Source organism: Monodelphis domestica, chromosome 1 (genome assembly GCF_027887165.1).
Source record: "Monodelphis domestica isolate mMonDom1 chromosome 1, mMonDom1.pri, whole genome shotgun sequence".
NCBI lineage: Eukaryota > Metazoa > Chordata > Mammalia > Didelphimorphia > Didelphidae > Monodelphis > Monodelphis domestica.
The window spans coordinates 308510010-308582098 of record NC_077227.1 but is presented as its reverse complement, the minus strand read 5'-3'; the positions used below and the strand labels follow the sequence as shown (position 1 = coordinate 308582098).

General features: G+C 35.3%; 1 protein-coding gene across 2 annotated transcripts; it reads left to right on the top strand.

Moving 5' to 3' along the window:
- Positions 1 to 11496: 11496 nt before the first annotated feature.
- SEC24A (SEC24 homolog A, COPII coat complex component) lies at positions 11497 to 70667 on the top strand. Of its 2 annotated transcripts, none has more exons than XM_056811104.1 (23): positions 11497 to 17860; positions 23446 to 23946; positions 32873 to 33052; positions 35449 to 35523; positions 37633 to 37790; positions 38096 to 38268; positions 40648 to 40750; positions 41528 to 41654; positions 44823 to 44932; positions 45613 to 45725; positions 47565 to 47683; positions 49265 to 49320; positions 51518 to 51724; positions 53198 to 53318; positions 53588 to 53746; positions 54042 to 54215; positions 57937 to 58047; positions 58904 to 59079; positions 60568 to 60705; positions 62737 to 62841; positions 62995 to 63087; positions 65738 to 65841; positions 66706 to 70667. In XM_056811104.1, the coding sequence occupies exons 1-23, from the start codon at positions 17779 to 17781 to the stop codon at positions 66818 to 66820; spliced, it is 3300 nt and encodes a 1099-aa protein (XP_056667082.1). In that variant the 5' UTR covers positions 11497 to 17778; the 3' UTR covers positions 66821 to 70667. The 2 variants fall into 2 exon arrangements, with proteins under 2 accessions (XP_056667082.1, XP_056667081.1); XM_056811103.1 differs by having other exon boundaries at positions 11498 to 17860; positions 37630 to 37790.
- The last annotated feature ends 1422 nt before the right edge of the window (positions 70668 to 72089 follow it).

The following is a 72089-nucleotide window of genomic DNA, read 5'->3' as shown; positions in this document are numbered from 1 at the left end:
CTTTCTTTCTTTCTTTCTTTCTTTCCTTCCTTCCTTCCTTCCTTCCTTCCTTCCTTCCTTCCTTCCTTTCTTCCTTCCTTCCTTCCTTCCTTCCTTCCTTCCTTCCTTCCTTCCTTCCTTCCTTCCTTCCTTCCTTCTTTCCTTCCTTCCTTCCTTCCTTCCTTTCTTCCTTCCCTTACCTTTTGTCTTAATATCAGCTCTAAAACAGAACTGCAAGGGCTATGCAACTGAGATTAAGTGACTTGCCCAGAGCCACACAGCTATGACTTGTCTGAGGCAAGGCTTGAACCCAGGAACTTCTGACTCCTGATCTGGTGTTCTATCCACTGTGCTACTTAACTGTCTCAGATTAATATTTTCTTTATCTTATTTTGTACCTATTACATTTGGGAAGGGTACATTTGCACCACCAACTTTTTCCTCCCAGGGTTGCAATTCAATTGTGGGTGCTTTGAAGCCTGCTTCTAGCCATGTGGCTAAGCTGTTTAAAAACCTAAAAGATGAAGAAAAAGAATAGAAGCCATTGGATTTTAAAAGATCAATTTATGTCCCAGTCCTGAAGAAGGGCAATACCAAAGATTATTCAAATTATTGAACATTTGTGTTCATTTAAAATGCCAACAAGGTAATGCTTAAGATTCTTCAAGTTAGACAGTTGCAATATGTGAACTAAGAATTAAAAGAACAACTGGTTTTTGAAGAAGCAAAGGAACTAGAGACCAAACTGCTAACCTTTAATGGATTATGGAAAGAGCAAAGGAATTCCAGAAAAACATTTGCTTCATTGACTACACTAATGATTTGTACTAGATCATCTTACTTGTCTCCTGTATTTGGGCCAAGAAACAATAATTAGAAAGGAACATGTAACAACTGATTAGTTTAAGATTGGGAAAGGAGTATATGAGGCTATATATTACCACCTTATTTATTTAGTTAACCAACATGCAGAGTATATCATGAAAAAGGCTAGATAAACCAAAAGCCAGAATGAAGGCTACTGGGAGAAATATCAACAATCTCAGATATTCAGATAATATCACTCTGATAGCAGAAAATAGAATCATTAAGAAGCCTTTTGAGAGTAAAAGAAGAAAGAATAAATGCTAGCTTGATGCTCAACATTAAAAAAAAAACAACCGTAATATCTTGACAACTGGCCTCATTTCCTGGAAAATAGAGGGAGAAGAAATGGAAACAGTTTCAGATTTTATATTCTTGGGCTCAAAGATCACAGCAAAAGGCAAATTGACTGCAGCAATGAAAATAAAAGATACTTATACCTTAGAAGGAAAGCTATGGTAAATTTGGACAGCATCTTGCTGTCCAGAGACATCATCTTGCCAATAAAGGTCCATATAGTCAATGCTATGGTTTTTCCAGTAGCAATGTATGGATGTGAGAGATAGACTATAAGGAAATCCAAGTACTACAGAATCAATGCTTTTGAATTATGGGATTGGAGAAGACTTCTGAGAGTCCCTTGGACAGCAAGGAGATCAAATCAGTCAATACTTAAAGGAATTAATTCAGACTAATCACTGGAAGGCCAAATATGGAAACAAGTTGAAATATTTTGGCCACATAATAAAAAGACAGGATTCATTGGAAAAGCCCCTGACACTGGGAAGGATTGAAGCCAAAAGGAAAAAGGGAAAGCAGAGGATGAGATGGATGGTGTCAAGGAAGCAATGAACATAAGTTTCAACAAACTTCAGGAGATAGAGGAAGACAGAAGAGTCTAGCCTGCAGTAGTCCATGGGGTCACAAAGAGTCAAATGTGACTGGATAACTGAACAAAACAACATTTAGCTACCCAACCCTGAAGACATTTCAGTTTAGTGTGGGGTTGGGGCTGAGTTCAAAGGACAAAAAGCTTTCTGCTTGGCACCTTGTTTGCATCTCTTCCATATAAACCCACATTGGTAGGGTTTACCCCAATCCTGCTGCAACCATTTAGGAGGAACATGGACTTAGATGTTAACTGGGTTCCTGTTGGCTTTATCCTCCATTTTCTTTCCTAAGTGGATGATCAAATATTATTCTTCAAGTGAAAGTATTCAGACTTTGAGACAATATTTTAATATTGTGAATTCTAGAGGTTCCAATGCCTTGGGTCCAATAATAACTTGTGGTTGTGTCAGTAGGCTGGCATTAAGGAGATAGATGACAACCACTAACAAGAGGACTGGCTCAAACCTAGCCCTTTTACCAGCAAATATATGTAAAAAGTCCAGTTAGTAGTATAGTACTTCATACTGCTTTGTGTTCTCATGGAGAAGTTTAAGTATTAGTTTCACAAAAGATTTTTAACACTGGTTATGTTATTAAATCTTATCTGAAATTTGTTTTTGTCAAATCTGCCTTCCTGAGTATCTTGTGTTTAGTGTAACTTTTATGTGTAGAAATAAATTAACTGTCCTATCTCTAATTCTTATTGTATATTGGGGACCTTTTTTATCTCCTTTTAAAGGTTCTCTGGAGGTTTCAATAAAAGAAATTGTCTGGGGAAGTTAGGGTGGAGTGTGACAAGGAAATCACTTTAAAAGACTGATATATATTAATTTAAGGTCGCCAAGGAATTCAGCTATGTAATTCCTAAATGAAAACTCAAGTCAGCAGTCAACCTTTTATGGAGTTTTTAATTACAAACAGGAGGAAGAAAGGCATTAGAGAGAGAGAGAGAGAGAGAGAGAGAGAGAGAGAGAAGAGAGAGAGAGAGAGAGAGAGAGAGAGAGAGAGAGAGAGAGAGAGAGAGAGAGAGAGAAAGAGAGAGAGAGAAAGAGAGAGAGAAAGAGAGAGAAAGGGAGAGAAGGGAATAGGGCTTAAATACCCCCTCTGTTTAGGCTGGGCCAAAAGGCCTAAGCCCTTAGATAGCTGAGGCAAAGAAAAAAGACTAGTCCCTATCACTCACGTGACCAAAATGGAGAAACAGTCTCAGGGGCCTCCACCTCCAGCTTCCTTCAGAGCAAGCTTCTCAGAGCACAACCTCTCAGAGCAAAACCTCTCCAACCTCCTCAGTCCTCAGACCCCGCTATCTTTAAGGAAACCATCCAAGTTCCCTCCCCTCAGTTCTCACATCTACCAATCACTGTCCATGTCTTCCCTGTGCCAATGGTGGCTCTAGCTTAACCCAGGACTGCCCAGAGGTCTGTGGCTTTGCACATGTCTGTTTGTTACAAGGGAATCACTTTAAAAGACTGATATATATTAATTTAAGGTCGCCAAGGAATCAGCTATGTAATTCCTAAATGAAAAACTCAAGTCAGCCGTCAGCTTTTTTTGGAGTTTAATTACAATAGGAGTAAGAAAGGAATTAGAGATAGAGAGAGAGAGAGAAAGGGGAGAGAAGGGAATAGGGCTTAAATACCCCTTCTGTTTAGGCTGGGCCAAAAGGCCCAAGCCCTTAGATAGCTGGGGCAAAGAAAAGAGATCAGTCCCTATTACTCACGTGTCCAAAATGGAGAAACAGTCTCAGAGGCCCCCACCTTCAGCTTCCTTCAGAGCAAGTTTCCCCAGAGCCCAGGAACCACACCGCTCAAAAACTCAATCCTCCCCCCTTCTCCAGACCCTCCTATCTTTAAGGACACCATCCAAGTTGCCTCCCCTCAGTCCTCACATCTACCAATCACTCTTCATCAATTTCCCTGTCAATGGAGGCTCTCGCTTAACCCAGGACCGCCCAGAGGTTTCTGGCTTTTGCACATGTCTGTTGAAGGTCATATTTTTCAAATGATTAAATCTTTACTCCTTTGTTCCAGCCCTTTCTAATTCCTGTTAACTTGAGTATGGTAGAGATTGGAATAATTAAATTTTGATCTAGGCTGCAGCCCTTACTCAATCCTATTAGGACTGAATAGGGTGGAGTATCTCCATTGTATCAATTCTAAAATCAATCAAGACTCAAAGAAATTCCTGTTCTATGCTCAAGCATAGGTCAAAGTCCTTTCCATTGTTCAGCAAAGGGTTTCTGTCCTAAAGTAATCTTAAGAAGGGAAGAGAAGGAACCTCCCATGCCAATGGAGTTCCCATTCCAATAGACTATCAGTAAGAAATTTTCCAAGTATGAAATATCCCAATGGTGAAATTTTCAACAATTATAAGTCTAAGGAAATTTGAGGTTTACAATCCCCCCTGATGATCATTGGGAGACTAGTCTCCCCATTGATCATTTAACATAATCATTTTGTAGTTCTAAATTCACTTCTAACTAAAGATATACACAATATTCAATTTTCTAAGAGAAATTAGAATAGTGAGAGAGGAAATAGAAAAGAAAAGAAAGCAAAACCAATGTTTGCTAGGCGCATTGACAGAAAGCCAAATTAGGGGCAGTCCCTTTTGGCATAAATGTTACAATAAATGTTCAATCAAAAGTTCAGTCCAATCAATCACATCCAAAGTTCATTCTTGATCTTCTTGATGAAGTGTAGGTTTTTGGCATCTTTCTGCAACAGTTCATTCTTTGGATATAAAAGTTTCAAGCTTCTTTCTTGAAGATCTTTTCTTGAACAAAATCAAAATCTTTGAATTTTTTATAAAAGTAAAATCTTAAACAAAAGTCTTGGATTTTTATAAAAATAAAATCTCAAACAAAAAAAATTCAAAAATTCTTAGATTTTAAATTAAAATACAATCCCCCCTGAAGTAAGTATTAAAAAAAATATATCAAGTTTAGCTCAGAATGCAATGTTCAGTTATGGGGGTATATGTGTCAATTATCAAAAAAATAGAAAAATAATCAAAAACATAAGAAAATTTCAAAATAGACCTTGTATAGGTCCAGTTTAAAGTAATTTCTATCCCACAAGTATGTAGGACAGAATACAGTAATATTTCACTTAGCCATTTGTAGCCAAGACTACAGGAAGTTGCCATAATATAAGAAGGAAAGAATTAGAATTTTATTTTGATGGGGAAATGTCATTCCCTTGTCTGATTTTTTTCCTCAGAGATATAGGGAGCCAGCATGATAGTCAAGCTTTGTACTTGTTTGAGTACTTCGAAAGGAGTGTAGATACAAGGAAGTCCTACGACTTAAACATAAGTTAAGCGTCGCAACCTTGAGTCTCACTTTAATATTTCATGTGTGCTCTATTGGCACTATTCAGGTTTAGTCTGTGCTCCTTGTTTTTATCCCTTTTCCTGGAATCAGACACAAACATTAATCACAGTCCTATAATATTTTATCAATAAATGGCAGGTTCCCATAGTTTAAAGCTTTTAGGCATATATTGATATTATAGCAAGAGTATATATATTAACTTGTATTACTGCAGGGAAAAAAATAATATTAATATTAATTATGTGTACCTTCAGTACAAAAAAATGAGAAAAAAAATCAAATATTCTGATCAAAAAATAAAAGAAAAGAAATAAGAAAAAATAAGAAAAAAATCAGTAATTCAATATATTCTTGGAAAAAAAACAGCATCCATTTGTCTATGGATTATTATCTCCAATTCATATGATAAGATAGAGTCACAATTCATATGATAGGATAGAGTCAATCAGTCTCAGCAAAAGATGCTTTCTTCACATGTGAGCAGTGAATCCAAGAGTCTCTTTCTCCAATCTTTATAGATGTTGGAGTAGTTAATAATATTTGGAATGGTCCTTCCCAGGAAGGTTCAGTTGCTCCAGTTCGCTTGAAATTCTTGATATAAACTTTATCTCCTGGGTTCAGGTCATGCAGAGAAAAGTCTAATGGTCCAGCTTGTACTGCAGCTCCGGATTCATGAAGTTCACGTAGTTTGTGCTGTAACTCCTGTATATAGGAAGCAATAGTAATATCTCCCCCTAATAGCGATGTATAAGCCGGGGAGAAAGGCTTAGCCTGTATAGGCGGATGTCCAAAAAGCATCTCAAATGGTGAAATATGTAAGTCTCCTCTAGGCCTGCTTCTAAGATAAAATAGGGCCAGAGGGAGAATTTCAGGCCATTTTAAATGGGTCTCAGTGCATAATTTGCCAATCATAGTCTTAAGTTCTTTATTCATCCTCTCCACTTGGCCTGAGCTCTGGGGGTGATATGGAACATGGAATTTTGGAGTTATCCCCAAGCAAGAATATATTTGATTTAAGACAGAATCGGTAAAATGACTCCCTCTATCGGAGTCAATACGTGCTGGTAGGCCAAAACGAGGAATAATTTCTTTTAAAAGTATCTTTGCAACAAAATCTGCTGTGGCTCGGGTCGTAGGAAATGCTTCTGGCCATCTGGTTAGTTGATCTACAATTACTAGACAAAATTTATAACGCCCAGCCTTTGGCATTGTTATGAAATCTATCTGTAGATGTTCAAAAGGTGTGTAAGCCAGAGGACGTCCCCCAAAGGCTTTTCCACGATATGCATGTTGGTTATATGCCTGGCAAATAGGGCAGGCTGAACATACTTTAGAGGCTACAGTAGTTATACCAGGGGCTATCCATACTCTCTTGACAGAGTCCACAATGCCCTGGGTGCCAAAATGACCATTTTTATGAATAGATTGGCAAATTTGGTTATAGAAACTTCTAGGGAGCAGGGGTTTTCCTTCAGATGACACCCATACTCCATTAATTTGTTTTGCTTTAAATTTTTGTTTCCATTTTTCCACTTCCTTTTCATTATAGGAGAGTGATAAATTTAAATTATCAGTGGTTGTTAATGTTAAAATTAATCCAGGTCCTTCTATGGCTGCTAGTTTTGCAGCGGCATCTGCTCAGTCATTTCCTCTAGAGACAGGGTCAGAGCCACCTGTATGGGCAGAGCAATGAACTACAGCTAGGGCTTTAGGCAGTTTGAGAGCAGAAAGAACTTCATTAATAATTTCTGCATTAGCTATGGATTTTCCAGCTGAGGTTAAAAATCCTCTTTGGAGCCATAGCATCCCGACTGAGTGACAAATGCCGAAAGCATATCTAGAATCTGTATAAATTGTTGCCTTTTTATCCTTGGCAATTATACAAGCTTGTTTTAGAGCTATGAGTTCTGCTCCTTGAGCGCTAATGTTAGAAGGTAGTGAAGCTGACCATTCAGTGGCAAATTCTGAGACTACGGCAGCTCCAGTGTAACGTATGCCATCCCTCATAAAAGAGGAACCATCGGTAAATAAAATCAGATCTGCATTTTCTAAGGGAGTGTCCAAGAGATTATCTCGAGGCTTTTCTGCCATGGACACTAATGTTTCACAGTTATGTAGTGGTTCTCCTGAAGTGGGTAAATCTGGAAGCAAGGTGGCAGGGTTAAGAGTTGAACAGCGTTTCAAGGTAATATTTTCACTATTTAATAAGGTTATTTCATACCTTGTAATTCTCTGATCCGAGAATGCCTGTGTTCTATGTTTTACCAATAATGCTTCAATCTCATGTGGGCACATTATTGTTAATGGACATCCCAATACTAAATCAACGGTTTTTGTTACTAGTAAGGCTGTAGCAGCTACTCCTCTAAGGCATGGTGGTGCTCCTGCTGCTACTGGGTCTAGTTGGGCAGAATAATAAGCAATTGGGCGCTGAGAAGGTCCCAAAGTCTGAGTTAACACACCAGAGGCTACTCCTCTTCGCTCATGCACATATAAAGTAAATGGCTTGTTGTAATTTGGGATGCCTAGAGCAGGGGCAGACATGATAGCCTTTTTCAGATCTGTTAGAGCTGACAAGTGTTCAGGCTCTAATTTGAGGGGTTCAGGAACTGAATCCTTTGTTAATGCTATAAGGGGTTTAGTGATTTCCCCATAGCAAGGAATCCATTGTCTACAAAACCCTGTTGCTCCTAAAATTGCTCTCAGCTGTTTCTTAGTGGTAGGAGCACTCAATTTTTGAATGTTCTCAATTCGTTTTGGAGAAATATAACGAGCACCCGCAGTCAAGATGAATCCCAAATATTCTACTTTTTGGAGACACCATTGAACTTTATCCTTAGAGATTTTATGTCCTCTTTTGTGCAATTCCAAAAGAAGGTGTTTGCTATCTTCTTGACATGTTTCTGCATCTGTTGAAGCCAAGAGTAGATCATCTACATATTTGATTAATTTGCTATTTTTAAATGTTATATTGTCTGTGTCTTGGCTCAAAATTTGCTCAAATAAGCTCGGACTTTCGACATAACCCTGTGGCAGCCGACACCAGGTATATTGTGAGCCCTTCCAGGTGAAAGCAAAAATATGCCTGGAGTTTTCATGTATTGGTATGGAAAAGAAAGCTGAACACAAGTCTACTACTGTAAAGTATGTAGCTGTGCTAGGAATAGATGAAATAATAGTATGTATGTTAGAAACTACGGAGTGTCTCTTTATAACATGATTATTCACTGCCCTTAGATCCTGTACGAATCTATAGATGTGCTTGCCATCGGGTCCTTTTTTTGGTTTTTTAATTGGCAGGATGGGCGTGTTGTATTCAGATTTGCAAGGGATTATTATTCCCTGTTCTATTAATGAGTTAATAACTGGTGTAATACCCTCAATTGCCTCCTTTGAGAGGGGATACTGAGGGATAGAAGGAGGTGGGCTAGATTTAGTTTTTATCTGCACAGGAACAGCAGATTTAAGTAAGCCTACATCAGAAGAAGATGTGGCCCAAAGAGACTCCGGTATATCTTTAGGTATTTCAAAAATGGAAGGTTCTTTTGCCTCCTGGTTTTCCGAGAGAAGTACAGGGAGTAAATTTAAAGATTCCTCTGGTACTTCTAATGATAATGAGCCATCTGGGGAGCAGGTTATTGTGGCTCTGAGTTTGCATAGAAGGTCCCTCCCCAGCAAATTTAAAGGGGAGTCAGGCATCAAAAGGAAGGAGTGTTGTACCTCTAGGGGTCCTACAGACACCATTCTAGGAGGAAGTCTTTTAACTCTTTGGGTTATTCCTGATACTCCCATTACATTCTCTGAGCCAATAGAATAACATTGTAAATCAGGTGTTCTCTTTAATACAGACCAGGAAGCTCCGGTGTCTAATAGACAATCATAATAGGTGTTACCCACTTTTAAGGTAACATGGGGTTCATTAGTATGGGGAGGGCAGTGGATAGGGACAACGGGTAGTAGGACATCAGGGTCTGGGAAATCAAAGGTTGTATCCTCTGATTCCTGTGCCCCAGCCCCCCCCGGGCACCATCATTGTGTTTGGGATATTCCTTGGGCACCCCCCTGAAGGGCACCTCTCTGAGGGTCATTAGTACCTCGAGTAATTTTTGGACGAGCGCCATTTCTCATATATTGTTGAGTATTATCATTAAAATTTTCTTCAATTTGAGCATTGTCATTAAATTCCCAATTCCTATTTCTATAATTCTGGTTTCTAAAGTTCTTATTTCTATATTCATTATAGTTATTTCCATAGTCATTATTATAATTTCTAGAATTCTGGTTTCTATAACCATTATCATAATTTCTATAGTTATTATTTCTAAAACCATTATTAAACTGTGTATTCCTTCCAAACATCTTAAGAAAGGTTCTACATTCCATCATTTTGTGGCCCTTCTTCTCACAGAAGTGGCAAGTAATGGATTTGATAATTGGATTTCTGGAGAGGGGCAATTGTCGTTGGTTCATTATCATGCCCACTTTCTAATTTAGTTATCCTATCTATTACACATCTCATTTTTTTCTTCATTTCCTCCATGTCATCATTATTCTCTTTCTCCTTTTCTTCGTTTCCCTTAAAAACATATATAGCTGTTTTTCGCAATTCTTCAAGGTCCATATCTGACCATCTTGGGCATTGTGTTTTAAAATAATTTTTAATTACTCTGCAAGAATTGTTTACAAAGATTCTTCTAACTTGTCTTAAACTATTCTCTTTATTTAAGTCCCAATCTAAGTATCTGTCCCCAAACTCGATAATTCTGTCCATAAATCTGGAGGGTGTTTCGTTTTCCTTTTGCTTAATTTTTTCCAGTTCCATCCACTTATCTGTACTGTCCGCACATTCCTTCATGGCCGTGAGGATGGCCTCTCTACAACGGTATAGTTGTAGATAGTCCTCAGGATTATTATAGTCCCATTCGGGATCCTGAGATGGCCAATGTGCTGCATTACGCCCCCGGGTTTTGTTGACATGAGCAATTATTTTATTTTTTTCACGTTCACTTAAAAAAGCCTGTAGTAAGCTCTCAACGTCCTTGTAAGACGGATTATATTGAAAAAATATGTCTCCCATCTTTTTTGTTACTAGAAAAGGATCTTGTTCATATGTGGGGATATTTCGTGTAAATTCATTTATTTCTTGGGGAGTAAACGGTATCCTATGTCTTAAAGTCACCACATCCCCATTTCGTCCTATTTCAGGTACTTCTCTTAGAGGAAACAGGCCTCTAGTTGAATTTTGCACCTGTGGGTCAGTTTGACAAGGACAGGTTTCTCTAGGAGGACAAGATCTCCCTTGCATTGGAATTTGGTTTTCTGTAGGAGAAGGAACATGAGAAGCTGGGATTGCAGGTGAAGGGTTTTGGGGATTAAATTCAGACAAGATTTGCACTGCACGAGAGAAGCAGTCTGTTAACTGGGCTATAGGGAAGGTGTTTTCCATCTCTATTTCAGGGAAGGAAATTTCCTCATTCAAAGGTTCAGAAACAGGTCTGTTTCTGGTAGAGTGGGTGTTTGCCCATTGATCCTGTAAGAAACATTTTAGATCTTCTAATTGGGCTTGCATTTTTTCCTCAATTTTTCCTATTTTATCTTCCATATCTCCCATTTTATCCTCAATATTTCCTATTTTATTCTCAATATTTCCTATTTTATCCTCAAGTTTTTCTATTTTATTCTCAATATTTCCTATTTTATCCTCAATTTTTTCTATTGTATCCTCAATTTTTTCTATTGTATCCTCAATTTTTTCTATTTTATCCTCAATATTTTCTATTTTATCCTCAATATTTTCTATTTTATCCTCATTTTTTTCTATTTTATCCTCAACATTTTCTATTTTATCCTCAATATTTTCTATTTTATCCTCATTTTGTTTTATTTTATCCTCATTTTGTTTTATTTTATCCTCATTTTGTTTTATTTTATCCTCATTTTGTTTTATTTTATCCTCAATATTTTTTATTTTTTCATCTCTAAATATAGTATTGAGGAGTACAAAAATGACAGTACCTATTAATATAAAAATTTGGAGGTATCCTTCATTCCTCAATGCCCCTACTTCTTCAGCTGCCATATAATTGTCAAAGAATGTAGTACCCATTTTTATATATATATTTTGTAATTTCACAAAACACGTGGGGAGCAGGGCAAAGCAACAAACTTTCCACAGGGTTTTTTTTTTTTAATGCAGGAAGTTGTTCCTTAAGGGAAAGGATATTTAGAAACAGTTCTTCCAGCCAGGACTTTAGAGTCCTGTTGCTGAGATTTAAAAACAGCTGTTTTCTGTCTATCAGAGTCACACAGCTGGGAAGTATCTGAGGTCCGATTTGAACCCAGGACCTTCTGCCTCTAGGGCTGGCTCTCAATCCGCTGAGCTACCCAGCTGTCCCTTAAGATTAAAGGGAAGAAAAAGAAAAAACTGCTGATTCCAATTTAACTTAAGGAGAAAAGAGAAAAAGTTTTTTATACTCACGTGTTCTAGCAGCTGTGTCTTTAAGCCAAGTTTTTTTTTTTTTTTTAAAAAGGACTAAGTGGTGAAACAGTATAGTAAAAAGGCAAGGAAAAAGTTTTATTGAGAGGATTCTTTAGACTCCCGTGTGGTCAGCCACAATGTTACAAGGGAATCACTTTAAAAGACTGATATATATTAATTTAAGGTCGCCAAGGAATCAGCTATGTAATTCCTAAATGAAAAACTCAAGTCAGCCGTCAGCTTTTTTTGGAGTTTAATTACAATAGGAGTAAGAAAGGAATTAGAGATAGAGAGAGAGAGAGAAAGGGGAGAGAAGGGAATAGGGCTTAAATACCCCTTCTGTTTAGGCTGGGCCAAAAGGCCCAAGCCCTTAGATAGCTGGGGCAAAGAAAAGAGATCAGTCCCTATTACTCACGTGTCCAAAATGGAGAAACAGTCTCAGAGGCCCCCACCTTCAGCTTCCTTCAGAGCAAGTTTCCCCAGAGCCCAGGAACCACACCGCTCAAAAACTCAATCCTCCCCCCTTCTCCAGACCCTCCTATCTTTAAGGACACCATCCAAGTTGCCTCCCCTCAGTCCTCACATCTACCAATCACTCTTCATCAATTTCCCTGTCAATGGAGGCTCTCGCTTAACCCAGGACCGCCCAGAGGTTTCTGGCTTTTGCACATGTCTGTTGAAGGTCATATTTTTCAAATGATTAAATCTTTACTCCTTTGTTCCAGCCCTTTCTAATTCCTGTTAACTTGAGTATGGTAGAGATTGGAATAATTAAATTTTGATCTAGGCTGCAGCCCTTACTCAATCCTATTAGGACTGAATAGGGTGGAGTATCTCCATTGTATCAATTCTAAAATCAATCAAGACTCAAAGAAATTCCTGTTCTATGCTCAAGCATAGGTCAAAGTCCTTTCCATTGTTCAGCAAAGGGTTTCTGTCCTAAAGTAATCTTAAGAAGGGAAGAGAAGGAACCTCCCATGCCAATGGAGTTCCCATTCCAATAGACTATCAGTAAGAAATTTTCCAAGTATGAAATATCCCAATGGTGAAATTTTCAACAATTATAAGTCTAAGGAAATTTGAGGTTTACATGTTGAAGGTCATATTCTCAAATAATTAAATCTTGATCCTTTGCTGCAGCCCTTCCTAAATCCTGTTACTCTGAGTAGGGTGGAGATTGGAAGTTCCAAGACCTGGTTCTGTCATTCCAAGTATCTCTATTGTATCAATTCTAAAATCAATCATGACTCAAAGAACTTCCTGTTCTATGCTTAAGCATAGGACAAAGCCCTTTCCATTGTTCAGCAAAAAGTTTCTGTCCTAAAGTAATCTTAAGTAGGGAGGAGAAGGACCCTCCCATGCCAAGGGGGGGTTCACATTTCAATAGACTATCAGTAGGACATTTTTCAAGTATGAAATTTCCCAATGGTGAAATTTCCAACATTTATAAGTCTAAGAAATTTTTAAGGTTTACAATCCCCCCCTGATGATCATTGGGAGACTAGTCTTCCCATTGATCATTTAACATAATCATTTTGTAGTTCTAAATGCACTTCTAACTATAGATATACACAATATTCAATTTTCTCAGAGAAATTAGAATAGTGAGAGAGGAAATAGAAAAGAAAAGAAAGCAAAACCAATGTTTTGCTAGGTGCATTGACAGAAAGCCAAATTAGGGGCAGTCCCTTTTGGCATAAATGTGTACAATTACAATAAATGTTCAATCAAAAGTTCAGTCCAATCAATCATATTCAAAGTTCATTCTTGATCTTCTTGATGAAGTGTAGGTTTTCGGCATCTTTCTGCAACAGTTCATTCTCTGGATATAAAAGTTTCAAGCTTCTTTCTTGAAGATCATTTCTCGAACAGAATAAAAATCTTTGATTTTTTTAATAACAGTAAAATCTTAAACAAAATTCAAAATTCTTGGATTTTTATAAAAATACAATCTCAAAAAAATCAAAAATTCTTAGAATTTAAATTAAAATACAATCTTAAACAAAAAAAATTCAAAAATAAATAAATTCTTAGATTTTAAATTAAAATACAATCCCCCCTGAAGTAAGTATTAAAAAAAATCAAGTTTAGCTCAGAATGCAATGTTCAGTTATGTATGTGTCAATTATCAAAAGAATAGAAAAATAATCAAAAACATAAGAAAAAATTCAAAATAGGCCTTGTATAGGTCCAGTTTAAAGTAATTTCTATCCCACAAGTATGTAGGACAGAATGCAGTAATATTTCACTTAGCCATTTGTAGCCAAGACTACAGGAAATTGCCATAATATAAGAAGAAAAGAATTAGAATTCTATTTTGATGGGGAAATGTCATTCCCTCGTCTGATTTTTTTTTCTTCAGGGATATAGGGAGCCAGCATGATAGTCAAGCTTTGTACTTGTTTGAGTACTTCGTAAAGAGTGTAGATACAAAGAAGTCCTACGACTTAAACATAAGTTAAGCGTCGCAACCTCGAGTTTCACTTTAATATTTCTTGTGTACTCTATTGGCACTATTCAGGTTTAGTCTGTGCTCCTTGTTTTTATCCCTTTTCCTGGAATCAGACACAAACATTAATCCCAGTCCTATAATATTTTATCAATAAATGGCAGGTTCCCATAGTTTAAAGCTTTTCGGCATATCTTGATATTATAGCAAGAGTATATATATTAACTTGTATTACTGCAGGAAAAAAATAATATTAATATTAATTATGTGTACCTTCAGTACAAAAAAATGAGAAAAAATTCAAATATTCTGATCAAAAAATAAAAGAAAAGAAATAAGAAAAATAAGAAAAAATCGGTAATTCAATATATTCTTGAAAAAAACAGCATCCATTTGTCTATGGATTATTATCTCCAATTCATATGATAAGATATAGTCACAATTCATATGATAGGATACAGTCAATCAGTCTCAGCAGAAGATGCTTTCTTCACATGTGAGCAGTGAATCCAAGAGTCTCTTTCTCCAATCTTTATAGATGTTGGAGTAGTTAATAATATTTGGAATGGTCCTTCCCATGAAGGTTGAGTTGCTCCAGTTCGCTTGAAATTCTTGATATAAACTTTATCTCCTGGGTTCAGGTCATGCAGAGAAAAGTCTAATGGTCCGGCTTGTACTGCAGCTCCGGATTCATGAAGTTCACATAGTTTGTGCTGTAACTCCTATATATAGGAAGCAATAGTAATATCTCCCCCTAATAGCGATGTATAAGCCGGGGAGAAAGGCTTAGCCTGTATAGGCGGAGGTCCAAAAAGCATCTCAAATGGTGAAATATGTAAGTCTCCTCTAGGCCTGCTTCTAAGATAAAATAGGGCCAGAGGGAGAATTTCAGGCCATTTTAAATGGGTCTCAGTGCATAATTTGCCAATCATAGTCTTAAGTTCTTTATTCATCCTCTCCACTTGGCCTGAGCTCTGGGGGTGATATGGAACATGGAATTTTGGAGTTATCCCCAAGCAAGAATATATTTGGTTTAAGACAGAATCAGTAAAATGACTCCCTCTATCGAAGTCAATACGTGCTGGCAGGCCAAAAAGAGGAATAATTTCCTTTAAAAGTATCTTTGCAACAAAATCTGCTGTGGCTCGGGTTGTAGGAAATGCTTCCGGCCATCTGGTTAGCTGATCTACTATGACCAGACAAAATTTATAATGTCCAGCTTTTGGCATCATTATGAAATCTATCTGTAGATGTTCAAAAGGTGTGTAAGCCAGAGGACGTCCCCCAAAGGCTTTTCCACAATATGCATGTTGGTTATATGCCTGGCAGATAGGGCAGGCTGAACATACTTTAGAGGCTATAGTAGTTATACCAGGGGCTATCCATACTCTCTTGACAGAGTCCACAATGCCCTGGGTGCCAAAATGACCATTTTTATGAATAGATTGGCAAATTTGGTTATAGAAACTTCTAGGGAGCAGGGGTTTTCCTTCAGATGACACCCATACTCCATTAATCTGCTTTGCTTTAAATTTTTGTTTCCATTTTTCCACTTCCTTTTCATTATAGGAAAGTGATAAATTTAAATTATCAGTGGTTGTTAATGTTAAAATTAATCCAGGTCCTTCTCTGGCTGCTAGTTTTGCAATGGCATCTGCTCAGTCATTTCCTCTAGAGACAGGGTCAGAGCCACCTGTATGGGCAGAGCAATGAACTACAGCTAGGGCTTTAGGCAGTTTGAGAGCAGAAAGAACTTCATTAATAACTTCTGCATTAGCTATGGATTTTCCAGCTGAGGTTAAAAATCCTCTCTGGAGCCAAAGCATCCCGACTGAGTGACAAATGCCAAAAGCATATCTAGAATCCGTATAAATTGTTGCCTTTTTATCCTTGGCAATTATACAAGCTTGTTTTAGAGCTATGAGTTCTGCTCCTTGAGCACTAATGTTAGAAGGTAGTGAAGCTGACCATTCAGTGGCAAATTCTGAGACTATGGCAGCTCCAGTGTAACGTATGCCATCCCTCATAAAAGAGGAACCATCGGTAAATAAAATCAGATCTGCATTGTCTAAGGGAGTGTCCAAGAGATTATCTCGAGGCTTTTCTGCCATGGACACTAATGTTTCACAGTTATGTAATGGTTCTCCTGAAGTAGGTAAATCTGGAAGCAAGGTGTCAGGGTTAAGAGTTCAAGGTAATATTTTCACTATTTAATAAGGTTATTTCATACTTTGTAATTCTCTGATCCGAGAATGCCTGTGTTCTATGTTTTATCAATAATGCTTCTATCTCATGTGGGCACATTATTGTTAATGGACATCCCAATACTAAATCAACGGTTTTTGTTACTAGTAGGGCTGTAGCAGCTACTCCTCTAAGGCATGGTGGTGCTCCTGCTGCTACTGGGTCTAGTTGGGCAGAATAATAAGCAATTGGGCGCTGAGAAGGTCCCAAAGTCTGAGTTAACACGCCAGAGGCTACTCCTCTTCGCTCATGCACATATAAAGTAAATGGCTTGTTGTAATCTGGGATGCCTAGAGCAGGGGCAGACATGATAGCCTTTTTTAGATCTGATAGAGCTGACAAGTGTTCAGGCTCTAATTTGAGGGGTTCAGGAACCAAATCCCTTGTTAGTGCTAGTTAGTTAGTTAGGGGTTTAGTAAGAAGACAATGGATCTAGCCCTTTTATTAAAAGTTGGTTCCCTCAGGTCAAGCTATATGTTTGGCTCTGTAGCAGAGACAACCCAATCCTTGGGAGTAAAAGGAGTGGTCTCAGTATCCCAAGCCATAAACTATGAGCTACCACACATAAGCCATGTGGTAATCCCGCAGCAGTTGCTTAAAGATAAGCCATTATTACTGGTCTTGGAAACAAAATATAAGATCTATTTCTAGAATGCTATTCATACAAAAAATTCAATGCACTTTACAAACCCTTCTGTCTCACACGTATGAAGGCACAAGACACAAAACCAGAATGATCTCTTTAAGATCATTCAAAGTGAAAAGAACTCTGAAGTGGCGAGGTGTGGTCAGACAATCTCACTGCCTGTCCCTCGGAAGGTCCAGAGCTGTTAGGCATATTAAAGCTAGGCTCTCTCCAGTCACCAACTCTCTAAAGTGTCAGAAATGCAAGGAAGCTGACATGGGGCCTCAGTTTCCCTCACTGTAAAAATGGAGATGGGCTGGATGGCTTCAGGATGCTTCTTCCAACTCCAAATCTATGAAGTTAATCTGGGAGGCAAAGTGACCCGCACAGAGAGTGGATACCAGATAAATCCCCTCCCCAGTACAACTGGATGAGTTGGCAAGAGGACCGGCTCCGTGACCAGACAGGCAGAGTCCTGTCTCACTCCGCCTCTAGATTCACGCGTGACGCACAGCGTATGGGGCGAGGCAGGCGAGGCAGGTGAAGGAAGCCCGAGTGCCAATTCTTCGGGTTCCAGCCCACTAGGAGGAAGTGCCACGTGTACGTCGTGCGCCTGCGCGGCCGAGCGGCTGACAGGCACTTCCGGCGAGGGCCTCCCTTCTCCTTAGTCCCCCATCCCCGCCTCCTCTTCCTTTACTTTTCCGTCCCCCTCCCTCCCCTGTAGTCCTCCCCCCCAATCCCCTAACCCTACTCCCTTCTCCTGCAGCGGCGGCTCCGGGGCTGAGAGGCTACGGACCTCATGACGAGAGGCTGAAGGCGCTTGCTGCCAGCCTGCCTGCGGACCTTTGCCTCCGGGCCCTCCGTGACGGCTTGGCCCGGCCCAACCCAGCCCAGCTGGAGCTGCTCGTGCGGCCGCCATGGCCCAGCCTGGGAGGCTCGGCGCTAGTTCTCCGGCGCAGAATGGAGCCATCTCCGCCGCAGGGCCGCCCTACAGCAACGGTGAGTGCTCGACTCTGGCCCCAGCCCGGGGAGAGCCGAGGGCCGGGGCCTTCTCCTGCCAGTGCCCACAGCGGGCCGCTCCTCGGGCCCCCCTGAATGCGGGGTTGCGGGCAGGCCAGGTGTAAGAGCTCCTACTCGTCAGGCGACTGACACGGAAAAGTCCTGGACCTAGCCGAGACGCTGAGGGATTTCAGAGCTTTAATTTTAAAACGAGGGAACTGAGGTTCTGAGAACTTTACTCGGGGCCACACAGCTCCTAGTGGGAGATCCTGGGATTCGAACCCTGTCTCTCCGCTATACGACCCCCAAAAGCTGCTAGTTACACTCTATGGGCAGACATTCCATCTCCCTCCTCCTTCCTTTCGCAGAACTCCCCAGCCCCGACCTCCTTGCCTAAACCTGGAATGCGCCGTGTTCTTGTTAAGACTCGGAATCCTCATCTTCAAGCCCTAAACTCCTGGAACATCAACTCGGGGAAGTCTTTTATTCTGCCCCAACCTCTAGTGGTCAGATTACATTTATTGTGGCACAAAGGTTAGAGTTAGGGTTGCCCCCTTCCCCCCCGCTCCCGAAAGTAAGTTTACTTGGAATGAAATATTTGCGTTAACACTTGCTTTATTGTTTAACCTGACCACTGTAGCTTTTCTTTAGGAAATGCATTGGAAAATAGTCGAGGAGATATCCAAGAGCACACCTTGTTTGTACTATCTTTAAAGATCTGTTTAGAATTAATTTTGGATTTATTGGATTTACAATTGGAAGAAACTTTTGAGATCATTTTGGAAGAGGAAAATAGGCCTAGAAAGATTTAAAGTTGCCGGTAGAGTATACTTCTGTTGTGGAGGGTTTGGGGGTTTAAGTTCTGTGCTAGGCTTTAGAGTTTTGCTTTTGAAGTGACCGAGGAGACAATCATAATACCAGGCACTTTTTCTATGTAATGAACTCAGATAGGGAAACTGCCCAAGAAGACGTCCAGTTTCTTTGTAGTCGTTGCCTGGGGCACTGAGAGATTAAAGGATTTCGGGGAAAGGTGGTTCACTCTGAATCCAAATCTGACTTTGTGACTAGCTTTCTGGTCAGTATGCCTCAGGGCCTGCACTGAAGCATACCGTGAAAAAAATGAAAGTCGGAATTGTCCAAGAGTTTACTTTCTGAAACTGTCCTCTCTAAAGTTACAGTATTTTCATAATTGTCAGATCTGAAAATCTATTCTCTGTTCCAAAACTTCTGAACCTATTTGCTCTGTTTGACATTGCCCTCTCCTCCTATTATGGAATTAAGGAATGTGAAGACACCAGGATAATGCCAAGGTTTATGAACTTGAGTGATTAGAAGGAAGATAGTTTGGCACTAACAGTGCTAGAACCTTCCATTTCCAACAAATCTTAATTCATCTACCTTCCTTAAGTCTCTCCTCACATTAGTCCATACTACATACTGATATCAAAGTAATTTATTCTTAAGTACAGATCTGACCATGTGACTCCCATAATCAGTCTATTCCATTGACTTCCTGTTGCCTCTAAGATCCACTATAAAGCGCTCTGCTTATCTTTAAGTCCTACTTAGTTTATCTTTCTGGCCTCATTGGACATTATTCTCTCCCACTCTCCTAGATCTAGTCCCAGTTGAACTTCTGTCTATATTTCAAAGAGGAAACTCCAACTCTATGGCTTTTGGGGGTTGGAGGAGCCATCCCCAATACCTGGAATGCACCAGTCATCTTTTTTGCAGATCCTGAAGTCAACTTTTGTTCTAAATCTTTCCTCATCCTGACTTCTCAGTTGCTAGCATCTTCTCTTCCAAATTACCTTGTATGTAACAATTTTATTTGCATTTGTTCACATTTATGCTCTGTTTTTACGCTTATTGCCTACTGCACTGGGAACTAAGCTCTCTGTCAGTAAGTTTTATCCTTTGTGCTTGTATACCCAGAGCATAGTGCCTGAAACAGAAGATAAGAATTATGAGAAGTAGAGAATTCTTTGTACCTTTTGAACAAGGCAGAGAGATTGAGAGGCATTTTAAAGGCCCTTGTTAGGTTGGGGAGAGTTTCTAGTAGCAGGCTAGAAAAATAGTCAACTTCCTGGCCCTTCTACCTAAAGTATATATGTGGCACCTTAAGTTTGATAGGTTTCTCATGTGAAATTAGAGTTTCTTGTCATTTTATAGCTTGTCTTTGTCTTGAGAGGAAGTAAATTTTTAGTTTGTTTCTAATTTAATAGTTGATCATTCATTGGTATATGAACTACTAAACATGTTTGAAAAAAATTTAGTTTGCTTTTGGACTTTGCATCACTACTTTGATGAAAGGGGAGTTTAGCATAAGGTTGGTGTATAAAGAAGAATTTACTTTAAAATGTTGATAATTTAAATTATAACATAATGTTAATAATTTGTTATACATTATAAATAATACAATGATATTTACCACAGAAACAAATTGTCCTTTTGTGTATAGCGTGTAGGCAGAAGCAAGACTAAGTGGAAGAAAGGGCAGCAGAATCTTGAGCTAACCTAAGCAAATGTTCATTCCATTAAACCAAGATTATGTAAATTAAGTTTATCTCTAGGCTATTTAACAACTTGCTTAAGAGAAGTTGAAAAATTTAAAGTCATTCAAAATTTAGAATAATTCACTTTATCTTAAATTTCAAGAATGATAAACTTCACCATTTATAGAAAAGCATGTTTCCTTATAGTCAGTAAATACAAACAAAATGATACAAGAAGCAAAAATCTATTAGCTCATATATAAACTTTAAAAATACAAAGCTATTATCATAGTTATTTCAAAATAATGAAAAAAAATTTGTTAGTGACCATGTTGGAGATAGACACCTATATGTTAAACCGTACTAGATTAAATGCCCTCTTTAGTTTTTTGGCTTTACTTTACATTTATTTTGAAAGATTTCTATTGTGCCTAAGTCTCCAAAGTATTATTTAAAAGTATAAACTTCAATAAGATTCCAATTTAAATATATTGGATCACTTTAGCATCTAATTCTCATTGACAGTAAAGACAATTTTTTTGGAGAGTGAAGAGGTTTCTAAAACATATGGAAGTGTTTCTTTAGATAAGGAAAAAGTGAGCTGGGTTAGTTCTGGTTTGACTATTGGCACTAATTATATTCAGTTCCAAGTCCTAAGCTTTGGCTGACCAAGAATTACAGTGAAAACTCAATTCAGTTGATTTAAATATTACAGCATACAATTCTAAGATCTTGCTTCAGAAAGATATATATCACTTCATATCTTTTTTCTTATTCCTCAACTTCAAAGAGGTTAAGTTTTTTATTTAAAAATAATTTTTCCATGTTTACATGGTTCATTTTCTTTCCCTCCCTCCTCCCATAGCCAACAAGCAATTCTACTGGGTTTTACAAATGTTATACTACCTATTTCCATATTATTCATTTTTGCTCTACAGCAATCTTTTAAAACCCAAACCCCAAATCATATGCCCATGTAAAGAAGTGATGTCATTTGTCTTCTGTGTTTCTACTCCCACAGTTCTTCCTCTCCATGAGGATAGCATTCTTTCTCAAGTCCCTCTGGATTATCTTGGATGATTGTATTGCTACAAGTATTAAAGTCCATTACATTGAGTAGTTCCACAATGTTTCACTTTCTTTGTACAATGTTCTCTCTCACTCTGCATCAGGTCATTGAGGTTCTTCCAGTTCACATGGAAATCCTACATTTCATCATTCCTTATAGCAGGATAGCGTTCCATCACCATCTTATACAACAACAAGGGACACTCCCTCATTTTTCCAATTTTTTGCCACCACAAAGAGCATGGCTATGAATGTTTTTGTACAACTCTTTTTTAAATATCTCTTTGGGGTACAAACCTAGTAGTGGTATTGTTGGATCAAAGGGCAAGTATTCTTTTAAAGCCCTTTGGGCATATCAAAGCTTTTTTTTTTAAAAAAAGATTTACATATCAACAATAATTTTTTGCATATGCATAGTACTTTATAATGAGGTAAAAAAAAGTACACAGATACCATGAAGGTGAAGGAAAATCAGGTGCCTAGTGATTTAATTAGGGCACACAACTAGTAAACAGCAGATTTGGGACAAAGGACTTCAATGCCATTGTCCATTTTACTATACTACCCTCTGTGCCTCACCAAAAACCTATATAATTTTAGAATCATTGAGATTACCTATAGCTTGTCTAGAATGGTTTTTATTAAACTGCTACATGCTTATATACCTTCCAAATTTCAACTATAAGCCTTATATTCCCTTTGACTGGTTTTATGTTGAAGTCAGAATCACACTATTTCATGCCATCAGACATCTACTGTATTGAAAATTTAAATAAATTGGTAAGAACTGTTAAAGACACATGTCTGTTCTTTATGTAATGCTTTAAGTTTTGTATAGCACTTTAAAAATATCTCACTTGATCATCATATCAATACTGCAAGTAGATGCTATGATTATTCCCATTTTACAGCTGAGAAAACCAAGGCAAAAATGTCAATGAATGTCAACCTAGAGGCCAGAGCCAGATTTGAACTTATATCATCCATACTCCAGGTCCAGTGTTAAATCTTTTTCATTACTCCACTTATCTGCCCCTTTATGTATAGTATTTAATATTGTAACCCATTGGAAAAATTCCTGCCCCAATAAATGACAAATTGCATTCCTATATGAAAAAAAATTTTTAAAGAGTAAAGGAAAATAATTTAGTCTAGCACTCCAGATTTGCAAAGAAAATTTAAGATGGGTTGTATTTTTGCAGTTCTAGTTGATTATGAAATCATTTTATAATTCATAGTTTTCGTCTTCAGTGCTACATATATGCCCTTTTTCTCTTCCCTTACAATTTACTTCTAATCTACTGTGGGTTTAGGAGCCAAATTTACAGGCTTGTTAGACTTGTATGTAAGATAAGTTACTCTTACTTTTGGATCTTGATACATTGTTGTGTTGTAGGATGGATTTGGGGCATTGTGGGAAAGATATGCATTGATGGATGAATTTTTTATGGTAATTGAGCATCTCTTCAAAGATGGGCAATCTAGAAATCATTTCTTTTTGGATCATGGACCCAAACCAAGAAGTAAGCAAAAAAAAAAAAGACCTTTGGGCAGCCCAAATAACATTTCATAATCAAAATACCTTATTGCCATTTAAACATCATATTTCTCTAACTATGTAATCTAAGAGGTAGTAACTTTTTGCCTTTTAGAATTTCTTTCCAATTATAAGTTAAGAATTCTGTCTGAGGTTATCTTTTCTTCAATTCTTGAACTGTAAAATTAGAGTTAAAGATGAATGGATAAAAGATGCCATTTCTAGGGCAGTAAAGACACATATAAGTTAATACCCACATCCAAACAAATGTTTTTTTTTAATATAATTATTTCTAAGTTTTAAAAATGCTTTTAAAATCTTTATAAAATTTATAAAATCTATAAATGTTTGGATTTTAGAGATAGTTGAATGTATTTTATTCTGTTTCTGTTATTTGTGTAAAATAGCTTTATTAAAAATAACATAAAAAGTTTCTTTTTGTAAAAATATATTATGTTTGATTTTTCTTTTTTTCTTTTTCAAAGGTCCTTTGCAAAGCCCATTGATGCATTCACAAGTTTCAGGGAGCCAAGGATACAACTCTCCATTTCCAGGATCTTACTCCCATCAGATACCAGCAAAAACTCCTTTGAATCCAGCCTCTGGACTGTATAATTATGGTGGTTCTCAGACTGTTTCTTCATTAAATAGTTATCAGGGACCTGGCCAGACTCTCAATAGACTTCCCTTGGAACCTAATCCAGTGGCACCTTTGCAGTCTACTGTCCCTACATCCCAAATGCCACCACTGCCTTCATCTCAAACCCCAGCTGTTATACCAGCATCTTCTAATAGCTTTGTTTATGGATCTGACCCTTCATCATCTTCAAACTGGCAATATGGTCACCCACCAATGGGATCGAAAACAAATCATTTTGTTCCTGTATCCACCCAACCATCCTTATCAGGGAATACAAATATGTCAAGAAATAATCAGTATGTTTCTCCTGGAGCTCCTTCACTTCAGAACAGCTACATGAAAACAGGTAGTTCTTATAGGAACATTTGGACTTATAAATATGAAAAAATTGTGTGTAACCATCATCAATGGTAATTAGTGTCAGTTAAAAATATTACCAAAAGCTCAATTATAAACAAATATTTATAATAACATACACACTAAAATATGTGAGGTCTGGGGAAAGTAAAGTGAATAAAATAGCTCTTTAAATGATCTTGGAATTTAAAATACTATCATCTCCAAAGATATGATATTTTTTCTTCTCATGGTATTCAATATCCACAAAGTGTAAAGTACAAATACTTGGACACCCAGATTCTTGCCCTATGACTTCCTAAGCCAATTAGTATTCATCTTGGATATTGGAGAAGGCACTTAGTGAAGACTTAAGTACAAGAAAAAGTCAGGCAGAACTAGAAGAGAACAGATACAATCCTGCCTGGTTGATTTAGGTTGAAGGGCACTTATAGCTTTTGGCTGACATCTTTTCAAGAAGTTATAGAAAAGTGTTGAAGGGAGAACCTGTTGTACAGATCTTTTAAGGTAATGTTACTTTGAGGTGAGCATTAGTATGAATGATTTCCCCTGAAAGGAAAAAACAATGTGATAAGCTATGTAGAAACATTCCCCATTCTCATTTTTATCTTGAAATATTATGTCTAATATAATAGATAATTTTAGCATTGTGACCTAAAACTATATTATTTGATCGCCGTGGATATCACAAATAAAAAAAAATACCCAAGTCAGCTGGAGATTTAAGGTGATTTAATTAATATAGTGGAAAGAAATTAAGAAGAAGGGAGAAGGAAAGGGTGTAGGATTTCTCCCACCTGGCTTGAGCCAGGGGGAAGATTAGAGGGTCTAGGAAGGTAAGGGTTTGGAGAGCAAAGGAGGAAGGAATCAGCCTGAACTCTAAGAGGGCTCAGCCAAGATGCCTGAACCTGAATTAGCTCAAGGGAAAACTCACCACCAAAACCCAGACAAATAGCTGCCACCACGCCAAAATGTTGGAACGCTTAGCACGCTGCCAGCCAGAGTCACCTCTCCAGGGAAAGAGGGCGAAGAGAGGAAGTGACATGCCCTATATAGACGGTTTACGTCACTTTCCTGCATCTCATCTGTACCAATGATAGCTTAGCTTGACTTAGAACAGCCCGGGGGTCTGTCAGCTGTTTCTGCACATGTCTGTTGAAGGCCATCTTCTTAGATACTTAATCCTTGAGTATGGGTGCAGACATTCCTGACCTTGTTAAACTAAGTAGGGTAGAACAATGTAGAGTTCCCAAGACCTGATTCTGTTAGACCAAGTATCTCCATTGTTACAAATCAGGAAGTAGCTAAATTTAAGTCTGAGTAGGGTGGAGTAGTTTTAAAATTCACACTAAAGAATATCTATGATCAAAACATTATCATATCCTCAATCTGTTATATTTAAAATGTATCCCATCTCTTTGTCATATAGAGATATTAAATGGCACTGTATATTTCTACTATATGAGGGGAAAAATTATAATTAATATTTTCTAACAAGATTAGTTTGAGGTAGTTAAGTTGAAAGAATTGATGATTCTTTGTACTCCAATTCTGTCTCTTTCAGATGGATAGTCATCTCTTTCTAGTTCACTATTTTAAAAGAAAAAGATCAGTGCCTAGCTCCTCTCTTGTATTAAAGCAGAGTCCTGTAGTAGCACCATCATTATTTTCTGCATTGAAGACAATAGCTTTTTTGTTGCATACTGTTATTTGTTTATTGTTTTATCCTCCACTTCTGAGGAGTGATGAAAACACCAAAAGCATGTGGCAGGCCAAATGTCTTTTCCAAAGTAATAAGTTGGAATGAAAAATAATTGTAGGTTTAATTATTGGTAAGATCAGAATTTTTCCCATGGAATACCTGGTTTTCATTTTTCATCATAATTTACTGAATTTTGTTATCTTTAATGATTTTTTTTTTTTGCTGTGTTGATCAGGAGAACCTGGATTCTTGAAGGCTATGCCATGCAGAAGAGGTCTGACAGAACTAGAAATGTTTTGAATATGGACATAGTGACAGACTACATCTTTTCTCTGAGAATCAGCCTCAGTAAGTTTGGAGAGGCTAATCACCAATGTGAGAACAGGATGATGCAATTTTTTGGTTATAGTGACTCTTCCAGAGGCTATTCAGTCAAAAGTGGTTTATGATCTTTGTTCACAAAGGGACATTGAACTAGACCAGGGATTCTTAATCTTTTTTTGTGGGTGATAGGACTCTTTTTAAATTTGTCTAAATATTTTATTTTTCTAATTACACATAAAAAAAACAAGTTTTAACATTCATTTTCCAAATCTTTGAGTTGCAAATTCAGAATGTTTTTAAATGCATAAAAGAAAAAAGATTATAAAGGAAACCAATTATATCAAAATATAGTTAATCAATTTTTTTTTTTAACGCCTACCTTCCGTCTTAGAGTCAATACTGTGTATTGGCTCCAAGGCAGAAGAATGGTAAGGGCTAGGCAATGGGGGTCAAGTGACTTGCCCAGGGTCACACAGCTGGGAAGTGTCTGGGGCCAGATTTGAACCTAGGACCTCCCATCTCTAAGCCTGGCTCTCAATCCACTGAGCTACCCAGCTTCCCTCAGTTAATCAATTTTTAAAAAAGAAAAAGTTCACAGACCCTAGATTGAGAACCCCAATATCCAAGTAATTGTTCCTGCTGTTTGACACTGCAAAATCACAATATGGCCATTTCTCTGAAGCTACCACAAATAGTAGATTTGTAAGTAACCATCATGGTATTTTAAAGTTTCTATTATTAAATGCATCACAGATTCCTGACTTTACTGTCATGGATACTTCTTTATTGTAATCCAGAAACATACATTACATTTTATTATTTGAAGATTGAACATATCACTTTGCACTGTTATAGTTAGGTCACATTCATATTTCACAGTATAGGGCATCTGAGTAGGATTTTTCAGAAATGACATCAGCCTTTTATCAGGATATATGTTAGACAAGTCCTTAAAAAGTCAGGCACATTTGTTCTGGGATGAAATAAAATTCAAAAAGCCTTTTAATTAGCAACTGACTTTGACAGTTTCTTTTCTTTTAAAAATGGCATATTGTAGTTCAAATATATAATGACATGTTTATTAGTAATTATATTTCTGAAAAGCTTTTTAAGGTAAACTAATTTAATTATAATTACAGATTAAATCAGTTATAGTAAAGGGACCTTTAAAAAGTACTAAAAATATTGTCTTAAATGTCATTTGGATTATCAATAACAATAGTGACATGCACCTATATTTGTATTATGTACAATTTATAAATGGTCTAAAAAATTGTGACTCTTAGGATCTTGGTATTATAGTAGATATTTTATAATATAGAATATATATCTTTTAGAATATTTTAGCATTTAATTGAGAGAAGCTTTTTGGTGGGCAAGCCTTTGTATAGTCTATTTTTAGCATAGGCTCTTTTGTGTGTGCCAAAATGAATCCTCCAAAAGTATGTGTAGTTTGAAAATCCTATATTCCTAGAGGGCAGCTGCTGTCAAATGTTATAACTCTCCATAGACTACTTTTGCCCTATGCCTTTTGTTCCTGATTTATAATAATGAAAATACTGAATATTTTAATTAATTGGAGAGAGGGAATAAGTGTATAGTACCTGCTCTGTGCTAGACACTGTTAAATGTTTTACAAATAACTATAACAGTTTAACATTTCCATAGGATTTCTGGTGTCCAGGAGGCACCTGTATGTAATGTATGTAATGAATGTAAGATGTAAAAGTGAAGATCAAGAAAGAGCTTAGGGCTAATTGAAACAGATCCAAGAATCATCTGCATACATGTGATTGATTAATTCATTAGCACTAATGAGATCACTTAGTGAAGAAGTAGTATAAAAGAGAAGACCCAGGATAGAGCTTGAGAAACCTATGGTTAGCTGGCATGACCTGGATCTAGATCCAGCAGAGGAGATTGAGAAGAAATAGTCACACAGGTAGGAGGAAAACCAGGACAGAGAGCAAGGTTACAAAACCTGGAGAGGAGACAGTATTAAGGAGAAAAGGGTGTTGAACTAGAAAAAACACAGAACTATTGAATAGTCAGAAAAACCACATCTTTAATTAAGGAGAGGGGTCCAGCATAATTCCTCAAGGTGCTTCAAACCCACTCAGAGCCTGGAGACTGGCTGCTTTGACCACCAATCTTTGGGAGTATCTCCTGAGATTGACAGCTCCAAAGAATAAAAGAAATTGGGGGACTTATACATACGGTTTAGGGAACTGAGGACTGGGGAATATAGTTGTTTGGCTTACTGTGGCCACAAAGAAAATGGGGAATCCAAGACTGGATGATCTGGGAGAGGCTGATGCTTTACAAAGGACACAAAAGGGAAAGATCCAGCTCAGGGCTGGGCTATGTTGGTAAATGACTTTGACCCTAAGGGAGAAACTACTGGGACAAAAAGAGTACTTAACACCTGATGGGATTTGCTAGCTCCACTGAACTTGTAAAGTTGGGCTTTCCCTCAGGAAGAAACTCATGTCACAAGGTCAAGTGTGAGTTCTCTATTACAAACTTGGGGTTCTCAAGATTGGGGTTTCTAGATTCCAAGTTGACACGGGTGGTCAAGGTGCTCAAAGTTGCAGAGAGGTCAAGAAATGAAGCCTGAGAAAAAGATTTGGCAATTAAGAGATTGATAACTTTGTAGAGAAGTTTTAGTTGAACCATGAAGTTGGAAATCATTCTGCAGTTAAGCCTTCTCAAAGAATTTAGCAATGAAAGGGAAGAGGACTATAAGATGAACAGATCAGCTCTGCTCAAAATTATTCAGTTTTTAATTCTATGACACCCCTTTTAGAATATTTCACAAACTTGTTCAAGTATCATGATCCCGTTTTTAGAAATTCATCTTTTTCTCCATGTTGCTAATATTCCTGGACTCCTCTTGTTTTTATTGGAAAGCCAAGTTTATATACCCTTCCCAGTCACATTCCTCTTTGAACCTCCCATTTTCCACTGAGTACACACTCTCTGTTACTCTGTGAACATTTTAAAGATCCCCTAGAAAACAGAATATTCTTTTTCCAGAATTTGGCTGTACTTAAATACTCCTTGAATCTTTAATTTAGTAGCTGTGAATATTCTCAGCAGAACAAAGGAACACATGCAAATCCCTCAGTCACTTTTAGCTAGCCTTTGAGAGTTTCTTTGCCTAGTGAAATTAATTCCCCTGTATTTTATCTGTTGATAAGCTTCTCTGAACTTAACTAGGGCAGCAATCTATCATTGATAGATATAAATTCCATCACCATGCCCATATATGTCAGTTTTTGTATATTCAAGGTCATGTCTATACCATAATGAATCCTCTTACTTATGGTGGTCAAAATTTGCATTACAAGTGTTCTAAATCTTGGTTTTTCAACTTGGAGTTTAAACAATTGTCAGAATACACTCATTGAGAATATAACAGAATTCTGCCATTACTATGGATAAATAGATCATAGGAATTTATGGTTGGAAAGGATCTTAGATGGTTAACCCCTCACATTTTACAAATAAGGAAGGTTAAACAATTTGCCCAACGTGACAGATATAGTGAGTGGCAGCATCAGGATTTAAACCTAGATCTTCTGAACAGAAATTAGTGCACTTTCCACTGTCAGATATTAATTAGGATGTTAATTAAATACTACATATTAAATGAAATTTGTTGCATTTAAATTCTTGTTCAAGCAATCTTTGCTGAGTTGGTCTTGGACCTTGCCCCTTTGTTCTTTTTATTTGTATTGCCAAAGATAATGTGTGGGTGCTGTCATAGATAAGAGAACTAAATGGAAATAAGCCTTGTCTTAGTTTTTGTAAGTAAGACTGATTAACCTTGTTAAGTAGCAAGTTCAATAATGAAATGTTTTATTTTCATCTCTTGTAGTTTCTGAGCATTTCCCAGAGTAAAACAAGCAGGCTGACAGATTTCAAATATAGAGACATTAGTCACTTTGTTCTAATAAATTAGTCTCATGCTTTTTTTACTTAGAATTGTGAAATTTAATTATACAGATTAGGAGTGAATATGAAAAAATGTATAATCCACATAGAATACATACTGGGTAAGCCGTTGGTGTAGTCAATGATAAGATTTTTTTAAAAATCAAATCTACTTGAGCCACAAAGGTTGCCCAATAATGTGTTTTATGGTTAACCTCCCCTTGACCTCTTTCCACTCATCTTCTCATGACTAGTAGAAGGATATGATTAACTTACAAGGCTGGAGAGATTTTTCTTGGGTTTTGATTTTAAGAAAATTCTTTATGTTAGGGTAACTAGTCATAATAATAGCATTTAAAATCAAGATTATTTTCTACCCTCGTTTTACAAAGAAGAAAAATGAAGCTTAAAAAAGTGAAATGATTTTCCCAAGATCACATAGCTGCCACGGAGTATCAGACCTTAGTTCTGAAGTCCCATATAAGTATGCTTTTCATTTTACCATTTGCTGCTCACTCCTCTTCTTTTTAAAAAATCTTTATCTTCTGTCTTAAAATCAGTATTGTATATTGGTTCCAAGGCAGAAGAGTGGTAAGGACAATGCAATTGGGGTTAAATGACTTGCCAGGGTCACATAGCTGGGAAATATATGAGGCCGGATTTGAACCCAGCACCTCCTGACTCTGGGCCTGGCTCCCTATCCAATAACCCCTCTGCTTATTCTAAACCCTTACCTTCCATCATGGAGTCAATACTGTGTATTGGCTCCAAGGCAGAAGAGTGGGAAGAGCTAGGCAATGGGGGTCAAGTGACTTGCCCAGGGTCACGCAGCTGGGAAGTGTCTCAGGCCAGATTTGAACCTAGGACCTCCCATCTCTAGGTCTGACTCAATCCACTGAACCACCCAGCGGCCCCCCCCCCCCCCCCCCCCCCGCTTATTCTAATGAAAGAAGAGTACAATTAAGATACACATCATAAGTTAGTGAGATATTGGTACAGATTTCACAAAAAAAAAATCTCTAAGTCAAAAGGAACTGCAGAACTATAACTGGCATGAAATAGTTTTCTAGCATGTTTGCCCTTTTCACTTGAAGACCTCCGCTACCTTCTGGGGAACCCCTTTGACTTTTGAACAGTTCTAATTGTGTGCAGGTTTTGTTTATGTTAAGCTAAAATATACCTCTCAGTGGCTTCCATTTTTTATTCCTAATTTCATATTCCGAGACCAAAAAAAACAAATCACACCCTTCTTCCATACGACAGACATTCAAGTGTTTAAAGACAGCTATCTTTCTCCATTTCTGTAATTCTCCAGGTTAAACATTCTCAGCTTCTTAGACTACTCCCCCTTGGTAAGATTTCAAGTTATCCTATTGTCTTGGTAACTGTTCTCTAGCTTATCAGTGTCCTTTTCTAAAATGTGGCACATAAACTTGATGTTGTCTGAACAGGCAAAATACAGTGGCTCCTTGGGCTCTCATGTCATATTATTCAGATTACAACCCACTAAAAGTCCTAGATCTTTTTCTTTTCCAATTTATTTTTTAAAAATTTTTGTGAATTTTACAAACATGATCATCCATATAAAAAGAAAAGATGATTGTATATGAAATCTGCACATACAGCCTCATTTAAAAAAAAATTTAATCAGTTTGACATTGAAGTTCCTAAACCATCCTGTTTGTCTTTCTGAACTTCTTTCTGCTTTCTTTTGTATATTTTAAAATGTTTCATTGGTTCTTTCCTTTCTTTACCTGAGGTGAGAAAAGGGAAGAGTAGTCACTTGCTATTATTATTATTTCCTCACCCACCCACCCACCTTCCTTCTTATAATTCTCCAAGTCTTTTTTATGTGACACATTCTAGTTACACTTCTCCAGTTTTGTACTTAATGTTTTTTTTTTAAATCCAGACTTTACATTTACCTCAATTTATTTTCATATATTTGGATTCAGCTCATTGTTCTAACATCTTTTTGGATCTCAGTGCTATTGTCCAAACTATTAGCTATCAGACTCTGCTTTATGTTCTCATATTTGATAAAGTATGCCTTCATGGAAGTCATTTGTAAAAACATGAATCTAAACAAAGACAGGACCATGAAGGAGACAGTAATGAAAACTTCATTTAGATATGTTCAAAACTGATCCATTCATCCCTTTCAAGTTCATTCAAGGAACTTTAAATTCATCCAGCCTACATCTCTTCATCTTGTCCCCAGTGACATGAGACACTTTATCAGATACTTTGCTAAAATTCCTATTTATTGTCTGCATTCAATCTTCCTTAAAATGTAGAAAGATTCTATGTGTAAGTTTCAAATCATTTGAGAATTATACTCTAGAATAAAACTACTTAAATATGTTCCATATTATAAGTTAACTTCTTTTAATGAGTAAGGGAAAATGACAAATTAAAATGTGAAAATTCGCAGATCTGTTTTAGTTACAGGGAAAACATGGGACACTTTTTGAATAATAACTATCCCATCTTGGAAGTTTTACATAAAGCCTTGTTAACTCTTAAACAACATTGAAATACTTTGGTAAGCTTTTTTTGACTATTAGCAAAATCAATCTGTTGACTTCTATCAAGATTTAACAAAATCTTGGTAAGTTCAGAAGGGTGTTAATAAATTATAATTAAAAATAGGTTAAAGTATATAGATTCAAATAACTGTACTGACTACTTAGATCTCATTCTGAATTGTTAGATGCGATATACTTTTAAGTGCTTAAATATACTTCAAATACTTGAGTATAATTTAAAAAAGAATTTTCAAGATTCAGTTGTCAAATTGATCTTGATTATCTTTACAATTATATAATCTTATATTGCAGGTAGTAGCTACTTGAAATTTGGAAAGAAGGGATTTCAGATTTCATAAAAGAAAAATAATCCTGTTGATTTGTATTACTTTTGTAAATGATGTGAAAAACCAATATTTCTCTAGGTTCTGTACCTCCACCAACAAATCAGACTTTACCTACAATTTATCAACCAACTCGAGCTCCACTTGGGCCACCACCATCTGGAGGCCCACCTCCAGCAAGATCATTGGATCCCCAGAGGAAAACTTCAAACAGTGTTCCACCCCAACCACAGCTTACCTCATCATCATTGAACCAAGAAGGTGAGCAAGTAAAAAGAAATAACTTTTAGAAAAAAACAAATACTAAATTAACTTTCCTATATTTTAGTATTATACTTAAGAAGTTTATGAAATTCATGATTTGACTATTTATGGAATACTAGTAACTGAAATGTGTTTTATAGATCTTTATAGTTGATCAAATGTTTTGGCATATATTATCTCATTTAGAAGGATAAATTTATTTCATTCCTTTATTTTATAGTTGAGTTCTTTTGTATATTTTCTGACATTATACAACTTGTCTAGAAATTTCTTTTTCTTTTTCTTTTTTTTGGTCAGAAGGATAAGGCTCTAACTTTAAAAATGTAGTATTAAAAATTCTAACCCTAACAGATACCCAAACTATGAGCATTTCTATATGCAAAATAGAGCATAAAAATGTTTTTATGCAATTCATAAATCCCTCTACAGCACCATTTGGGTTTGTTTGTTTTTTTAACATATATGATAAATTCAGCACCTTGTTTTCAAAACTACTCTGCCTATCTGTTTTTCCTTCTATTCTTTCTTCACTTGACTCCTCTTCTTTTTCTCCCATAGTTTTTTTAGTATCATCACTATTAACCTCTTGCTTCCCCAAAATACTCCCCTCACTGACCCACTATTAAAAAGAAGAAAAAAACAGAACTTCATAATAATTTTAATGTTATTTTTATTAATGCAGTTTGTTTTTTATTTCACTTTCATTTCCAAAAGTAAAAAAAAAATTGGAAAAGGAAAAAAAATTCAATAAAATCCCCTATGTGGTTGTATATTTTTATGTTATTACTACTAGTGATTTGTAACTAATATATAACACTTTCAAGTGTAACTGGGTACCTAGCACCTTTGGATAGGGGCTTAGTAAAATACTTGTAGTTTGTAGATTACATCATATGTTTTCCAGTTTCCCTGAGGCAGCAATTATTGCAGGTAAATCTTGTCATTTTTAAAGCATTATGATTTAGGGAAACAAAAGCTACAAATAGTTAAAAAAAGATTTTTGTGAGCATATACTATAATTTAAAACCAACAGAGGAAATAATTGTCACAGTTGCTCTAGAACTAAAGTTCTAAACCTTTTTTGTGTCGTACACTCCATTAGCAATTAAATTTAACCTATGGACTGCTTCAGCAATTAAATTAAACCTCTGCACCCTTTCTCAGAATGATGATTTGCTTAAATTCAGAATTGAAGGAAATTTTAATGTTCGGTTTGAGGTTAGAGAAAATAAAAAGATTCATTGCAAATTTACAGATTCTATGAAATCTCTACAGAGACTCCTTTGGCTTCCATGGTCCTCAGATTAAGGACCCCTCCAATTCTAGAAGCAAGTTCAGTCTAGTAGAAAAGAATCTCAATCCTAACAACTCATTAAATTTAAAGTTTCATTCAAATTGAAAGAAATTTACATTTTACCAATTTATTGTTATTAGAATTTATTATATCTGTCATATTAATGTGTTCATATGTTAGCTAATTTAAGTGCCAAGACATGTAAATATTAATATTCTGCTGAATTAGCACCTTAGAAACTTGAGTTCTCTCAAGAAGCTTTGTTTTTCAAAAATAGAAATCCTTGTTTATGACCACTGTAATGCTTCTTAAGCAATTGCAAAATTTTGCTTGACTTTAGGTACTGCCCTTTAAAAAAAAAAAGACAATCCGTAACAGTTTTATCTCAGACTAACAAACTCTTTGGTCATAATTGTATAGTATATTCGTCTTCATAATGATTATATAAAATTTATAGTTACTTCACTTCTGTGCCTCAGTTTCCTAATGATAAAATTCCTAAGAATTGGGACTCGTGGACCTCTTATTCCCACTAGCTCTAAAATTTATGAACTCTCAGATCTTGAATTTCAGTACCTTATTTAGGTTCTTTTTAGGTTCATTTTCTTCATCATCAAATAGTATTTATTCATTTTGATGTAATTTCTCCTTAAACTATTAATCCTTGTTAATGTAGTTGCTTAAGTGCCTAGTTTTAATATTGCATTACCATTATGTATTCTGAGGAGACAGGATACTTGCCTTCAGAGAGCTTATATTTTCTTCCACTGAGATATAAATGTCAAAATATATAGGCAAACTAAGTTATTTAGGCATTTTATTTTATTCTAATTTAGATGATTCCAAACATGTAGATATTTGAAAGAAGCCATAATGATCAGATCAGTTCTTAATATATTTGGCATGTGGCCAGCATAACTGTTTTATCTGTAATGATGTTAAAATTATCTAATTAGTAGATGTTGAGGTACAGCCTATGATGAAATTCTTTTAGAAAACGAGTTCTAACATTTTAGTTAATAGTTCAAATCTTAAAAATTGTGAATAATTAATTTTGATATTGAGCCCTTTAAATAATTTTAGCAAATTCTTTTTCTAGGTGATTCATCAACTGCCAATAATGGCTCTGTGGTTGAGAACAGTTATGATACAATTGAAGGAGGTGGCTTCATGGGTAAGTTACTATTTAAGTTGCCTAATATGAAACATTTCTCTTAAATTGAACTTAGTAGATTGTGTGAGAGGCCCCAACGAGGCCTTCTCCAAAACTGGGACCTCTCTTTAGGCTTGTCTCTCCAGAAAGTCAGGAAAGAAGTCAGCCTTTTCACTCACCCAAATGGTAGTTCAAAGGAAGAGATTTAGGAACAGTCTCATCAAATTTCAGAGTATCTGGTCCATGAAGCAAATCCTTCACCAGCCTCCAACTTGAACTCCGAACACCAAAGAACTGAACTTCACAAGAAGTTGCCACTGCTTTTAAAAAATTCTTCTTTGTGTCATTTCCCGTGCATTCCTTCCACTTTACGTGGACTTTACATAGTTTTAGCTTTGCTTAGGACTACCCAGGGAGCAGTCAGTGTTTCAGATTCATCACCGATAACAGCACACATGGGGTCACAGACCTCCCCATACTTAAGGATAAGTGGGGTGTATACACTTCTGATGATCAAATCTAAAAGTAGGCATGGGGAAGAGTTAATTCCATCTTCACAGGTCAGATCGGGGTGGGGGTGGGGGGATGTTTCCTTTACATAGTCTCTCCCCCACCACCCCCTTGATTCTTTTCCCCAATTGAGGTCTTTGAGAGTTTAACATGCCTAATCTTCCCAAGTGAATTATTTCACATAGCCAACTTAAACTTCTAAAGATTCTCTTACTAGAGGTATGTAAAATATTGCACTTTACAAAGGGGAAATTACAGTAATTTGGGGATAAGAGGTAAAGAAAACAAAAATGATTGATAGAAGCATTGACAAAATGCCAATTAGGGGGCACTCTCCTTTGTCATAAGAGTTTACATTCAGAATAAATGATATGTTCAACCCCTTTACTTCAGTTTGTTGTATCCCAAAGTTTTCTCTGGATATTTTGATGCAGTGTGTGGTTTCCACAGGCATTCTTATGGCACCTTCTCCAAAATATCTGCTTTCTTGGTTTGGAATTTTGGCGATTTTCTTTTCCTAAAATTTCTCCAAAAGATTTTAAACCTTGAATTTTAGTGTGTTGACTGACATCAGAATCACCCTGGAATACATGGCTGAGTTATGAGGTATATGAATCAATTATCAAAAGAAAACCAAAAAACCCAATGGAAGTGAAAAAGTTAAATTCTGGATAAAAGATAAAATATATCTCAAAATCTTACGTGTATAAAATTATGAGTTAAAAAGAATAAAACCATAACAATTCCTTGAATCGCCAGCAAGGCCCAATTAAAGTGATTTATGTCTTAGATTCTGAGTTAAAATGAAAGTATGATTCTATGGCCTGATTTTACCTTCAATCTCAGGGATAGAGGAGCCAAAATGAAAGCCAAACTGAGGTACTTATAGGAATCTGGCTGGGGAAGTACAGTATCTGAAGTTGTCAAACAGCTGCTTCCTCAAACCTCAAAACAAATCCTCTGTCTTGACACAGATCCTCATCAACCCCTCAGGGATTGTTTGTCTCCTTGACCTTGCGCTTCTTGGCAGGGGTTCTTTTATAATCCCTTCTGAGGAAAAGTAAATTCAATTTGTCCTGAGCATTTCATCACAGGAATAGGATCAGCCTTCCAGGACTATGAGAAGATAGGACAGGAATAGGAGATGAGAGTCTGAGAAAGTAGCAGTACTGAATTTATCCTCTACTATTTCTAACTGCCACTGAATGGCCTGTCCTGCTTCCTTGAACCTAATGAGGGGAAATATTAAGTGGAGAAGAGTAGCAATATCAAATGGTTAGGGAATAGTAGAGAAATCCATTTACCTTTGTTGCATGTATGGCAGTTGGAGATTGTTACATGCTACACTACATGTTATGTTGCTGGAGACAGCTAAAGTATGCAATAGGCTGAAATTAATAATTTATTTAGTCTAGTAGAAAGGTACTTGTCATTTAAGATTCCACAAAATTAAATTCTTAGACTGGAGCAAGCACTCACTATGAGTAAGCATATTTAGCATTTTGAAATTTTGATTCTCTGTTTTGGTTTTGATGGAAATAAAAATTCTTTGACTTATTTAGTAAAGTATTTCTAAATCATATTTTTCAACTCAAAATTATTTTTTTTTTCTTTTAGCAGCAACACAATTTGCCAATCAGAATCCCAAAATGAATCGAAATGTTGGGTATTCATATCCCTCTTTACCACCTGGTTACCAAAACACATCTGACCCTAATATGTCAGGAAGACCGTCCACAGCCTTGCAATACACTAGTGGGCTGCAGCCATTTTCTCAGGTAAATGTTTTTTCCTCCTTCAATTCTCTCTTCTTTGCTTAAAGTATTTTGAACTTGGGGAAATTTCAAAATAACTTTCCATTTTTTACATTTGCTTAATCAGTGAGGGTAATGTGAATTATTATATTAAATTGTTCCTTTTTACGTTTGTTTTCTTCAGAGCTAAAATATGATATGGAAAAACTCAATCACTTCTACTTGTCAGAGAAATTAAATAGCCACGCCCCTCAACATTGCATTATATCTGCTTTTATCTTACACTGAAGGCTTAATGAAAATTACTTATTCCGAAATTATATTTGTAGTCTCCCTTAGGTGCTAATCATTTAACCACAAGCATGAGTGGGTTAAGTCTACATCCAGAAGGCCTACGAGTTATCAATCTTCTTCAAGAAAGAAATATGCTTCCAACAACTCCATTGAAGGCTCCTGTCCCAAACTTGCATGAAGACATACAGAAACTTAACTGTAACCCAGAGTAAGACTTGCAACAATGTTTCTTATGAGATATATTTTATGATAAGCTCCAAAGCTGGTTTCTTAGAAGTTACATAAATGCTAACTTTCTTAAAATGATTTCTCTTTATCTAGAAAGATACATTTTTATAGATTCCATTCAATTATGAAACAGACCCAATAAAGATAGAAAACTAGTTGCTACTGTATTTTAAAATCACTTCATCTACCAGATATGGTGATACACATCTGTGATCCCTGCTCCTGGAGAGGCAGGAGGGACTGAGACTGGCAAATCTCTTGAGCTCAGGAATTCTGATTTGCAATAGTGTATCATGATCAAGTATCCACATGCATTTCAGCATTAATAGAATAGCCCTCAGAACCTGGGGGCCACCAGGTTGTCCAAAGAGGGGTAGATCAGCCCAGGTCAGGAACAAAGCCTATCAATGATCACTCAAAGATCCTATACTGATCAATATTGGGAGTGGATCTGGGAGGGGTTTTTTGCATTTTTAGCTTGGGTGCAATGGGGGGAATTCTTTTTTTTTTTTAACCCATGCCTTCCATCAATATTGGTTCCAAGGCATAAGAGTGGTAAGGGCTAGACAATGGGGGTCAAGTGATTTGCCCAGGGTCACATAGCTGGGAGGTCTCTGAGGCCAGATTTGAACTTAGGACCTCCCATCTCTAGGCCCGGTTCTCAATCCACTGAGCTACCCCGCTGCCCCCAGGGAAATTCTTTAAAAAGAAATTATTTCATCTAAGAGAATATTAAACCATGTCTGTAATGCCAGCTGGGCTTATATTGACCTAAATGTCTTCTGAAGATCAAAAGTACTGGATTTTAATGTATCTTACTCTGGTTTTAAATCTAATTTCACAAAAATTTTATGTGAAATACTATTTAAGTTATAAAGCTAAGTAGCTCAGTGGATAGAGCATAGGGACTGGAGTCAGGAAGATATCAATTCAAGTTCAGCCTCAAATACTAGCTGTACTACTTAACCCTGGATAAGTCACTTAACTCAGATTCCTCATCTGTAAAATGAAGATAATAATAGCATCTGCTTCCCAGGGTTATTAGGAGGATTAAAAGAGATATTTGTAAGTACTGAGCATAGTGTGGGGCACTTGTAAGCACTACATAAAAATTAGTTATTATTAGTAATTAATAATAACTATCTTATAGAAATCAAATAAGTTAAATGTTTCAAATAGTCTTATAAAAAGTGCTAACAAAATTGGAGTATGATATACTTGTGTTTCAAAATATATTTTCATGCTAATTGATACCCATCCCCCACCTCTCTACGTCATATTTTAAATTGTTTCATGAACTGCTACCATGACCTCAACTATTAGCTAGAAGGCCAGGTCATTCCCACAGCTACCAAAGCACTAAAATTTACATTTGTTTTCTCATTTGATCTTTGTAAAACTTTGGATAGTCTTATTTTCTCCTTTTTAAAATGAGGAGATTGAAGCTGAAAGAAGTTAAGTAACTTCCCCGGGTCAATCCTCTTTATTTGTCTTGTCTAGGATTCAAACCCAGGTTGCCTGACCCCAAGTCCAGTGTTTCATTTACCGTGCCACCTAGAGGCCACCTTGATGTTTTGTGGCATACCTATTAAATAATATTAATACATATTAATATGATGCTTTATAATCCAAATGTTTTATGGCATTATCTCAGCTTCACAGTACCATTGTCATGTAGATAATATATGTAGTATTATTCCCATTCTGTAGATATGACACTGGGACTTAAACAATTACTGACCTGCCCAAGTTCCCATATGTAAGTAACTGGTAGGTTGAGGTTTGCATCCCCTATAATTCAAACATAATCTATTAATTATGTAAGTAAAGAATGCAAGAATGGCCTTAGGATATGAAAAATTAGCCTTAGTGTCAAGGATACATGTATTCAAGTCCTGCCTTTGGCATATACTAGCTTCTCTCATCCATTATGACTATGGGCAAATTAACTTCTTTATTGCCCCCTGGCAACTCTCCAGGACTATAAATTACCAGATGAATTGCTGATTATTAGAAAGTATCCACACTGAGAATCCCCTGAACTAATGAAAACACATCCTCCCTCTCATTTCCCCTAACAGTGTAAACAGAGATAACAAATAACACATAGAATTAGTTCAACTGATTCTGAGTAAGATAGGCAGTTATTTCCTTTTTTTTTTGTCAAGTAGAATCAAGGCCATGTGAGTGTAAACTATCTGCCAACTTTTTAAGTGTTAGTGAAATTGGAGAGGACTTGCTTGATGTCATTCATTTGTCATCTCAAGAAAAATAAGATATTTTATTCTCCTTAATATTTCATTATATATCCATAAAAATATTTAAAGCAACTATTTATGTGTTATATACTTTCATACAGGTTGTTTCGATGTACTTTGACTAATATTCCTCAGACTCAGGCCTTATTGAACAAAGCCAAACTCCCTTTAGGGCTACTGCTACATCCTTTCAAGGATTTATTGGTATGTTAAACTTTTGAACACGATTGATTGTATGTTGAGCAGAATTATATGGATGATGTTTTTCTTGATAATATTCTAATATAATTAGTTTCATGAGTTGTGTTTCTGATAACTTGGGTGATAACATTAATTTATTACTTTTTGCCATTCTTTCAAAATTTGATCACATTTAGAACAATTTTGGAAATAAAAACTAAGTATACTAATGGAAAGTCTGAGGAGTATTGTGGCATGTAGTTTTACACTATGCCATGGGAGGGTTAAGCTTAAACCCTGATACATGCGTCAGTTTTCTTTTTTGCTATTTCAGTGGATTCTCTTGTCTTCACTTTTCTTAAGGTTATTGGGGCTTTTGACTCTATAATATGTAGAAAAGACGTAAAATTGAAAAGTGATAGAATTAAATTTCATACTAAGAGAAAACTTTATTTCATAGAAATTCTTTCTTAAGAATTTATCACCCTATTCACAGAACTCATTTAGAAACTTGGTAATAACTTTTAATTGGAGATAGTAGCCTCAGTTATTTTTGGAACAATTGTACTTAGAGCTGACTTTGTATTTGAGATGTTTTAAATTTACTATTATGTGCTTTTCCTGCTTTATGGTATGTAAAATTTGGAAGATGCTTTTAATTTCTTATACTTTTTATTTAAATTTCTTCGGTATTTAAAACTGTTAATTCTGGAGAGGGAGTTATTAACACATGGCCTTTAAAAATTAAGAAGTCTTATTTATTCTTTTGAAAAAAATTAGCTCTTTTTTTTCCCCCCCCAGCAATTGCCTGTGGTTACTTCCAGTACAATTGTGAGATGCCGTTCATGCAGAACTTACATCAACCCTTTTGTCAGCTTTCTTGACCAAAGGAGATGGAAGTGCAACTTGTGTTATAGAGTCAATGATGGTATGTTTTTTAACTTTAACTTCTGTCTTAGAATTGATACCAAGTATTGATTCCAAGTCAGAAGAGTAGTAAGGGCTAGAGGCATTTGAGGTTAAGTGACATCCAGGGTCACATAGCTAGGAAGTATCTGAGACCAGATTTGAACCCAGGTCTTCCTGACTCCAGGCCTGGCTCTGTTATCCACTGAGCCATATAGCTGTGCCTGATAATATGTCTTTTAAAATGGTTCTAAAATGTTTTTATCTAGGAACTGTCCCCATGCCTTTTCATGAAGGGGGAAAAAAAAGGCCTGAATCTCTAAGTCAGAGGAAGAGAAGAGCTATGAGAAGAGTTTATTGAAGTCTTCTCAATAATCCAGAGAAGGCAAGAGATCTACTTCTGTAATGTCCTCACAATTTTGCTGCAATTTTCCTCAGAGTTTTGGTTGCCAGTTGATAAATTAGCCTTTTTCAGTTGAACTTATGCCAAAAAAGTTAACATTTTTGTTACAAATCACTTTGGAAATCAGATTAGGATAATACTGTTTTCAAAGGTTTTTTTAAAAGAATTATAAACTAGGAAACATGTAAAAAATATATATATATGCAAAACTCTGAAAATATGCTACATATATTAATAATGTAGACTCAAATAGATACTTTTTCAATGCATCCCTTTCCAGCTCTAGCTGATGTTTCCTTACCTTTGACTTTATTGGGTAGAAGGAAATGCTAAAGGTATAATAAAAACATTCTTTTACTCAGCAATAATATAAAGAATTTTTGGTTAGTGTTGAGTCAAGTTTTTTGTCTTAGTGTATTGAAATTATACATTGTAGTGTTCTTTGAATGTTAAATAATGACGGAGGGAAGAATCAGTGTTAGTACTCAGTGGATAAGATCACTTTAGAAAAACTATAAAGACTCGAGCAACTCCTGAAAAATTGTGTTGTGACTGATGATTTAGTTTTCATAGGATCAGAAATTTAGATCTAGGAAGGATGGTAGAAATCTTCTAGTCCAACTCTATCATTTCACCACTAAAATAACCAAAGATCAAATAAGTGATTTAGCTAAATTCACACTCAAAATAAGTGTCACTGTTGTGCTTCACATATTGGGCTCCCATCTTCCACCTATTTATATTGTTTCTGTTCCTACTGAAATAACACACAGAAAGACAGTGAAGGAATTTTTTAATTTTAAAAATTCATTATTGACGTCCTACTAACAGTCTTTTGGTAAATAGTCATGTTTGTAGTCTTCATTAATTGAAGCCATGCATCATTTTTTTGGACGTCTCACAAGGACTTTCACTTATAAATCTGACTCAACACAAAAAGACTTTTTGTTACTCATCTAAGTATAAGCATTGACATCTCATACACACCCTTGTGAAATTTGAGGCACATTGCTATCTTGAGGAAATTTCGCCTACTGATGTGTTTAACTAATTTTTTCTCTTTATGATAACAGTTTAGCAAGATGGTTTTTTAAATTTTACTTAAATAATTTATTTTAGCATTCTTTTTAAGTTTTGAGTTAAAATTTTTTCTCCTTCCCACTCCTCCCCTGTCCACTGAGAAGACAAACCAAACGATATCAGCTCTACTCATGAGATCATGCAAATAATTTTCATATTAGCCATATCTCAAAAAACAAAAGCAAAAATAATAAAGCAAGAAAATGATTCTTTAGTTTGCATTTATAATTAATCAGTTCTCCCACTGGAAGTGGATGGCATTTTTTCATATTGAGTCCTTTGGAATTATCTTGGATCACTGTGCTAATCAGAGTAGACAAGTCTTTCAGTTATTTGCTATTATAGCATTGCTTTTTCTTTGTACAAGGATCTCTGAGTTCTTCTCACCTCACTTTGCATCATTAATATGGGTCTTATTCCATAGTTTTGTTTTTCCTGAAAGCAACCCCCTTATCATTTCATAGAGCAATAATAGTACCCTGTCACACTCATGTACTACATCTTCTTTAGCCATTCCCCAGTTAATGAGTTTACTCTCAATTTCTAATTCTTTGCTACCAAAAAATGATTGCTATAAATATATTTGTTTGTATTTTTCCTTTTTATTTCTTTTTGGTACAAACCTAGTAATGGTATTTCTGGGGAAAGGGACATACACAATTTTATTTATTCATATTGTAAATATCTCACAGTGTTGTTAGTAGGCTCTTTATGTATAAATGGGAAGCTCTTTGTAAGTCTTAATGTATTACATAAATGGTAGCTCTTTCTTTAACATTTGGGAAATGTAGACTTGGACTTTTGAGCCTTTATAATCATTCCTGCATTCCACAAGAATTTATTTGGCATCTTTGATGTGCCAAGCACTGTGCTTCTCACTGGGGATACACTGATAAAAATGAAGCAAATAGAAAAATACAAAATATATACACAATAATTAGTTTGGGAAGATGAACTGTAGGAGATGATAAGCATTTGAAATGTATCTTGAAGAAAGCTATAGATTCTAAATAAGAAGGGAGAGCATTTCCCACTCCAACCCCATTTTGTGTATGAGGAATAACAAGTAGGCCAGTGTGGCAAAAATGTAAAGTGCATGAAGATGCACAATACAATGAGCCTGGAAAGGTAAGTTAGTCAGATTCTTTAGGACTTTAAATAACAGGCATACAGCTTCTTTAAGAGAGAAGTGATATAGTCAGATCTGTGCTTTGTCAGCTGTTTAGAAGTTGAATTGGAAAGAGTACAAGAAACTGTTTCAGAGGCAGTTGAATTGATTTAGTTGAGAGATGATGAGGCCCTTTCCAAAGTTAGTGGCCACATTAGTATATAGAAAAGGTTAAATATAAGAGATTTCATGGAGGTAAACTCTACTAAACTTAGCAACTAATCTTGTAGGAGGGAGTAAGAAAGAGAGAATAGTCAAAAATAACTGAAGTTTTGAACCTGGGTGATGAGAAAGATAGTGGTACCCTCAGCAAAAATAAGGAAGTTAAGAAGGAAGAATTTAGGAGGATACCTGTAGGTTATTCAGTTGGAAATGTCCAGTAGACAATTGCTACTGTGGAACTGAACATCAGGAGTGAGAATAGGCCTGGATATAGAAATAGAAAGCATTGTTTGTAGATAATCATTATAGCTATTGGAAATTTTTTTGTTCTAAATGAAATTTTAGGTATTGATGTATAATGTTTTAATTATATACAGTTCCTGAAGAATTTATGTACAATCCTATGACCAGAGTATATGGAAATCCTCTTAGAAGACCTGAAGTTCAAAATGCTACTATTGAATTTATGGCTCCTTCAGAATATATGGTAAGTTTTAGTTTTTCCTAACATAATTATTATAGTTGGCTATTTGATTCTAACAAATGTATTGGGTTTTGAATAATGCTGTTAATTTATATTTATAATGATGCAACTTAGTTTATGCAGTTCCTATCTAATTCATCTGGATCATTTCACCATGTAGTCTTTAATTTCTCCTGGTACTGTATTTAGTAGCACCTGAAAACATTTTCAGTTATTGCCTCATTGAATTGGAAGTGTGAAGGTTTTAGAACCCCTTTTATTCCCTCTGTTTTGATGGAGTTGCTTAATAGATAAGTTACAGCATCTCTGATTTTTCTAACTTAATTTTTAAACAGTATTAAATAATTTGAAGGTTTCTTGCCCATTCCTCTTTAACATCGCTGCAGGAATGTATAGAGCTACAGTATAATTTAATTTGAATTTGGAAGTTCATGTAAGCCTAATGGACCTATAAGTGAAATATATTTAACTATATGAGGCCAGGCATGGGCATGTGAATTTTTACTTTAGAGATTCACCATTAAATTATATTTATTCAGATATTTCCGTGTTTCTTTTTCATGTAAAAAATGTTTCTGCATAAAGCTGTGTTGTGTAGATATATAATAAGTTATAAGTGAAATAATTATAAATAATTTCCTTGAGGGTATGTTTTAATAAAGCCATCCTTTTCCTTTCCTTAGTTACGTCCTCCTCAACCTCCTGTGTACCTCTTTGTGTTTGATGTGTCTCACAATGCAGTTGAAACTGGGTATTTGAATTCAGTTTGCCAGAGTTTGCTGGACAATCTAGATTCGTAAGTTTTCAGTTTTACCAATAGAATTTTATCTCAAACCTGAGGCTAAATGTTAAGGGTTAATCTCTTTATTTATTGATCAGGTTCCAAAAATTCATTGATATCACAGGATCATAGGGACTTAGAGCTGGAAGGGACAGTAGAGACCATCTAGTCCAACTCCCTCATTTTACAGATGAGGAAACAGGCTCAAAGAAATTAAGTGACTTACTTATTTGTATAAAATTCAGAACTTTCTTCCCCATTGAAAGAATGTTTCAGATTTTGGTTAGGTTCTTAAGCCAGACCATAAAGCTTATTAAATATATTATAATGCAGTTGAGCATAATAGAACAAGAGGGTATAATGATCCTGTACAGAAAAAGAAATAAATGGGAATAGGAACCACTGTTGTCACCGTTCATGGATAAAGGACCATTGGAAGTAGGGTGTAGGTATCCTGAGGATTGCCTGCCTAGTCAGACATCCTTGGTGACTCCAAAGCAAAAACAACAAGAATAAATCTTAATACAGGAAGTTGACTTTTCAGTAGCACTTTGGTTTAATATTCAAGATATATGGCAACAGTGTCATAGGTATATGACATACATATGCAGTGTGTGTTAAATGTGTAATATGGATGTGTTTATAAATACATTGCATATATAATACATATGTTTATTCACGCACATGCCCACAATGCATACATATGCATACAAACATCTATATTCTTCAATGACTTTTTAATTTTACATGGGTTTTTTTCCTTCTAATTAGTACAGGAAGTCTATATATAAAGGTTTTTTTCTATGAATGAATCTCAAACATTAAACTTTTTCAAGAAATCTTAAGGGGGCAGCTGAGTGGTTCAGTGGTTTGAAAGCCAGGCCCAGAGATAGGAGGTCCTGGGTTCGAATGTGGCCTCAGACACTTCCCAGCTGTGTGACCCTGGGCAAGTCACTTAACCCCCATTGCCTAGCCCTTACCACTCTTCTGCCTTGGAACCAGTACACAGTATCGATTCCAAGACAGAAGGTAAAGATTTTTTTAAAAATACTATCTTTAGTAGAATCAATATGTTTTAGAACAATTTTTGGTGCAAAGGATTATTACTTGGTCTAGGTTTAAAATACTATCTTGAAAAAAGTATGTCTTTAAGAATTCTGACCAATAAGTTGAGTATAGGATTTGATTTTTGTTCATTAATTACATTAGTAACTCCTGTATAACTATGCTTTATCCTTATAATCCTATCTGTTATGCATTTGTAATTATTCAAATTTATAGTTTTTGTTAGGAGGAGGAGATTGTTTTCGGTCTTGACATGTGGGCGAGTAACTTCCAGTTCGGAAACTTCCTCCATCAATGCAAATTAATTTACCTGAAATTTATAGTTTTAAATAGTTGCTCTACTGAATTCATATATTTTAATTGACTTGTCCATAATCACAAAGCTGTTATGTGTAAGGCACAGACTTGAACTGAAGTATTCTGAGTACAAAGCTGACCCTCTGTCTACTATGCTACATTGCCTCTCAACCTTTATGTGGGGCTTTATAATTTCTAAATCACTTTCCTCATAAAAACTTAGTAGGGTAAATAGTACAACCATTTTCATCCCCATTTTACAGATCAGGAAACAGACTTCAAAGGTTGTGATTAAACAAGGATTATAGACCAGTAACTGTGAGAGCCAAGACTTAAATCGTTGTGTTCAGATTCCAGACCCAGTGTTTTTCTAGTGTACAAAATTGCCTTCCAAAGAGTTTCTGAAATTCATAACAAGTAGTTAATTTCCTATCATTGAACTATGTGAGTACAAAATTATAATAGAAATTAACTTTATGAACTTCTTTTTAGGCTTCCTGGTAACACTCGAACAAAAATTGGCTTTATAACATTTGACAGTACAATCCACTTCTACAGTCTTCAAGAAGGTCTCTCTCAGCCTCAGATGCTAATAGTTTCAGATATTGAAGGTATATTTATGAATTTAAAGATTAAAATGAATATTAAACTGATTTTTTAAAATAGTGATCAATTGCATTTAGGTTATATTGAGCATTAAATACTAAACCCTTGTATATAAGTCACATAATCTACCATGCTGGAAGGGACCTTGGACCTTAACCCAGCTTCTTCTCTTTGGCAGATAGTGAATGGGACTCAGCAGGTTACCCATGCCTCCTGTCCTAGGAGAGGCACACCCTGAGCTTGTCAGTACAGTATTCACAGAGTACACCTTGGCATCCCAGAGCTATTACCTCTTCATTCTTGACTTGAATGTTACTTGTCTTTTTAGGAATTTGAGATGCTGACAAATGAGAATTTGCTTAACTAGAGAGCATTGTTACCTTGGTAGACCTGCGACTAGGACTTAGTTGTCATGACATGTCTTACTGTATTGTATTATTCCATGCTAATCCTCTCTTATGAATTAACATAAATTAGCAGTGGCATCTCAGTCCATTAGATTCATAATTAAAATATATCCATAATGAGATAATATCAAAGAGGAGACAATTTAGCAGAATATAACTTATAAGACCTTTCATAATTAATATTCATTTTAATTTCTACTTTACTAATCTTTTCAAGATAAATAATGTGTTCTATTTGGTGTAAAAATTTAATGTTTCAATTTCCATATCTGTAAAATGAGAAAGTTTGCTTAGAAGTTCTCTAAGGTCCCTTCAAGCTCTAAGAAAACATAGAGTTTAACTCTTGGCAAAATAAAAATATAGAGAATGTATATTTTGACTTATAGAAGCAAGAGATAGAGATCATAGCACTTTAGGTTAAACGGCAACTTAATGTGAGATGTTTTTTATGTGAAATGCCTTTTAGAAATTAAAGATACAACTTTACCAAGTAGTTAATGCTTTTAAATTTTAAATGTTCAAAGTTAAAATGCTATATTAAAAAAAACACCTTTTCATTACAGAGCTTTAAAAGCTTTATTTTAGTTTAATCAAAAGTATCACATCTGATGTGATGCACTTTTTTGTTCTTGGGTCATGTCTTATGATTTCCTATATTAAGCAATATAATTTTTTGAAACTAGTAGCGATCTTATTGAGAAATGTGATTGCCTTTTGAATTACACAGTGATAGGGGAACTATGTCACTTCAGTGTGGTGATGTAATATCCATTTGTTTACAGTTGTTTCACCTAAGTTTTTTGTATGTGCCAAGAACATACCTCCAAGTAGCTTCTAGGAGCATGCAGAGCCGAAGCAGCATTCTATTCCAAATTACTTCCCCAGTCCATAGAAATATAGTTCTGTATGTGAATCAGTAGTGAGTTCTAGACAAATTGAAAATAAGTCACAACCCAGCTTTTTGCTCTCTGAAAAGTCCAATTTCAGGGTTTTACTAATAATAGACAAGGCTAGAAACACAAAAATTAATAACTTAATCCTCATGTATACTTAGTTTTGTCATATTTTTGATAACTGTAGGAATTCTGTACTTTTGGCATTTTAGGGGCAAGTCATTTCATCATTTTTATTTAGCTTAGAAATGATTAACTTTTAAAAAATAAACTTTTGTGTTTTCAGATGTGTTCATACCAATGCCAGAAAACTTGCTAGTAAATTTAAATGAAAATAAAGAGGTAAGAATCAATTTTCATCAGTATATGTTTTATGATAACATTTTAAGGCTTTAAGAAATTTGAAAAGAAGGATAATAAAATATCACCTCTAACATTTCTGAAACACATAAACTGTTTTACATTAGAAGGTTAGTATTTAAAATTTATCATATATTGAACTTGTATGTAGGTCTCTGGGTTGATATGTTAGAAGTATTATATAACAAAGTAAGTAATAAGTGAGTAGAATCTTCCTTCTTCACCAGTCATTTCAGGACCAAAAGGTCTCTTGAGTTAAAGCATTGGGTCATTTTAAGAAGCACTGTAGCCATGATGTTTTCATTGAATTTTGCTTTTCTGATTTGTAGAATGTCATGGGATTAGTTCAGGAGAAACCATCTTATTGACTGGCTTGAAATTTAACATGCTATAATTCAGTGAAAAAAGAACAAAATGTGCTTACAGTTAAGGATTTTTGTTGGCTCACTTGTACAAGTATAAATATTGCCATAAGAATAACATTTTAACTAGGAAGTCCATGCTCTCAAACAGTAGCAAAAATGAGTTTGTAATGAGACAAGTGACCAGCAAGGTGGTACAGTGAGTAAAACACTAGACCTAGAGTCAGTAGGACCTGAGTTCAGAGACTCAGAACTTTCTACGTGTGTGACCCTGGGCAGGTTGCTTAACTCTTTTGGCCTTGGTTTTCTCATCTGTAAAATGGGGATAATAATAGCAGATACTATACAGTGATAATCATGAGGATTGAATGAAATAACAATGTAAATCTCTTTGTGAAATTTATAACACTATTATGAGTATCGTCATTATTGTTCCATTTATGCGTCTGAACTTGAAGTTTAAAAAATCAAAATTGCTGACTTTCAAATTTACTGTCAAATAGAAATTTGACAGTGAAATCTATTATAGGAGTGACTTTAGAGTTTAGGATAAATGGCTGCATTTCATGGTATTTTCTATAACATCATGTCTCTTAATACGCATTAGTGCCTCCAGGGATGTCTAAGTGCTGGGAATACGTAAAAGAGGAGAAAGACAGTTCCTGCACTTAAATACCTTACAGTTTAATGGGGAGACCACCAGTAAACAAATATGTATAGATAAGCTATAAACAAGAGAAATAGGAAATAATTGAGAGAGGATAAGCACGCGGACTAAGAGAATTTGCGAAAGACTTCCAGTAGAAGATTGGATTTTATAACTGATCTTAAAGAAAGCCAGGGAGAATGTTCTAGGCATGGTGGACAACCAGAGAAAATGCTCAGGGCCAAGAATTTGAGTGTCTTCAGAGAAGAAACAATAAGGTCAGTGTCACTTGAGGAGTAATAAAGACTGGAAAGTAGTAAGTGAGAAGGTAGGAGGGGCTAGGTTAATTAAAGGCTTCCAGCTCCAAACAAAGGATTTTGTATTTGATTCTGGAGGCAATAGGGAGCCACTGGAGTTTATTGAGAGGGAGGGGGAGAGTAATGGTTGAACCTGTGCTCTAAGAAAATCACTACAGTGGTTGAATAAAGGATGAATTGGAATGGAGTGAAGATACAACTACCCACAGATTATTGTAATAGACCAGATATGGGGCTACATGCATCAAAGTGATGGCAGTTTCAGGAGAGAAGGCAGCTTATGCCAGGGATTTTGCAAAGGTGAAAATCCACAGGTCTTGGCAACAGATTGAATATGGAGGGTGAAGGATAATTAAGAGCCATGTGAGCCTGAGGGACTGAGATGGTGATGCCCTTGACAGTATTTACAAAGAACTTAAAGGTAAAGATTCCATTATGATCATGTTGTGTTTAAGATGTGTACTGAACATACAGTTCAAATTATGTGAAAGGCAGCAAGAGAGGCATCTGAGAGATTGGGACAGAAAAGTTAAATTTGAGAATTTATCAGAATAGAGAGATGGTAATTACATCCATGGGGTTTATTTATTATATATCTGTTGCATAAGACTTTTTTTAGACTTTTTGCCTTTGCAAGAACTTTATGACATTAATATTTTTACTGCTTAATAGTGTGTGTATTGACCGGCTTAAGATGGCGAACTTGTCTTAAGACAAGTTCATCATTTGATATTCCTTTTGTAGATTCTCTTGCCATCTTTGTGATTGTCTTACCTCTTTTATTAACTAGCAAATTTTTTTTATATGTAATGAAATCCCAGTGTATTCTTCATTTCTGTTCTTTATTTCTCCAGCTTATTCAAGACTTACTGAAAACTTTGCCACAAATGTTTACCAAATCTTTGGAGACACAGAGTGCTCTGGGACCTGCACTTCAGAGTGCTTTTAAGTTGATGTCTCCTACTGGTGGTCGAATCTCTGTCTTCCAAACACAGCTTCCATCAATTGGAGTAGGAGCATTAAAATCCCGAGAAGAGCCTAACCAAAGATCATCTGCTAAGGTTAGAAAGTTACCAGTTCTTAGTTTCCAAAAAATGCCGTACTTGTGCTCACTCATGATACTTTTCCATATGGGACTCATTTTTTTTCCCCTATTCAGTGGGGGGGGGGGACTTTTTTTTTAAGTTTGAAAAAGCTTATTGTATTCCCTTTTCAAACCTAAGGATCTTATTCAATTCTATCCATACCTAATCTTCCCTTCCTATTTCATTAAACTTCTAGTAAACCTATAGAGTAGATTAGAAATCGGGGATGATTCACAGTCTTGCTTGGGGAACTGCACAGAGACTGGTTAGGTTCTGGTTATGCTTACTGCTGGGTACTGCATTTGAACACATTGTGAAAAGGTTGTTAAACTTTTATGCTAAACCACTGAGAATTAGCAGGACAAAAGAGTACTAAACTGAGAGATAAAAGAGACCCTAGTAGGTTTATTTTACTTTCAGTTCCAGATTCTCTACTTTCTTCCCCTCTCTTGTGTTTCCCTATTCCTTGCAAAGGCAAGAAAAATTAAACCCATTGCAAATAATGTATAGACATATAAAAGAGATGTTCATATTAGTCATGTTCCTCTCTCTCCCCACACCTCCCAAAAAGAAAAAAGGAAATAGAAGTAGAAGAAAATATGCTTCAGTCTACACTCTGAATTCATCAGTTCTATTTCTAGAGGTGGATATCATGTTTTATCATGAGTCCTTTGGAATTGTTGTGGATCATTGTATTGATCAACATTCAAAGTTGTTTGTCTTTACAATATTGCTGCTATTTTATACATTTTTCTTGTTCTCCTTATTCTTGGCATCACTTTATAAATTCTTTGCCACCACGAAAAGAGATGCAATAAATGTTTTTGTGCATATGGTTTCTTTCCTTTTTTTTTTTAAACCCTTATCTTGATTTATCTTGGTATAGCTTTTTTCATTGTGAGATATTGGTTTATACCTAGTTCCTGCCAGCCTACTCTCCAATTTTCCCAACAGTTTTTGACATAGTGAGTTCTTGCTCCAAGAACTCTTGCTGAGATCTTTGGGTTTATCAAACACTGTGTTATTGTGCTCATTTGCTTCTATATATTGTATTGTGTTCCTAAGCTGTTCCCATTGTTTTGACAATTATAGCTTTGTATTATAGTTTGAATTCTTCTATTGCTGGTCAGACCTGAGTTTAAATTATTTCTTTTATGTACTAAGCTGTATAACTATGAGCAAGTCATAATCTCAATTGCTTTGAACTTCAGTTTCTTCCTCTGTAATATAAAAATAGATTCAACTAAGATATAATGCAGGTATTTTGCGAAACTTAAAATTGCTGTTTACTATTATTTTTATGACCAATCTTGGAGTTTACTTTTATGGAAGTATATTTGTCTTGTTTTAGAGTAACAACTGAAAATATATGGGAGGGAAATATCTTCGAACAATAATTGTGTTATTATTTAGAATAATATAATAATTATTGTATAATAACATTAACAGGAAATACATCTTACACCATCTACTGACTTCTATAAAAAATTAGCCTTGGATTGTTCTGGTCAGCAAGTAGCAGTTGACTTGTTTCTTCTCAGTGGGCAGTATTCTGACTTGGCTTCATTGGGTAAGTTATTTCAAAGTATTTAAGTGGTTGTAGATTTTTGTAATAGAGATTAAGTGTGATGGAAAATAATGTAGACATGGCATAAGAATTTATTTTACTTGTATGGTTACTTAAGGGAAAGAAAATTATATTTTTATGTCTTAGAAAACAATTCTTAATAAATGATGTTGTAGGAAAGCCTTGGATTAAGAGTTTTGTGACCCATGTAATCATAGTAGCAGTAAGTTTATAGTCTTCAAATTTATAGAAATGTATATTTTATTTTCTAGGCTGTATTTCAAGATATTCAGCAGGTAGTGTCTATTACTATCCATCTTATCATCATCAGCACAACCCAGTCCAAGTAGAGAAGTTACAGAAAGAGTTGAAACGATACCTAACCAGGAAAATTGGTTTTGAAGCTGTCATGCGGATAAGGTGTACCAAAGGTCAGGAAACATTTACTTTGCATATGTGTACATATGTATGTGTTTATAAATATGTATTGATCGTGCTTAATTTTCCCTTAGATGTTAATTTTAATGGCAGATTCTTATTACAACTGATAATTTGTCATTCTTTGCTTTTGCTATTATATTCCTGAAATTTTTCAGACATAAACCTAATCTTTTTTTTAAAAGCTTACATCAGATTTTATTATGGAATAAGAGTTAATAGACAAATAATAGTATAGAAATGATTCTAATGATAACTCTACTAAATTAGAGACTTTTCCCTCCCCAGGTCTTTCCATTCATACTTTCCATGGAAATTTCTTTGTACGATCAACAGACTTGCTGTCCTTGCCCAATGTAAACCCAGATGCTGGATATGCAGTACAGATGTCAGTGGAAGAAAATCTTACTGACATTCAAGTGGTTTCTTTTCAGTCAGCTCTCTTATATACATCTAGCAAAGGTAAGCAGAGCCATGGAGTTCTGAAAATTACTCCCAAAACTTCATTATCTGAATTCTAATTAACTCTACTTTTGCCACAGTTAACATTTTAAACATTTATTTCCATTATACTTGAGGTTTATAACTTGAAATATAGGAGAGATGGGATAGGTGAGAGCTTTAAAAATTTTTTTTAATAGCGCTTTTCTGCATTAACTTTTATTTATTTATTTTGAATTTAAAATCCTTACTTTTCTGTCTTAGAATCAAAGCCAAGTATCAGTTCCAAGGTAGAAGAGCAGTTAGGACTAAACAATTGGGGTTAACATCCAGAGGAAGTATTTTGGAGGCTAGATTTAAACCTAGGACCTCCCACTCTAAGCCTTGTTCTCTAGCCACCAAGCCATTTAGCCCTAGGGGTAGGTGTTAACTAGGAAAAATATGGAAAGTGCTCTCTCTCCCTTTTCCTCCTTTCCTTACTGCGCTGTCCTGTTTCTCCTCTCTCTGTCTCTGTTTTGTCACACACACACACTCACATATATTTTGGTATTCAACCAGAAGATGACAAAGAACCTGGAGAAAAATGCTTATAGTAGGAATATAAAGAAAAAGATGGATTCAAGGCATGTTATGATGGAAGAATTTATAAGATTTGGTAACTAACAAAATATGTAAGCCAGGAAGACCCCCAAAAAGTTTTATTTTAGCCTTTTATTTTTGAAACTTGATGACTTGACTAACTTAAGTAACAAGATACAAAAATAACTCCCCCCCCCCAAAAAAAATCAATAACATCTCTATAGCAATAACAAAATCTAGGAAGAAATAATAGAAAGGGGAAGTTCTATTCTCCATAACCATGAAATACACAAATAATTGAGTCAGTCTACTGAGGAACACTCAAGTTATGTATAGACACACCTACAAAACATTCTTTATTTTATATTTATTTATCTATTTAAGATAATCCCTACCTTCTTTCTTAAAATCAATACTGTATTTTGATTCTAAGGCAGAAGAGTGTTAAGGGCTAGGCAATGGGGTTTATGTGACTTGCCGAGGGTCACACAGCTGGGAAGTGTCTGAGGCCAGATTTGAACCCAGGACCTCCCCTCTCTAGGCCTGGCTCTCAATCCACTTAGCCATCCAGCTGCCCCCACAAAACTTTCTTTAAAGGAAGGATTCTTAACCAAGGATCTATTGATAGATTTCAGAGGAGAGTCTATAACCTTGAATAGGAAAAGGGTTACATTTCTATTTTCATTAACCTTCAGTTTCCTTTGTAATCTTATATATTTTGTTGATCAAATTAAATTGCCAAGAAAGTCACACAATGGTTATGAATTTGTCTTTGAGGGAAATAAAAAATGATTTAACTAGTGGGTCATTCAGCATAGACTGGTGAGACTATACTAATATGCTACATAAACTAATTTATAGATCTAGTTCTATATCAATAAACTGGGAAGACAATTACAAAATTCATTTGAAGGGACAAAAGCCTCAGGTGGGATTTGAACCCAGGACTTCTCAAGATAATAGTTAAAGCTATGAGAAATTTCAAATAGGAAGCAAAAAGACAGAACCTTGTAATATGGCTGCATTAAGGGAATGAATGGAAAAAGAAACATATATATTAGAAAGATAGGAAAATCTGCATTTAAATTCCAGCCTGCCTGTATGATCTTGGGGAAGTCATTTAACTTCCATAGACGTTGGTTTCTTTATAAAATAAGGGGATTGATTATATTAGTTAATATCTCTAATGTCCCTTCTAGCTCTAAATCCTATTAGAAGTTCTCAAACTTTTTTAGCTCAAGGCTCCTTTGCACTCTTTAAAATTACTGAGGTTTCCAAAGAGCTTTTGTTTATGTGGATTATGAATCGTTTTACCAAACTGGAAATTAAAACTGAAAAATTCATTTTAAAATAATAAGACTATTGGACTTGTTAACTTGGATATCATTTTTTATTTTTAAAAACCTAATTTCTATATTTTTAAAAAACCAACTACATAGTAAGAAAGGTGACATTGTTTTGTAATTTGCAATTTTCTTTAATATTTGAGTTAATAGAAGACAACTAGATTCTCCTATCTGATCCTGCATTCATTTTATTGTGATGATGTTTTGGGTGAAATACTTGAAGAAAATCTGGCCCACAAAGATGCATTTGAAAAGGGAGTATTTTAATAACCTTTTCAGCTATTTGTGCATATTATTCTTTGATACAACATCAGAACTGAAGAAATAATAGTTTCTTCAAACTTAGCTGCAGCTAAGGAATCTGAAACTGTATCACTGACCATACTCAGTTACGTTAGAATCTTATACATTCAAAGGTTCTTTTACCAATGGATGTTTTTGTTAACAACATTCATTGGTCATTTGGAAAATATTGGCTCACTAAGTTATGTAGATCTTCAAAATGTTGACACATTTCATTTTACAATTTTAAAAAATCACATTCATTAATATCACCTCTGATCTAGTCAGAAAAGTATTGGGAAGCTGTCATATATACTACATGGATATATATACTCAGGGATCAAGATTTTAATAATTTTCATTGCTTCATCAAGGACATTTTTTTAATTTAATTTTTTTTTTAATTTTTATTTGGTCATTTCCAAACATTATTCATTGGAAACAAAGATCATTTTCTTTTCCTCCCCCCCCCACCCCCCCCCCCCCGCCTCCTCCATAGCCGACTCACGGTTCCACTGGGTATCACATGTGTTCTTGATTCAAACCCATTTCCATGTTGTTGGTATTTGCATTAGAGTGTTCATTTAGAGTCTCTCCTCAGTCATATCCCCTCCACCCCTGTAGTCAAGCAGTTGCTTTTCATTGGTGTTTTTACTCCCACAGTTTTCTTCTGCTTGTGGATAGTGTTTTTTAGATCCCTGCAGATTGTTCAGGGACATTGCATTGACACCAATGGAGAAGTCCATTACCTTCGATTGTACCACAATGTATCAGTCTTTGTGTACAATGTTTTCCTGGTTCTGCTCCTTTCGCTCTGCATCACTTCCTGGAGGCATCAAGGACATTCTTAAGTGAAATTGGTGGGGTTTTTTACTGTGATTGTGTGGTGGTGAAATACTCGGTGATTGCTAGTACAGTTTGGTGTTACTGCCTTGATTCATGCTAAAATTCCAGCAGCTTTACCTACCTGTGTTTTTCTATATTAGTATAAAAATTGATAGAATTGTTACCAGGATAAGCCATTAGATTCAAAAAAGTTCTTCAACACTTTGAATATTTCAACACCACTTATATTTGTTGCCAAGCATTCCCATTTAAAAAAATCTTCACTGATTATCTGGTGCTGATACCAGACCATGGAGATAACTTTCTTTGAGTCAACAGTAAGTAAAGAATGGGAAAAGGGAGGCATATACTTGAGTAACGATTAGGTTCACTAGGATCATAGAAAATATCCCAAATGATATCCAAAAAGAATTTTATTGGCAAGTTCCTCTAAATATCTTTTGTTGTGATTGGACTGAGCACTGGAACACTACCAATACTCAGTAAAATCTGTAGAAGTTAAGCTTAACTAGCCACAGTGGATAATCAGCATGAGTTGTAATTAAGGGGAGGAAAAGCTACCACTTGTCGAAGATTCAACAGTATCCCTACTTCAAGACTGGCTTTAAATCTTAATCAAGAGATTTATTTCATTTCAGGTATCTTATTTCTAAGTTACTAGTATGTCTCATTTGCATTTCTTTTCTAAGGTGAAAGGAGGATTCGTGTGCATACTATGTGTTTACCAGTAGTTTCAACACTGAATGAAGTCTACCTTGGAGCTGATGTTCAAGCAATTTCAGGATTATTGGCAAATATGGGTAAGATAACCAACTACACTGATTTTCTAATGGTATTATTGTACAAACACCCAAATGGTTAGTTTTAGAAGGATAGAAAAGCCTTTCTTTTGCATTATCATTTCACATTACCTTTTAAATTACTTATGGAGAAATTCCAAAATACTTTTAACAGCACCCTCCATAGACAAATTTCTTGATACAAAACACTGCTACAAAGATCCACATCTTATTAATAGTAACAGAACAGGGCAATGTCCAGGTATCTACCTATTCTGTTTTCCCCTTTCTCCTTAATATAATATGTGATTCTTCTTTTCTACTCTAGAAAAGACTGTATCATTTGTTTTCTCTACTTGTGATTTTATGAACTCTTCATAAGTAGTGAATGGTTACATTTTCCCTATCTTTATTACTTTCAAAAATGTTTTAGGGGGCAGCTGGGTAGCTCAGTGGATTAAGAGCCAGGCCCAGAGAGGGGAGTTCCTGGGTTCAAATCTGGCCTCAGACACTTCCCAGCTGTATGACCCTGGGCAAGTCACTTGACCTCCATTGCCTAGCCCTTACCACTCTTCTGCCTTGGAACTAATACCCAGTATTGATTCTAAGACAGAAGGTAAGGGTTTAAAAAAATATGTTTTAAACTTCTTTGAGACCAGTAAAAGAATTCTGCCCATCCACCTAACTCCATAAAGTGTTATAATATGCTAGGTGGGGTCTGTGTTTAAAAAAATAATCCCACTGTCCCTAACTCTGCCCTTCCCGCCGCCCCCCCCCCCCCCCAAGAGGCTCTTTAGGAAATTTATTTTTTAAATGATCATCCCCTAGCATTGATTGTGTGACTACTGTAATTTTCCCTTTCTTTTTTTTCCCCCAGCTGTTGACAGGTCTATTACTGCCAGCCTAAGTGATGCTCGTGATGCCCTAGTAAATGCTGTAATAGATTCTCTGTCTGCTTACCGCACTTCAGTCCTAAGTAGTCAGCAGCCTGGTCTCTTGGTTCCCTTTTCTTTGCGTCTCTTCCCACTTTTTGTGTTAGCTCTCCTTAAACAGGTAAGATTAAAATAGAAAAGTTTAAGGGGACAAATACAAATATTTTCTTTATAGGAAATGTTTTTACTTTGCTACTCTGACTCTTATTTCCTGTTATAACCTTTTTTTTTTCATGAAGCTAAATTCGAAGTAGCAGGAGCCTTCAGTATTGACTATATAAATATAATTTATATTATCATTATGGCTGTCTTTCATCACTGAAAAACTATTCTTATGGTTCCTTCACAGTTTGTATTTCTGATTAATTTGTCAATTCATGAATTGCTCTAATAACACTTTTCTTTTATCTTCTTCAATATGGTAGTACTACTCACGCCTCGATTTGTCACTTCTACCTTTGTGTTTAGCTTGCTTTTTTCCATTGTGACCTTTAGTCTGCCAGTTCCAGCCAGTGAGCTTAGCTCATTAACCATTAGATCTAACCAGTCTGGACTCTTTTCTCATCTTTCTTGACCTCAGTATTTTGCCACTATTAACACCTTTCCCCCCACCTCCCATTTCCCCCATTCTAGTTCTTTGTGTCTTTTATCTTCTATGATACTATGCAGATATAGTTCTCCTAATCTTATAGCAATTCTCTGTGCCTCCTTTCTGCTACCTCCTCACCTATCAAACCATTATGTGTATACTTTTCCCAGCATTCATTTCTGGATCCTCCTTTATTTATGTATTTGTGCTAAGTTGATCTATGCCTTTGAATTAAGTTTTTATTTTTTATGTGACAATCCATGTGCTTTATCTTGATTTCTTACCTTTTCCAAAATTGATATTTCCATTCCTTTATAGCCTAGAATTTGGATGCTTTGCTGTCACCTGGAGCTTAATTACTCATTATCTTTACCTTGCCTCAAATCTTTATTCTTTTCAGTTCTCTATTATCAGTGGAATAGTCATCTTCTTATACTCTACACTTTAGATTCTTTTTATAAAATTCCCTGTACCTCTCCTCCCATCTGCCCTAAAGGATCCCCATAATCCTATACTAATATCTGCTGACATATTTGTAAATATGTCATTTACATGTAAATGAAAAAATGTATATGTCTTTCTTTGTATTATGTATGCATTTTATACCTGAACTGTTCTGTCTCTTATGTACTCCCTTAATTTAGGTTTACCACCTATAACTTTAATGGCCAAAACTAACCTTCATGTTTTCTCCTCACGAGCTATGAAAATTTTCATTTTCTTAGATACTCATAATGAATCAAACAAAATGGTTTATAGTAGATATCTTACAGATGAGGAAACAAGACAAGTCAAATTACTAATTTGTCTGGTGTTAACATACAATTCATAGCAGTTATGGGGCTATGACTTATTAAGGATGTTTAAATGTGATATATTCTTCAAATAAAAATATATCACCAGTATTTTCTGATGGCTTTTGTCTTTGTTAAAGCTTGAAATTTTTCTCTTCTATTTGAGGTTAACAAATTTAAGTAATGTTTATATGGGGGGGCGGGGTTTGATATATTCTGCTTACAGAAATCATTCCAAACTGGGACTGCTGCTCGTCTAGATGAACGTATTTTTGCTATGTGTCAAGTGAAAAATCAGCCCCTGGTTTACCTCATCCTCATGACCCATCCCAATCTGTACAGAGTTGACAATCTCTCAGATGAGGTAAGTTTGCCCATTAGTTACTTTAGTCCATACATTCATAAGTCTTAATAATGAATCCAAAGAAGAAATGAAGAATTCATTGCATTCTATTTTAAACTTAAAATATTTGCTTTAAGAATTCTGCTTTAAGAATTGAAGAAAAATACTCATTTACGTGACACTTCAACTTATAGTTGTCATTTAAAATTTTTTAAAAAACAAAATATCTTTGGGAGACATATCAGTGTTTATAAAGATATCCCAAATCTGATATAAACATAAAGCTATTTCTTTATATGTAATTAAAGAAAAAGGCTTAGTAGCATTTGAGGAAACTTATTCAGAATTAAAAACACTAATGATACTCAATAGAATTATAAAAATTTTGTTATTGAAATAGTAACCCTAAGTCAATGCTATATAATTTATTAGATTTAATTAACTAGACTTATTTGTAGAGGAATATTAACATTTATAAGCTTTTCATTATTTAGAGTTAATAAGTTTTTATCCTTTTGTGCAATATAGTCTTTAAATTTTGTCCTTTTTACTTAATAATTTAAAGACATATGAAAAACTACCACTTCTAGTTTTATTAAGTGAATATAAACATTTGTTTATAGTAGGTTTTAGCTTCTTAGGACAGAGATGAATAGCACCAATTGATTTGACTTTAGAAGAGACCCACAATAACTTCAGCCAAGAGATTTTTTTCCAACTATTAATTTGGTGAATAATTGTCTTTGAAACCAGATTTGAATATTTGTAGTTTATTTATGATGTAAATATTTTAAGTTTTTAACTTTTATTGATGTTTTGGCTTTTGCATCACATTCATTTCCAACACAGTAATGTTGCTTTATATTTATATACTCTTAATTTTTTCAGCCATTCCCTAATGATGTTTACTCCCTTTGTTTCTAATTCTTTACTTACAACAAAGAGCAGTTATTAACATTTTTGTATATTTGGGTCTTTTCCTGCTTTATTTGCTCTGTTAGGGATAAAAACCTAATAGTGCTAGCACTTGGTTAGGATACACACAGTTTAGTAACTTGTTTAGCATAGTTACAAATTGATTTCCAGAGTGATTGAGCCAGTTCTTTTACCAGGTTACCTGTTTTCTCACAGCCCTTCCAATAATTGTAATTTTCCATTTTTTTTTCAGTCATCTTTGCCAATTATCAGATTGTGAAGTGGAACCTAAGAGTTGTTTTAATTTGTATTCTCTATTAGTAATTTGAAGATTAACTGTTGATTACTTATATTTCCTTCCTTAAGAACAGTTTGTTAATATCCGTTACTTATTTATTGGGCAATATTTGTCATTTTTATATAATTGAATTAGTTACTTATGTATTCAGGGTATCAAACCTGTATCAGAAAAACTTACTGCAATGTTTTTTTTTTCCTCCCATTTAACTATTTCTTTTCTAATTTTATCCTGAATTGGTTTTATTTTTACAAAAATTCCTTATTTTGTAAATAACATCTCTCCGTTTTGTATTATCAAAGATATCCATCTATTCATTGTTATGAATTGGAATTATGCAAATTCCAAAGGAGCTATATGCAGAGTTCATAGTTCTAACTCTGCAAATAAGAAAGTCAGAGGGCATCTTTTGCTTACTGGTGTGTCCACATTGCATGTATCTTCATCTTGTGTCTCTGTGGTACCTTCTGTCTCTTTAGGTACCTGTCACCGATACCTAAAATGCACTAGTTTCTTTCTTTTACTTTCTTAGACTCTTTAATGCCACACTCTACTAAAGCACCACCTTCTAAACAATCCCCATAGCCTTTCTTGATCCCCACAGCTACCATTCTAGCCCCAAAATTTACTTTGTGTATAACATACACATACTTTTTGTTTTATCTCCTACTCCTTGAAATTAGGAACTATTTGATTTTTGGCATGATTTCCCAAGGACCTAGCATAGTCAATGACACGTAGTAGATGTTTAATAAAATGCTTTTTGATTAATTGATCAAGAACCTTTTCTACTGACAGTGTTGAGTTTATTTGTTTTTGTTTTATTTTTAACCCTTGAGGGAGCCCTAAACATCAATGATAAAACTATACCTCAGCCACCCATTCTACAGCTATCTGTGGAGAAGCTGAGCAGGGATGGAGCTTTCCTTATGGATGCAGGCACTGTGAGTACTCTGATTTGTCTATTTTACCAGCTTTTACTAAATAGAATACTCATTTATTTTAAATAATTATTAAAAATGTGTGAATTTAAAGGTGTGAATTAGCAGATTTAGTGTTCTACTATATGTCAAATGAAATTTCTTTCAAATTTCCAGGTAATGATGCTATGGGTTGGAAAAAACTGTGGACAAAATTTTCTCAGCCAAGTACTTGGAGTTCCAAACTATGCATCCCTACCACTTAATATGGTAAGACTGTCTCAATATAATATTAAAAACCAAAAGCCATATCTGACTACTTTAAAATCAGAATCATCCTAATATTAAATGTTTGTTTCTATTAAAAATGGTTTCAGCAGTACAAGCTGATAAAAATGTAAATGCAAATTTGTTAGATCATTTTCCTTAACTTAAATGTAACTATTTCTCACATATTTTAAATAAAGGTAGACAGTATAAGATTTGGAGGAACAAGGCAAAAAGAAATGAATCTAGTTATTATTTAAGCAAAGCCTGCTGACATAATGCTAAATAAGATAATATTTTGAAATTCTGTTTGTGTGGGGGGAATGGCAGGAAGAAACAGTGTTCATTTACTATTGTTACTTCTTTCAATGAGATTGAAGCCTTTTCAATGGGTTATTTATTTGTTGTTTGAAGAAAAGAAGTTGACTAATTGCTACAAGCAAAGATTACCCAAAAGTTAATAACCAGATTTAAAGCAGTTATACAACTAAAACTTCAGAGGGTAAATGGAGGAGAGGTAACAAAATCAAATTGAGTTTTAATTTAAATAGATGCTATAGAACAATGATGAGAAGCCTTTTAGAGATGGAATTCACAGCCTTCCTCCCCCCACCTAGATCGAGTGCCATGCCAGGCCCCTAAGGAGACCATATGCCATGCCCTGCCACTTACCCCACAAAGGAGATGGAGGACACACTCCTATTGGGCTGCTGGGTAGAGGGGCAGGGGATAAGAAAAAATGTCATCAGGCATGCTGGAGAAAGGGAGGGGAGCAGCTCCACCCGAGTTCATCTGCCTTTCTAGTAACAAACTCGGGGGGGGGGGGGGGGGGGTGGAGCTAGGTACCTGTGGCATTCCACATGCCATCTTTAGCACCTGTGCCATAGGTTCACCATCACTGCTATAGAAGCTGTAAATCTCTCCAGTGTTTTCAAGTCAGTAGTATATAATTCCCATCCTTATAGAACCTGGATGATTTCACCACCACTTTTTTATTATTAAACTGTTTTATTATTAAAACATATGTTGGGGGTGGGGCAGCTATGTGAATAAAGCTCCAAGCCTGGGGATACAAGGTCCTGGATTCAATTTTGGCCTCAGACAGTAGATGCATGAACCTGGGGCAAATCACTTAACCCCAACTGCCTAACCCTTATTGCTCTTTTGCCTTGGAACTGATACTTAGTATCCTTTCTAAGACAGAATGTAAGTGTTTCTTAAGGAAAATGTAACATAGTTGTTAGATGATTTACTAAGTCATCCATAAAGGTAGTAACTGCCAGCATTTTTAGTCTCTGGAAAAACGGCTGATGGCATTATGTATGCTGGCCTGGCAGCTAGATGGCACAGTGGATATAGTGCCAGCTCTAGAGTCAGGAAGGATCATCTTCCTAAGTTCAAATATGGCCTCAGATACTTACTAAGCTATGTTACCCAAGGCAAGTCTCTTAATTCTATTTGCCTTGGTTCTTCATCTATCAAATGTGTTGAAGAAGAAAGTGGCAAATCACTTTAGTATCTTTGCCCCCCAAAAAAGACAAAAAACATATGGGGTCATGAAGAATCAGACACAGCTGTAAACAACTGAACAACAAAAATGCTGAAATAACATTGAGCAATTGAGATTATTGCTCTTATTTGTAATATAATATAAAGAAATTACTTCCTGAATGTAACACTTATTCTAGATTTCATAGCTCAAAAATTAGTATTGTTTAAGGTCGGTGTTATCTAAAATTAGAAAAGAGTGTATTATATATGAGTTATATGAAAATTATATTCATGATCCATTACTGTCAAGAGTACAACCAGGAATCCTCCAAATCATCCAGGCTTACAGCCTGGGTAACATCCTCAACAAAGCTCCCATTTCTCCATATCCAATCAGTTGCCAAAGTCTTTCTTTTTTTACTTTAGTAAGATCTCACTTACAAGCTTTCTTTTTTCTTCAGACACTGCCAGCACTCTGATGCAAGAACTCACCTTACACCTATCACAGTAGCCTTTTATTTGGTCTCCCTACCTCAGGTCTTTCCCACTCCAATCCTATTCTACCCAAATATCAGATTGATCTTCCAGAGTACAAATCTAACCATCTCACCCCCCTACTTAATAAAATCCAGTAGGTCCGTATCACCTCCAGGATTACATATAAAGTCCTCTGTGGGGTATTCAACACCCTTTATAATTTTCCACCTTCCTCCATATTTTTTCACACAGCACACACAAGTATACATGTTCCTACATAATTTTTAGTCTGGTGACTCCTTGCTTTTCCTCAAGCAAAATACTCCATCTCTTGACTCCATGCATTTTCACTGGTTGTTTCCATGTCTGGAATTCTCTCCTTCCTCATCTATAACTTTCTTGCTTCTTGGCTTCCTTCAAGTCTCTTCTAAAATTCCACTTACAAGAAGCTTTCCCCAATCTTCCTTAATGTTAGTACCTTTCTTCTATGTCTTCACTGTATCCTATGTATATCTTTTGTTCATAGGCATTTATATGTTATCTCCTGTTGACTATGAATTCCTTGAGAATAGGATCTGTGTTTTTTCCTTTCTTTGTATGACTAGTGTTTATGCTGTGCCTGGAACATAGTAGGAGCTTACTAAATACAAGTTAATCCATTGATCGTTTGATCTTTGTTCAACAGACACATCTTCCAGACCTTGATACAGCAGAATCCACCAGATTAGGAGGTTTTATCTCATGGCTTAGAGAACATAGGCCATTCTTTCCAATACTTTATATAATAAGGTAAGCTAGATTTCATTTATTCCTTTTTATTATTTGACCAAGGAAATTGTACCTTGAAGACCTTGAATTTTAAGTCATGGGTGCTATTACAACATATTAATGTATTAATTGCTTTTAGTGTAATAAAGAAGAGTGTGAAAAAGTCAATCATTCATCCTATGGAAGATAAATATTTTCTTAGTTTTTATATCAGTCAGCCAACAAGTATTTATTAAAGGTCAAATATATGGTATGCTCTGGAGATACGATTACATTACAATGAATGAAACAATCTTTACTTGCCAGGACTTCCATTTAGAAGGAAAGGCAACAGATATAGTATATACAGAATAGTTATTAAATAAGTATTAATGCTAATATTAGAACTCTTTAACATTTAAATAACTTACACTTAAGATTTTTGCTAGCACACTAGACATGACAATTCTAATATATGTATTTAATTCATGAGGTTTTCATTATCATCGAATTGCTATTCAAGAAAAACACTTAAAAACAATTGTAGGGGGGGGGGGCAGCTGGGTAGCTCAGTGGATTGAGAGCCAGGCCTAGAGATGGGAGGTCCTAGGTTCAAATCTGACCTCAGGCACTTCCCAGCTGTGTGACCCTGGGCAAGTCACTTGACCTCCATTGCCTAGCCCTTACCACTCTTCTGCCTTGGAGCCAATACACAGTATTTACTCCAAGACGGAAGGTAAGGGTTCTTTAAAAAAAAAATTGTATTCAAGTTATAATAATGCTACTTATTAGAATAATTTAAATGTTTGTCCTGGATTTAGAACTTTAATTTATTATTGTTTATGCTATTGTTGCTTTGTTGTTGTCGCCATCATTTTTATTAAATGAGATCATTTTATCCTTTAGGGATGAGAGTCCAATGAAATCAATCTTCCTTCAGTACATGGTAGAAGACAGAACAGAATCAGCCTTATCATATTATGAGTTTCTCCTGCATGTACAGCAACAAGTGAATAAATGAAGGGTGTGGATAATCTTTTCCCAAGGAAAATCACCAGTTGAGAAAACTTGAGCTTGTAATGCCCTCTTTTAAAAAAAAACTTTTTTATTAATTTTGTGGCCTAGTGTGATGGTTAAGATATTTTCACTGTGATTTCAACAAACTACAGCAAATAATGGACCACAAATGAAAATCAAACATGCAACTAAAGATACTGTATTTTTAAAATCAAAATATATCTAGATATAATTGGGTACCTTTTTATTTGCTGCCAATTATGTTTGAATGATTATAGACTGAAATGAGTTAAAGATAATATTGAGGCAAAGTACATTTTGTAAAATAAAAACTTCTTTGTTGCTCAAAATGTATATTCTTATTTTTTATTTTTGCTGCTACAATAACAACCTCACATGACTTAAGTGTTGCAGGGAAGTTTTATCCACTAAGATCTTTTAGAAATAAATGAATGAATAACTTTGATCCGCTTATAAATAAATGGATATTTGAAAACCTTCATTATTCCCTCCTATTTTAAGAAGAAAAGGGGTTATCATGTTGAATAGAAGGAAAGTTACTTTTTTCTTAGCTTAAGAGGGGAAGTATGAAATAATGCCTCCAATTTTTTAAATCCCTCTATTTGGCCTTATTCTGCATTGAAAATAATCTGAACTCAGTTGGCATAAATACCCATGAATTTTTTTTTCATAATAAAGAAAGGAGTAATGCCTGTATATTAGGGAGACTTAAATGAAACTTTAATGTTCTTGATTCTTTGTGAGTTATTGTTTGATATGTTTCTAGTCTTTTGTGTTTCATCAACTTTCTGGCCTATAATGAACAATAAAAATATTCTTTTGATAAAATGGAGATGAATGAAAGAAGTCAGATGTTTAATACTGCCTCAAATGCACCAGAAACTTGATGTGGCTTTTGGGGGTATGAATGACGAAATTGGAAACAGTGCATAAATAAAAATTTTATTCTTGGAAATGAAAATCTATTAAAAATATGAATGGATATATGATTCAGTAGATTTTTTTAAGGTTTTCATAAATCTGATTTAGTGAATTTTTTTTTTAAGGCCTTCTTCCAAGACTTGCTCAGAAATAATGGGTTTCAGTTTAGCAAAAGAAATGTTAAAGCCAAAACTATTCAAGGCATTTTGTTTACTTATTTCTTAATATGTATCTGTATACTTAAAATGCCATTTTAAATATTGATTAAAAGAATTTGGCTCAAGGATTTTCCACAAATTCATCATTTCTTATGAGTAACAACTCATTGGTAAATAGTACTTCCTTTTATTAGCACCCAGCTGAAGCTTTTAATTTTAATGGAGTTTAAATGTGTTTACAATATTGGCCTAGGTTGGTCACCAAATGAATAGTAATATTTAAGGTTTACATCAATATGAGCTCTACTTAACCTTAACTAAGTTGCCTTGGCACAAGGAAAAAGTAGATCTTATCTGGGAATAGAGCTGCTGTTTTCAGTCAAATCAGAAAAAGTAAATTAAACATTTGTATTATTTCTAAAGAGAACTATGCCATCCTCCCCCTCCTCCCGCCCCCCCCCCCCCCCCAAAGCAGTGTCTGGCTCTATTCTCAGTATTCAAGTTCACTGAACTAGAAGCTTTGTGAAAGTTGTTACCAATGTATAATTTGTGATTTTATTCATTTGGTGTATAGTAGCTTTCCAATTAAAAATAGAATATCTCTCTGTAATGAAATTCATTTCATCTTATCATGCTTTGAATTTCTCAAAAGAACTAAAATTCTTATAAGAATTGCATATTATTTTAATTTTTTAAATCTTTTGAGAAGTTAAAGAAGAAACTTCTAGGGTAGGAGGTACATCCTTTTAGGGAGAGAAATCCTCTTTGTGCCTCAAACATCTCTACAGTGGGAATGGTTCTTATTTGCTCAACATGCTTTGTTAGCATATTTCACAAATCTAATTATTTTTTTAATTCCTATTTTAGATATTGTCTAATTTATGTGTTAGCTATAATAATTATTACTATGAATCTATGGGTCATAATGAATGTTCCATTTAGGATTTCTCCATGTTTGGTCTGTTTAATTTCTACAGTGAATGAATGAACCCTCTTGGAGGTAGAATGCTTTGGAAATGTTGATATTTAATTATTTTTTGCAATATCAAATTTTCCTTTTTAATTTTATTCCCAGTAGTGGGCACATGACTTACTGTCTCATCTTTGCTTACATTTTGATGTTGTAAAACAGACCAATATTTACACGATGCCATATTTTTCAGTGTAGCTGTAAACTATTAGAAATGCTTGCATTTTCTATAGCTCTACAACTGCTAAAGGTAACAAGCAAGAGCAAGTTTGTTACCTGTACCTGAACAGTGACGGTCCTACCACAGCAAATGCACTCTATTTTTCTAGTTTCTGGGATTTTAAAAATAATATATCTATAAGTTTCACTTACTAGTATTCAGTCAAAAGCAGTAATCTTAATTTGCATATATTTTCATTATTTTTAATTTAATATATTGAGTCTAATAGACTTCTGCAATAATTAGAATAAAATTTTATTTTATTCATTTAACAATAATCAAAGATGCATAACAGCTATTATCTAGGGGACCATCAAATGTGATTTTAATGCTTTTGTTCCATATTACAATGTAATCCTTATAGTAAATTTAATTTTGTAAAGTAGTGTATAATATTGTAACATTAAATTCTTGTTCTCAAACTCAAATATGTATTGTTCTTCTGTGTAATGTGTTAAATCTTGCCCCTTTGAAACATTAAGAGCCAAGATTTGGTTGTCCTTTTTTATAGTTTGTAATTTTCACTGTAAAAATTCATTTGTAACACATATAAATTCTTATTTTATCTGTACTAATTTATCAATTTGGCTACTCAATAAAGTAAATTGAAAGAGCTTATAACAGATGATGAATCATTTGGACTGCAAAAGAAACCCATCTGAGTTTAGCTGCAATATAGTCTATACTTTTATGTTCATGGGAAACAGTAAAACTGAAGGAACTTTGAATCCTGCATCGAAGTTTGGGAGTCAGACTGTTACTTCCTCTTGACACTGAGTGCATATAAGCTTTGTGTCTAGATTTCATTTGTAAAATGAGAACACTAAGCTAGCTCAGGAATGTTAGGATCAAATAAGGTTTGTATACTAAAGTGCATTGAAAATAGACTGTGAATAGTGTGACAGCATAGCTTCCCCACCCCCACCCCAAGGATTAATTGAGCTATCCATATATCTACTCTCAGTAATGCAAGATCCCCTCAGAATTGAGAAGGCCAGGATTCAACTGTGGACCAGGGCACATCTCTAAGGCATTGCTGAGTAGCCACCAACATTACAACAATGAAATTGCAGATTGGACAAATAAAATACAGAACTATTTTGCTCTAAAAGTAATTATTCTTATCCAGGTTTTGCATATTCAAAAGAGAAAAATGCCTTTAATCCAATACTTTGCGGATCATTGTGGAATTCCCAAAAAATTTGCATGTTTGTTTATTAAGTCAGATTTGGGGGTAAATAGCTCAGCTCTTTATTTTGGAGGCAAAGTTTAGTTATGAATAATTAATGGTTCTTAAGCATTTTAAATAGGGAGGACCCTTTTGGGCATCAGATTTAAAGAACCTCATGAAATCAGTCCCTTAATAGAGGAAATGATGAAAAAAAGCTGCTTATGGAGCCAATAATCTTTTTTAGGAATTTGTATTTTAATTATAGTATCTATATACATTTGAAAAGTAGTAATTCATATATGTGTGAATCTTCTACAATGTATACCCAAATGCTCATTTTGCTTGGTGTTTTAAGTTCAGAATAAAAGACTAAAAAATGCATATATGTAATATGGTCTGCAAAATCCTTGTTCTTATCTATTATCTATTCTTATCTAACATAATTACACTTAACCAATTGCGGGGAGGGGGGGACAAACCTATTATAGCATTGTGTAAGCTCTTTCCACTGATGTAGTTTTGATTTTTTTTTTTAAACCCTTACCTTACATCTTGGAATCAATTCAATACTGTGTATTGATCCCAAGGCAGAAGAGTGGTACTTGCCCAGGGTCACACAGCTGGGAGGTGTCTGAGGTCTAATTTGAACCTAAGACCTCCCATCTCTAGGCCTGGCTCTCAATCCACTGAGCTACCCAGTTGCCCCCCCTACTGATACAGTTTTGAAATTAGTTAGTAATATAGTTTTAGTTTCCTGAGCACTGAGATGTTCCAACTCCATCAGGTCGCATAGTAGTAGATGTTTCAGACACTTCCTAGCTTTGTGACCCTGGGCAAATCACTTAATCCCAATTGCCTAGCCCTCACCACTCTCCTACCTTGGAATTGATACTTCGTATTAAGTCTAAGGCAGAAGGTACCTTCCCAATAAGATAAGGGGTAAAACGAGTGCCTATTATCAACATTATTATTTAATATTGTACTAGAAATGTACTTTAGCAGTAAGAGAAGAATAAATTGAAGGAATTAAGAAATGAGGAAATTAAACTATCACTATTTGCACATATGATGGTAGTGTAAAAATGGAGATTTGAACCCCATACTTCAATCCCCAGAAGTCCTTGCTCTAGTTCCCAGGATGCCCTCTAATCTCACTGAGATCCTCACCTGGGCAAGATCAAAATTTCTATTTAAACTGGCTGTAAGGCCTACTGAGCTCTCTTCCTACTTCCGCTTTGGAGCACACGTGGCTCTCTACCTAGCAGGCTAGATGTGATGAACACAATTACAAAACAATTCGCATAAAGATCTAAACAATTGGGAAAACATCAATTGTTAATGGGTAGGATGAGCTAATACAATAAAAATGACAATCCTACCTAAATTAATTATTTAATGCCATACCAATCAAACAACCAAAAAATTATAGAACTAAAAAAAATAATTACAAAATTTGTCTGGAAGAACAAAAGATCAACAATATCAAAGGAATTAATGAAAAAAAGATGTGAAGAATGGTGGCCTAGTAGTACTGTACTATAAACCAGTGATCATCAAAACAATCTGGTACTGGCTACAAAATAGAAGGGTGAATCAATGGAATAGATTAGGGGTAAATGACCTTAGTAATCTATCATTTGATAAACCCAAAGATCCCAGCTTTGGGGATAAGAACTCATTATTTGACAAAAACTGCTCGGAAAACTGGAGAACAGTATGGCAGAAACTAGGTATAGAGCAACATCTCACAATGTTACTTGTTTTGTAACCATCTAACCTCTCTGCACCTCATTTTCTTCATATGTCAAAACC

Coding starts and splice junctions, on each gene's coding strand:
- SEC24A (XM_056811103.1), top strand. CDS start 17,779: ATGGCCCAGCCTGGGAGGCTCGGCGCTAGTTCTCCGGCGCAGAATGGA. Junction 17,861..23,445: donor AGGGCCGCCCTACAGCAACG/GTGAGTGCTCGA, acceptor TCTTTTTCAAAG/GTCCTTTGCAAAGCCCATTG. Junction 60,706..62,736: donor TTGACAATCTCTCAGATGAG/GTAAGTTTGCCC, acceptor TTAACCCTTGAG/GGAGCCCTAAACATCAATGA.